The sequence below is a fragment of the Nicotiana tomentosiformis genome, chromosome 8, assembly GCF_000390325.3.
Source record: "Nicotiana tomentosiformis chromosome 8, ASM39032v3, whole genome shotgun sequence".
Taxonomy (NCBI): Eukaryota; Viridiplantae; Streptophyta; class Magnoliopsida; order Solanales; family Solanaceae; genus Nicotiana; species Nicotiana tomentosiformis.
The window spans coordinates 115,431,495-115,503,583 of NC_090819.1; the positions used below are offsets into that span (position 1 = coordinate 115,431,495).

Consider the following 72,089-nt stretch of genomic DNA (forward strand, 5'->3'; position numbering starts at 1 on the left):
CTTCTCCAAGTTACAACATTCACTATTTCTTTGAGATTTTTTTCTGTATCACCCGGAAGTGTTACTAGGACCCTCTCAGACATTAGAGTAGCTAGTTGCCCAACCTGTCTTTCTAGGTTTCTAAAAGATGTGCTCAGTTCTTTGATAGGTGCACTATGGGCGTCTAGACTCTTATCTGTCTTGATTATGAAGGCCTTGTCTCTGGGGTCTAGAGTTACTTTGCTTCCATGAGTTCTGGCTACCATTTGGTGAATTCCAAGAAAAGCTTGGGTGCCTCTGTCCCATAGGATTGAAATTATTACCACCCTGGTAGTTGCCCTTATCAAAACTCCCCACAATATTTACCACTTCATCTATAGCTACGGCCTAACACTCATGCGTTGGATGACCCATTCCACAAAAGTCACAAATCGATGATGGTTGGATCTAGACCATGGCTAAGGTCAACTTTCTTATCTCTTTGGCCATGTCATCTAGTTGGGCTTGCACCGCTATATTGGAATCTACTTGATGAACCCCAACAACTTTTCTTCTATCAGTACTCTCAGTCGGCCACTAGTTGGCATCTTCAAATAGCTCATCAAGAATTGCCACAATTTCCTCGGGAGTCTTTTTCATTAAGGGACCTCCAACTACAGTGTTCAGAGTTCGTTGTGAGGGGGGTGTCAATCCATCCCAAAAGTCCTACTGACACTTCCTCAGTATCTCCTTGAATCTTTCCCAAGCCTCAAAAACTGTTTCAGTATCCGTCTGGCAGAAGTTGTGAATTTCCCTTCTGAACTTCACTATTATTGTAGCTGAGAAGTATGTGTCAAGAAAGTTTTTAGTCATATCTTCTCATGTCCTGATCGACCCCGTTGGTAAGCTACGAAGCCAGTGCTTCGAGTCATCCTTCAATGAAAAGGAGAATTCCCTTAAGTAAATTGCATCCTTTCGATGTTGTTTGATGTAATTTGAAACCTCGACTAGGTCCGTATTATGTTACAGGACTTGTTGGTATATTCTGACGAGGTCACGAGTACCCCGAGTGTGATTCATATCGAAATTGGATCAATTTTTGGACTTAGGCAAATTCTAAAATTAGCAGCTTCTGGTGTCACCGCACCTGCGGATGGACTGACCGCATGTGCGGACTCGCACAAGCGAATTGTGGCTCACAGAAGCAGACAAGGGATGCCCAGTTGGAGTCACAGAAGCGAAACGAGCTCCGCAGAAGCGAAGGCACTTCTGCGATGGAATGAACCGCAGAAGCGAAGGCAACGCAGAAGCGGGAGATAGGGTCGCACCTGCGGTTGCGAAGAAGCGGACCATTGTCCGCAGGTGCAAAGGATGCTTTCCAGTGCTTCTTCACAGAAGCGGAAATGCGACTCCGCAGAAGAGATAAAGTAATCCGCAAATACGAAAATATCTGGACAAAACATATAATTCGAGGGTTGGCCATATTTACCCATTTTTGGATTTTAAGAGCTCAGGTGAGGCGATTTTCGGGTAAGAGTTCCTAACTCAATTTTGGTTAAAGTACTCAAATCTATGGTTGTTTTAACATTTAATTGGTGATTTAAGTTGGAAATTTTTGAAAACCCTCTTGGTTAAATTTGAAGATTTGAAGGCTGAATTGTTATCGGAATTTAGTAATTTTGGTAAGGTTGGACTCCTTGCTGAATGGGGGTTCGGATTTCGTAACTTTTGTAAATTTGTGTCATGGGACTCGCGTTGACGTTCCGAGTTGACTTTTTAATTTCTTTGTAAATATCATAAATTTTATCGTAATTACTTTCCTATAGTTATATTTATCGTATGAAATTGTTTTGGCTAGATTCAAGTCATTCAGAATTGGATAATCGAGGAAAAGGCCTACTAGTGGATTGCATTAACGCAAGTCATGGTAAATGACTTGTCTAACCTTATGTGGGGGAAATTTCCCTTGTGATTGGTATTATTATGATAATTATGATGTGTTGAAAGTCATGTACGCAAGGTGACGAGTGTGTACATGGGCTAAATGTGAAAACTTCGGGCTTTAAATTGTGTAGATATCTGTCACATATTAATTAAATTATTTTATCATGTTATATTCATCATCGTTGTTCTATTTTCACATGTCCTACTTGCCTTACCCTTTTCCTGCTAATTATTTTATATGTTTAGTTGAATTCCTTAATTGAGTTATTAAATTATGAAATATCGATTATTGAAATTGTATTAAAATATAAAGGCCGTAAATCTTATTGGAATAAAAGTGTTAAATTGTTAAATATTATTCTGTTGAGTTGTTCACTCCCGAATAGTTTTGGTTGAGAATTTTGTATCCTTGTGATTGAGCCATGAGCTCATTATTGTGAAAAATAATGTTATTGTTGAATTATTTGGCAAGTTAAAATATTTGGGTGGGCATTTGAGGTGTGAATTGTAATATACTATGATATTGATACGCATGCGGTGGCATAAGATCTGGGTATTGAATCGCATGTGGTGCTAATTATTTAATATGTTTAGTTGAATTCATTAATTGAGTTATTAAATTAAGAAATATCGATTATTGAAATTGTATTAAAATAAAAGGTCGTAATCTTATTGAAATAAAAGTGTTAAATTGTTAAATATTATTCTGTTGAGTTGTTCACTCCCAAATAGTTTTGGTTGAGAATTTTGTATCCTTGTGATTGAGCCATGAGCTTATTATTGTGAAAAATAATGTTATTGTTGATTTATTTGGCGAGTTAAAATATTTGGGTGGGTATTTGAGGTGCGAATTGTAATATACTGTGATATTGATACGCATGCGGTGGCATAAGGTCTGGGTGTTGAATCGCATGCGGTGAGATAAGGTAGACTTGATACGCGTGGCTAGTAGGGAAACTACTAGAAGCCATGCGGTGTGATAAGGTGGACTAAAACGCGGGATGCTATTTCGGAAAAAATTATTTCTTTTAAACTAAATGTGAAATCTCCCGCGGTGATATAAGGAAAGAAAGAAAACATTGTGAATTTATTTATGATTTGGGACTACGAGGCGGTACCTCGGGAGTGCCCTTGTTGATATTTATTTTATTGGTGTACTTGTCTTGATTGTTTTGTTTTTCCCTAAAATATGTAAATTCCTTTTTTTCTTCCGTGATGTATTATTTGTCCTTATTCTGTGTAGTTAAATTGTGACATACTCCTTACTTGATTCACTTCCATTGTCAGTATTATTATTATTATTATTATTATTATTATTATTATTATTATTATTATTATTATTATTATTATTATATTGTTAAACTTTTCGCCATGTCTCTTATTATTTCCAGTAAGGCCTTGGCCTGACCTCGCCACTACTCTGTCGAGGTTAGGCTTGGCACTTACTAGGCACCATTGTGGTGTACTCATACTACGCTTCTGCACATCGTTTTGTGCAGATCCAGGTACTTCCTACCAGACCAGGTATCAGTGAGCTAGCCTGAACACGGAGACTTCAAGGTACATCTGCCAGCATTTGTAGACCTCGGAGTCCCCCTCTATCCTTATTATGTTGTTTTTTCTTATTCTCTTTAGACTCTCATTTATAGAGACACTCAGAATTTCTCTTAGAAGCTTGTGACTTATTTCTACCGTATTTTGGGAGTTGTAACTAATTGAATCGCAATTTGATTTATTTTATATGTTGAGATTTGAGTTTGGACTTTGTATTCCACGTAATTGATAGTCTTACCTAGTCTTAAAGACTAGGTGCCATCACAACATCTTACGGAGGGTAATTTGGTGTCATGACAGATTGCTATACAGGAGGATTAACAATTGAGATTTATATGATTAAGAATTGAAATTAACTAAGAATCTAAAGTTATTGACTAGTGACGATCGAGACAAGGAATGAGCAAATAAGATTATCAGTGGAGAAGATAGGGTTTTGACAGGATAGGTGCAAGATAATTGTTCGGAATCTAAATCTAGATAATTCACTTCCAATATTCAAGTGAGTTCAGTAGAAACTCCTCTCTCGATTAAGTCTTAACATCACGAGATGAACCAACTTAAGCACTATGAAGATATGCAAGAATGCATAGTGGATTGGTCTTTAGGAAAACCTCTTTCGATTATTCTCCTAACTAGGTTTAATCAATGATTCAACTAGCCTCTTTCGATTACTTAGAAGAATATATGAACTCAACCAATAATATAATGCAAAGATATCACAAGTTATGCCTCTCTCGATTACATGAACTAGTGAATATAGACGCAACAATTAAATCTTCCAAAATGATTCAATACATAAAACTAGAGTTATAATCCCCAAACAATCATTAATACACCAAATCCGTCAAATCTTAAAGGGAACTACTCTATACACATGGAGAAATTCATCACAAATATAATTAAAGTATAGGAAAACATAGATTCGATACAAACTTGGTTCTTGAGTAAGGAATGAATGATGAAATCCTTGTGCTTGTGTTTTTCCAACTCCTCCTTAGCTTCCTTAGGTCGCCCCTCTACCCAACTCGTGTTTTCTGGTGTATTTAAGCCATCTCACAATAAACCCAGATGAAACTACCCTTTCCTAGCCGAAATAAGAAATTACTCTAACATTTTCATACCCATGCAGCGCGCTTGTGGGGAAATCCAAAGAACTTAGCAAAATCTTATCGGACCAACTTTTGCACTGCCGCACCGCGCCTCGTGGCGCCCCATGCGGCGCGGCTGTGCCATTTTCTCAAAGTAAATTCGTTTGTTCATTCTTTGACATCCGGACTTGATCCTCGACCCCCGAACGTGATCCTGGCTTAATTGCTCGGGCTTCTACTCACTCGGGCTTCTACTCATACTTCAAAGCTCCAACTTGTTCGATTTAGCTCCACATTACCTGTATAGCTCGGAATCATTTCCTATAAGGCCTAAAATGCACGATAAGTTCAATACACTAACATTGAAGCTCAAACACAAGTAAAATGCAGTAATTTGAGTGCAAACTATGACTAAAACACTTGATTCTAGCCTACCATCAACACCCCACACTTAAACCATTGCTCGTCCTCGAGAATCAAACTGCACTTCACAAAGACATGACCTTTTTACACAATTCCCCTAAATCATCATACCAAGAATATTCAGAACAGACTAAGCACTCTAACATAACATCTTTGCCTCAAGATTTGACTCAAAATCACCACGCATTTTTCACAACCTGCTCACTTACTCTAACATAGAAGTCAACGACATTACCTTTAATTCGTGAATCAAGTGCCCTCACACAACAATCGAGAGTAGTTCCACACACAATGAAATTTAAGAACAATTAGGAACTCAATATAGAAAGAATTCACTCACTCTCAGAAATAATATTCATATGCCACAAGAGACGTACCATAGGATTTCTCGTAGTGTAATACTCTACTAATTGAGCTCATTCAGTCAAGGATCATGTAGGACTTTAATTGATTGTAATGTAGGTTGCGAGATGGGTAGTGTGTGTGTATATATATATATATATATATATATATATATATATATATATATATATATATATATATATATATAGTGACTACACCTCCGTAAGCAATTTTAATGCATATACATTAGCAATTCAAACTCCACACTTACGTCAAGCATAACTCCACCTTCACGTCAAAATACGTCAACTCCCAACTTTGATAAGCACAAATACATCAAGAATTACCACTATCAAGGAATTTTTTTCACCACAATACAACAATAGTTTTCTTTTCTTTTTCCAGTCAAGCGGCTCTTACTTTTTCAAAACAATGCACCTTTCTGCTATTTTAATAGTTCCACTCAAAAGCCAAACCAACACTGCACACTTAACTTTTTACAAGGTTCATAACAAATTTAAGTGATCACGAGAGGTAAAAGGTTCAAATAGATGGTTAATCCAAATAAATGGGTAAGGATTTTAATATGGTTACCAAAGAAACAAGATTACAATCTCAAAGGGGTTAACTAAGACACATAACAATTAGGTGAGTAAAAGCATATAACTTCCTCAACAAAGAAATACCTATATCACTTCCAAGACTGAATAAAACTACTATTTCGCTTTGCAAACACATGGGGCAAGTTCTAAACATCAAATGCAATGCACAGAATAACACAAAACCTCACACACATATTAGCACATAACTCACTTAGGATCAGATCTATACGGACTCTCTAGTCAAATCAGTTAAGCAGAGTCAAGATCAAACATATTTAAGGTACTTATGCAAGAGTCAAGAACTGATCCTAGGCGTCACAACTAAGGCACTTACTACTCTCAATGCATAATAATGTCAAGAGATATTTCTTTCATTTCAAAGCATCGCACAAGGTTTCCTACTCTTAAAAAATAAAAACTAACTATACCCAGTCCAAACAAAACCTTTGGAAAAGAACCGCGGCACAAAGAAAAACCAAAGGGGGATTGCTACACAACCTAAGAAAAATAAAATATATTTTTTTCTATGACTTTAATCCCTCAAGAAGACAGCCGAGGAAATTTATCGTCGAGAAAAGTAAAATTTGTATTTTATTATATTTTTCAAAAATCAAAAGAAACGATTACAAACACACACACACACACACATACATATATACATTCCCCACCCCCACACTTTAGGTCGTGACATGTCCCCATGGCACACAATTAAAAAGCATAAGGTAAAGAAAACATCCCTGAACATCTACTCTAGGTATGAGTCAAAGTCGGGCTCCGTCTCTCGCGCCCGAATTAATGCACACATCCATGCGGACAACTTCTTCTCGGCCTTATTTGGATACACCCCACACTTATCTTTATTTCTCACTGCAGCCTTCTCTTTCGCGCCCTTTACTTTTTACTCAACACTCGCAGCTGGTTTGTCCTTTTGTGCCCCATTTGTTGCATCTATCTTAAAAGTCACAGTCTCCTCACCTACTCTAAGCATGAGTTTTCTCACTTGTATATCTAATATATCTCTACCTGTCGTTAAGAATGGTCTTCCTAATATGAGGGGGACTTCCTTATTTTCCTCCATATTTACCACTATAAAATCCATAGGAAATACAAACTTATCCACCCGAACTAACACATCTTCCATTATCCCATCAGGTATTATAGTCGTTTGGTCTGCCAACTGTAAAGATATGGGTGGAAACCTTATCTCTCCAATCTTCTTATCCAGTTTCCTATAGATAGATAGAGGTATTAAATTAATTGAAGCATCAGAATCACATAAGGATTTATCAAAATTAATAGTTCCTAAAGAGCACGGTACAGTAAAACTCCATGGATCTCCATACTTTAGTGGGAGTTTATTTTTACAATATCGCGCTGCAGTGCTCTGTGAGCTTGACCACCGAGGTCTCCTCTGTTTTTCTCTTCTTCATAAGGATCTCTTTCAAGAATTTTGCATAAGCAAGAATCTGTGAGAGAACTTCTGTGATTGGTAAGTTTACATGAACCTGTTTCAGCACATCCAGAAATCTCTCAAACTGCTTGTCCAGCTTTTCTCTACCTAGCTTTTAGGGGAAAGGAAGAGCAGACATATGCTTTCTCTCCTCAGGTTCTTCCCTTCTCAAGTTTTCTTCCTTATTCTTTCTCTCAGCTTTCATCTGGCCTTTCTTCTTCTTATCAACCTCACTTTTCAACTACTCCCCACTTTATTTTTCAAGTCTCATATCTTTTTGGATTGGGGTGACATCTTTCAACACTTGCCCACTTCTCAAAGTTACAACATTCACTGTTTCTTTGGAATTTTTTTCTGTATTAGTCGGGAGCGTTCCTAGGACCCTCTCAAACATTAAGTAGCTAGTTGCCCAACCTATCTTTCCAGGTTTCAAAAAGATGTGCTCAGTTATTTGATAGTTGCACTATGGGTGTCAAGCCTCTCATCTGTCTTGATTATCAAGACCTTGTCCCTAGGGTCTAGAGTTACTTTGCTGCCATGAGTTCAGACTACCATATGGTGAATTCCAAGAAGCGCTTGGGTGCCTATGTCCCATAGGATTGAAATTATTACCACCCTAGTAGTTTCCCCTATCAAAACTCCCACATTATTTACCGCTTTATCTGTAGCTACGACATGACACTCATGTGTTGGATGAACCATTCCACAGAAGTCACAAATCGGTGATGGTTGGACCTGGACCTTGGCTAAGGTCAACTTTCATATATCTTTGGTCATGGCATCTAGTTGGGCTTGCACCGCTGTATTAGAATCTACTTGATGAACCCCGACTACTTTTCTTCTATTATTACTCTTAGTCGGGCGGTGGTTGGCATCTTCAGATAACTTAACAAGAATTGCCACAATTTTCTCAGGAGTCTTTTTTATTAAAGGACCTCCAACTGCAGTTTTCAGATTTCGTCGTGAGGGGGGTGTCAGTACATCCCAAAAGTCCTACTAACACTTCCTCACTATCTCTTTGAATCTTTCCCAAGCCTCGAAATCTGTTTCAGTATCCTACTGGTAGAAGTTGTGAATTGCCCTTCTGAACTTCATTGTTTTTGCAGATGAGAAGTATTTTTTGTCATGAAACTTTTTAGTCATATCTTCCCATGTCATAATCGACCCTGTTGTAAGCTACGAAGCCAGTGTTTCGCGTCATCCTTCAGTGAAAAGGGGAATGCCCTTAAGTAGACTGCATCCTTTGATACTCCATTATATTGGAAGGTGTTTATGATTTCTTCAAAGTCCATCAAGTGAGTGTTAAGATCTTCGTTCTCCTTCCATATGAAAATTCAGTTGTTTTGGATAGTTTGAAGCAAGCCTTGCTTCAACTCGAAGTTATTCATTGCTACTAGTGGAGGATTGACACAGGACAAACCCTGATTGTATATTGGTCTGGCATAATCACCCAATGCTCTGCCAGGCCTGGGTACCGTATTCTCAAACTAGACTTCAATAAAGGATCGAATTAGATTGAATCTTCGACCTCCATCATTGTTGACGGTCTCCTCAACTACCTCAGCTGTTATTCGTGCATCTTCTTTTCTCTGTTGTGCTTCCTCTCTTGTAGCTAAATCTACTTCATCCCCATCGTCTTTAACTATCTGTTCTGGGGTTGAAGGTTACCCCCAAAAACTTTTCGGTGAATTCTTTCTCTTTCCTCAACTGTCGCAAAATTGTTTCTACCTCTGAATTGTATGGAATCAATTCCTTTGAAGACGATCGAGTCATACACCATAGAAGTCAATCTGTTTCCTGCACACGAAAGAGGAAACTCGTGAGAAATAAAATAAAATAAAATACTTCTATAGAATCTTATATTTCGTCAAGTTTTAAGTCATTTTTTTTTTGTTTTGAAATGGTTAAAGGACCTCCAACTGCAGTGTTCAGAGTTCGCTATGAGGGGGTGTCAGTCCATCCCAAAGGTCATGCTAACACTTCCCCGCTATCTTTTTGAACCTTTCCCAAGCCTCGAAAACTGTTTCACTATCCGTCTAGCAGAAGTTGTGAATTTCCCTTCTGAACTTCATTGTTTTTGCATATGATAAGTATTTGTCAAGAAAATTTCTAGTCATGTCTTCCCATATCCAGATCGATCTCGTTGGTAAGCTACAAAGCCAGTGCTTCACGTCATCCTTTAGTGGAAAGGGGAATGCCCTTAAGTAGACTACATCTTTTGGTACTCCATTGTATTGGAAGGTGTTTATGATTTCTTCAAAGTCCATCAAGTGAGTGTTAGGATCTGCGTTCACCTTCCCTCTGAAAATGCAGTTGTTTTGGATAGTTTGAAGCAAGCCTTGCTTCAACTCGAAGTTATTCGCTACTACTGGTGGAGGTCTGACACTGGAAAGACCCTGATTGTAGACTGGTCTGGCATAATTACCCAATGTTCTATCAGGCCTTGGTACCGCATTCTGTAACTTGTCTTCAATCAAGGGTCGATTTAGATTGAATCTTCGATCCTCATCATTGTTGACGGTCTCCTCAGCAGCTCTATGAGCTGCATCAGCTACTATCCGTGCATCTTTTTGTCTCTGTTTTGCTGCCTCTCTTGCAACTAAATCTACTTCGTCCTCACCATCTTTAACCATCTGTTCTGGGGTTAAAAGTTGCCCCAAAAATTTTTCGGTGAGTTCTTTCTCTTTCCTCAATTGTCGCAAACTCTTTTCTACCTCTTAATTGTATGGAATCAATTCATTTAAAGACGATAAAGTCCTACACCAGAGAAGTCAATGTGTTGCCTGCACACGAAAGAGGAAACCCGTGAAGAAACAAATTAAATTAAATTAAATTTTTAAAAAAAAAAAATTCTGAATTAGCACCAAAAACTATTTTGAACACTATTTATTGCCAATCCCCACCAAAATTTGATGAGCGTAAGACACACACTTAAATTGTGTTCGCTAATCAAAGATACAATAACAACAATAATAATAACCTAGTTTAATCCTACTAGTGGGGTCTGGGGAGGGTAATGTGTACGTAGACCTTACCCCTACCATGGTGTAAAGAGGTTGTTTCCGATAGACCCTCGGCATCCTTACCTCCAAGAACTCCCCATCTTGCTCTTGGGATGACTCTAACTCACAACCTCTTGGTTGGAAGTGGAGGTTGCTTACCACTAAAGCAACCTCTCTTGCTAATCAAAGATAGTATAGTATAATATTGTATCCACGGGGATTGGATTTAAACAGTATTTTCGTAGTTTCTAGCTTGATTGCTATCCAGGAGAATCAATAATTGAGTTTTATATGATTAAGAATTGAAATTAGCTAAGAATCTAAAGTTATTGACTAGTGACGATCGAGACAAGGAATGAGCAAATAAGGTTATCAGTAGGAGAAGATATGGTTTTGACAGGATAGGTGCAAGACAATTATTCGGGATCTAAATCTAGATAATTCACTTCCACTGTTCAAGCGAGTCTCTCAAATTCACTCTATTATTAGTTCAAGCGTTCAACAGAAACTCCTCTCTCGATTAAGTCTTCACCTCACGAGATGAACCAACTTAAGCACTATGAAGATATGCAAGAATGCGTAGTGGATTGGTCTTTAGGAAAACCTCTTTCGACTATTCTCCTAACTAGGTTTAATCAATGATTCAACTAGCCTCTTTCGATTATTTAGAAGAATCTATGAACTAAATCAATAATATAATGCAAAGATATCATAAGTTATGCCTCTATCGATTACATGAACTACTGAATATAGATGCAACAAAAAAATCTTTCAAAACGATTCAATACATAAAACAAGAGTTATATTCCACAAGCAATCATCAATACACCAAATCCGTAAAACCCTAAAGGGAACTACTCCATAGACATGGAGAAATTCCTCACAAATATAACTAAAGTATAGGAAAACATAGATTCGATACAAACTCGGTTCTTGAGTAAGGAATGAATGATGAAAGCTTTATGCTTGTGTTCTTCCAACTCCTCCTTAGCTTCCTTAGGTCACCCTCTCTACCCAAATCGTGTTTTCTGGTGTATTTAAGCCGTCTCACAATAAACCTGGATGAAACTACCCTTTCTTAGCCGAAATAAGAAATTACTCTAACATTTTCGTACTGCCGCGTCGTGCCCTGCGCCGCCCCATGCAACGCGCTTTTGGGGAAATATAGAGAACTTAGCAAAATCATATCTGACCAACTTTTACACTGCCACGCCACGCCTTGCGGCGCCCCATGTGGCGCGCCTGTGCCTTTTTCTCAGAGTAAATTCGTTTGTTCATTCTTTGACATCCAGACTTGGTCCTCGACCCCGAACGTGATCCCAGCTTAATTTCTTGAGCTTCTACTCAGACTTCAAAGCTCCAACTTGTTCAATTTAGCTCCAATTACCTTAATAGCTCGGAATTATTTCCTGCAAGGCCTAAAACACACAATAAGTGCAATACACTAACATTCAAGCTCAAACACAAGTAAATTACAGTAATTTGAGTGCAAAAACTGACTAAAACACGTGATTCTAACCTACCATCACCCTCAAAGTGTCCTTCAGAGTTAATTACTTTTTATAGATAGTGGACAAGGCTATTTTTCACTTCAAAATAGATTTGAACAATTCGAAGCATATGCATGTATTTTTGGTTTTCTATTTAGCGTTAAAGAATTGAGATCACTAGATGATGGAAATTTAGAAAATTATTGCCTCAGTCTTATATGTTCCTTAAAGCATAATAATCAATATGATATTTGTGGTTTAGATTTTTATTAAGAAAAATACTAAAATTAGAAAATAACAGTTTAATTAATATACTCAATTAAATAAAAAGATTTGATTCTTTTCGAAATGCTTATATTGCTTATAGAATAATGCTAATAACTCACGTTACCGTTACTTAAGCGGAAAGAAGTTTTTCAAAATTAAAATTGATAAAATCTTAACTAAGATCAACAATGTCTCAAGAGAGTTTAAATGGATTAGCTATATTGTCAATTGAGAAAGACTTATTGGAAGAAATTGATTTTAATTTTTTTTAATAACTTTGCATCTAAAACAAAAGTAAAAAAATAGATTTCAAATAAAAAATAATAATTTCTTTTTTAAAAAAAAGGTTAAGGCCCCTCATAAAGTTTGACTTTAGGTCACTTGGGTCGCCCCCGGGTGTTATTGTTGTTTATTTCACATTTAAATGAATTTCTATTTTTTTTTTCTTTTTTTCCATCGTTCCTCATTAACGCCGGCAATGGTATATGTTATATTATTGAGGCCATAAAGGTTTATAAAATGGATTTATATCATGTATGTGTCACCGCGTTAAGTAGAATACAGACCTTGAAAACGTTTGCCGACTCGTTTTAAACCTTCGCACCTTTTTTATGAATATCTAAATAGATCCCACAAAATTTGTCTCCTTGATTTACATGTGTTATGAGTTTCTACACATCTCTTTCGTCGTGGAAGTATTGCGAGAGTTGGAACAGGGCTTACATGTGTTATGAGGTGTATTGTAGGCATCTGATTCGTAGAATTGCAGCTATTGTTGTCAGAGGATGTTATTAAGGCCAAGCCACTTGTGTGGTGCATGGTGTGATTTCAGCGGAGGAGCATGGTCATGTTGGGTGCAGTGTGTAGGGATTTATACAGTGTTCGTATGTTAGAATCAGGCCTCGTAGAGAATTTCGGATGTTAAAATGCAGTTCCCGGGCTAGTGGACTAAGGTAGCAGGAAGGATTTTCAGTAACGCTCAATAAAGTGTGTTCATATGAGTTGTGGTGGCATGGATAGGTGCACGAAGTGTTGAACAGTGATTTTTGGACAACTCCGGAACAGTTCTTGGAACGTTCGAGGACGAACGTATGCTTAAGTGAGGGAGAATGTAACGACCCGACCGGTCGTTTTGAACTCTAGTGCGTCGTTAGGCAGTTTGAGGCCTCGAGTAGCTCCACTTCATGTATTATGACTTGTACGTGTAGTCGGATTTGGATTTTGGGAAGTTCGGAGTTGATTCGGAAGAAAATTTTAAATTTCGAAAGCTTTAAGTTGGAATAATTGACTAAGGTTTGACCTTTGAGTAAACGACCTCGGAATTGGGATTTGAAGGTTCTAATAGGTTCGTATGATGATTTCGGACTTGGGCGTATGTTCGGGTTGAGTATCGGGTGGTCCAGGAGCATTTCGGTGCCTATTATGGAAAGTTAGCATTTTGGAAGATTAAGAAACTCTTAAGTTTGATTTGAAATAAATTTTGGTGTTATCGATGTCCGTTCGAAGTTTCGAGCCTTGGAATAGGTTTGTATCAGGATTTGTGACTTGCATGCAAAATTTAGCGTCATTCCGGGATGTTTAAGCATAATTCGGACGTGTTCGGCGAAGTTTGAATGTTTGAAAGTTTGAAGAAAGGTTTCGATTGTCGATTCAAAATTTTGATGTTGTTTGACGTGATTTGAGGCTTCGACTAAGTTCAGATCATAAATGGCGACGCATTATTATATTTGGTTGAGGTCCCGAAGGGCCTAGGGTGGATTCCGAGTGATCAACGGATTGGATTTTGGACTTAAGGAAAAACTAAAAGTTTTGGATGCTGGTGTTTTCGCACCTGCGTAGGAAGGACTGTAGGAGTGAGGCAGTGGCTCACAGAAGTGACCTGGGTAGGGCTGGACTGAGGTCGCAGGTGTGATGATGTTTTCTGCACCTACGTGATCGCGAAAGCGGAAATGAAGCAGCGAAGTGGAAGCGGGCAGCTGGGACATTTTCGCAGAAGTGGAGGGGCGGGCGCAGGTGCGAATTCGTGTTCGCAGATGCAGATGTGGGAGGATTTAGGAAAACCGCAGAAGCTGATTGGTTGGCCGCACCTGCCGAACCACAGAAGCGGTCAAGTGGCCGCAGGTGCGATGATCGCTGGGTAGAGGGCTTGTTTAAGTTCATGGGTTTGGCTCATTTTTATTTCATTTCTTCCATGGGAGTCGTCCTTGGAGTGATTTGGAGCGTCATTTCATCGTCAAACATGAGGTAAGTAATTTCTACAAGTTGTGAGCTAAATATACAAATGTGGGCTTGCAATTACATGAAAAATTGTGAAAATTGTGCGATATTAAGAGAAAACCTAGAAATTGGTATTTTTAGATTTTTACCACAAAATTGGACATGGAATTAGGAATATATTATATATTTGAGTTCATGGTGGTTTGGTTTAAGTTAATCTTCAAATATTTTCGTAATCCGGGAATGTGGGCTTGAGAGTTGACTTTATTGACTTTTCGAGCAGAGTTGGGGATCATTATAAATTGTTAAATTATAGGCATTGGAGTATATTTTGATTGATTTACACGTTGTTTGACTAGTTTCGGGATGGTTGGCTTTGAGTTGAGGTGTTAGAGAGGTGTTGGGGCCGGTTATGAAACTTCGGAGCAAGGTAAGTCTCATGTCTAACCTTGTAAGGGGGAAACTATCCCTAGGTGATGTATTTGATATGTGCTACTTGTTGCGAGGGCTACGTACGCACGGGGTAACGAGATTTTGTACGTATCTAGAGTCATGTTATGTCCGGGTAGACTTAGGTTCCCTCCATGCTATAACTGTACTATTTAAGCTGGCACTTGTCTATTAAATTCCTTTATTTTATGTTACAACTTGAGACTAGACTTGCGTAGAGTGATAGACTTGCTATTGTAGAGATTTGATGAGCTTCATGATTAGCTGCGGAACAATTGTGCTCCCCATACGAATTTCTCCCGCGTTGTGCATTTTCATCCAAAAACTTCCTTGAAGTTCATAACTCGCACGTTTATTCATGAATGGGGTCAAGGACTCGTTAAAGCTTCTTATTCTAATGGGATCGGGTCGTTTGCCTCGGTAGTATAATAGATACATCGATGGTTCATGTCGTTCAACCCTCGGCATTGCGCACATTATGATGGGATCGGGTTGTTCGCCTCGGCATGATTATGTATCACACTCTCATGGGAGCGGGTTGTTCGCCTCGACAATATAATAGATGTATTTGTGGTTCGTGTCATTCGACCCTTGGAAGTGCACACATTATGATGGGATTGGGCCATACGCCTTAGCAATTCTATAAAATACTCTTATGGAATCGTGCGTAATATTTGACAAAAAGCTAGTGTATCTGTGAGTTTTTTCTGATTTGAACTGTGACGACCTATCTGGTAAGGTCCATTATATGCATATGCTCCAGTTGAGGAGGTAACTGCTAATTGAGAGCTTGAGTTTATTGTTGAGAGGAGGGTTGTACCACGTATTTATACTTGTTTATTTCGTTTATTTACTCTGACTCACATCTGTTTGCTTCTATTGTATCTGTCTTATTGGACCACTAGTAAGTATCGATGTCGACCCCTCGTCACTACTTCTCTGGGGTTAGGCTAGATACTTACTAGGTACGCGTTAAATTACGTACTCATGCTACACTCGCTGCACTTATTGTGCATGTATATATATGTTTTCGGTGGTCCTCTGGGTGCAGAGGCGCGACTTTTACGGGGACTTTACGGTGAACTGCATTTCCTTGTTACGATCCGCAGCATACAAAGTCTCATCATAGTTATTTATTTTCCCCGAATAACTTGTATTCCAGACGGTTGTTGTATTATTATTGTACTCCTTAGTAGATGCTCATACACTTGTGACACCAGATTTTAGGGGTTCCTACTGGTTGTTCCTTATTATAGTTCATGTAATTATTAACATTTCACCTTAAAAATTATATTTTTATACATGAATTGGAAAATAAAATCATGGGTTTTGCACGTGTACTAGCTTTTATACTATTTGATTAACAGGAATTATGATTTTAAAATAATCAAAATGAGTAATTAAGTTGATCGATCACCGTTGGCTTGCCTGACGGCGGTGTTAGGCGTCATCACGACCTATAATGGAATTTGGGTTGTGGCAAATTGCATACTAGTAATTACCTGAGGTCATTACAACTTCAACTCGTACATGAAGATTCAAAGTTATGACCTCTTAGTCGGTGTATGTACCTCATGAGGACTGGAAAGGAATTCATTATATATTATTTAATAGTTTAAACTAAGTAAGATTAATTTGGTATATAATTTGCTAAGGATATTTTTGGTAAGAAGAAAATTCAAAACTGCTTTTGCTTCTGGAGAGAAGCTACTTTTTTCTATTTCTCAAAAACTGCTTCTGCTTCTCCCCAAAAGTACTCCCTCTCCCCCATAAAAAATTCCTGGTCAAACCAACTGAAAGTTAAGAAAAAAATGCTTTCCCGAGGAAAAAACACTTCTGGCCTAAGCTTGGCCAAATAGGCTCTTTCAATATGAGAAGTGATCTTTTGTTACAGTGTATGAGAGTGTCTTATGCTTACAAGGATTCCCCCTCTTATAGTAGAGGGATCCTACTTTATTTATCAAAAAGAAAACATATAGTGGAGAACCCATGATAAATTGTCTCTTCCTTGATTCCCACCAAGATTCTCTCTCTTAGTGCGGTTGTAACGGCTCTTGTCCGCGAGCTCGATACTGGCTCGAACTTGTTATTGGGTCGAGCCCTCGGCTTTGGCTTGAGTTCGACCTTCGGGGTGGGTGTAGCGCATTTCCGACCACCCTCACATTGCCTTGCAGGTCGATTTGGTCATGGGCTCAATAATGGTATCGAGCTGACTCCTCGATCAGTCTTTGGAACTCGAGGCTCGTTTGTACTGTCTTCGGAACTCATCCCAAAATTCCACTCCAGTCTCTTACCATTCGAACTTGATCGACGTAGGAAGGACGAAATCTATTTCGACCGTATACAGATAGTCCCCTCATTTCTCAGGAAGGATGTGGTGAGAATCGATATGATTTTCGATGGTTCGATCGGGTTATAAGCTGACATTTTTGCAAGGCTCGATCATGTCGTACGCGATAGTTGTCCCATCGATCTAGTCTTTCAAGGTATTTAATGCATGTCAGATGGTGGTCGGCCACCACTGATACAGAATCGCCACGATGTAAGCCTATAAATAACCCCTCCATTCATCATTTACCACTTTTACATCTTCACTCTTCCAAATTTTCTTACTCTTTCTCTCCCTATTTCGCCGTTTGTAGAGCCATCTACACCAGTGTTTGCCATCATCAACCTTTCATCATCCTTTGACTTTCTTTCTCTTATATCAATGGCCAAAACTTCGAAAACTGTACCTCAAAAGGAGGAAGCTTCCTCATCACGGTCGTCTGGCAACAAGGCACCGGTGGAGCCGCCTCCCCAGGAGTATGTTCCTGGCACGTGTACCCTAAAGATGGACTTTAGGGTCGAAAATCCTTCGTCAGTGCCGGGTCGATGCGAGTATGTGTCGATGTACATGTGCTCGATATCAGAGGGCCATCTCGAGGCTATAAGGAGAGACTGCAACTGGGGTCCCGAGGTTGTGTTACAAATCCCCTCTTCCGAAGAGAGCATCACCATTCATGTGGATGGGTTTTTAAGTGTTTATACTAACCCTTTTACATTGGGTCCCGTCGACTCAGTGATCATCGATTTTTGTAAAAGATATCAGGTCACCATTGGTCAAATTCATCCTTCTCTATGGTGCATAGTAATATTACTCCACTTCTTCTCCAACAAGGCCGGGGGCTGGATATTTCCTTAAATCACCTTATACGATTGTATCGGCCTCTAATCTTTCGAGGTCTAATCAGGCTCCACCGTCGGGCATCGAAAGTTTTAATGACGAGCATTGACGAAGACAAGGATCGGGGTTGGATGGGCCATTATATTCGGTTGAGGACCCGCGACCTAATCCCGGAAGAGAAGCTGTCGTTCCCCGAGGAGTGGAATTTCAAACGTAAGTGATTTTCATAAGGCGTTCGCTTCTATATCTTTCTTTGATTTTACTTGATATCTTCCTTCGATATACAACCGCCCCTTGGATGCCACAAGCGGTCCCCGACCTCGAGGATTGGGTTCGGAAGTTAGCCTCGACTTCCTCTTATGCCGAACGCGCTTGGCATGATTTGGCAAAAGGCAGATGGGAGGCCAAGAATCACGGTAAGGGTCTCTTCTTATGTTTTTCAAAACGCTTTATATGCTTCATTCGTTACTGGCTTCCTTTTATGCAGGTGTAACCAAGGACGCCATTTTGAGGCCTCCGAGTGGTGAGGAAAGAACCAAGTCCCCGGTCTCGAAACCGGGGAAAAACAAAAAGTGAAAGGTTGTCTCTCGGTCTGAGGACCCCAAACCCAAAACTCGAAGAGTGAAGAGGAAAGCAATCGCTCTTTCGATGGAATCGGTCCAACGACTGAGAGAAGAAGAAGAAGATGTTTCGACTTTAGTGGTTTGATCTGCGAAAGCTATTGAGATCGCCAAACCTTCTGAGCTGATGATAGCCACACTGGTCGGGGCCGGTTCCAATACCCTGAGTCTCGATCAGAGTGCCCCGAGTGATTCTCTTGGTACCATGATAGTGGGTCGTTTGCCTTCTCTTCTGACCTACTCTGAGGAGGCGTTGAAAGAAGCTCGAGAATTGAAGACCCCCGATATGGGCGGAGGCTCTAGTGCAGGGGATCCTTTTCGGGATTGCTTTGCTGGAGTCGATGATGCCTCCGATATCGGTGACGTTTTTCGTTTCCTAGAAGAGGCCCAATGTTTCATTTCTCGGGTAATGACCTTACTGAGTTTGGTTTCTTCATTCTTTTCTAAACTTGGCTCGTGTTTTTTCCCTTATGTGTAGGCCATTAGAAAGTTTCGAGCTGACCTCGGTCTGTGTGAGGTCGAGCTTCAGAAAGTATCGGGGGAGAGAGATGCTCTGAGGCTCCTCTGCGGCCAAAAGGATGAGGTTATAAAAGACCTCCAAGCAGATTTGGCTAAGGCTCGAGAAGAAGAGGCCGAACTGGATAAGCAGGTGAGCCTTGTTCTGTTAGAGTATGGGTTTGACCCAAATATGGAAGCTAACCCTTTGTTATCTCAGCTGCAGCAAAAGGTCGAAAAGATCGGATTGCTTCGGGATGAAGTTGACCAAATCAAAGCCGAATGCGATCGGTGGAAGGAGACTATCGAACACCTGGCTGCAGAAAAGGAAACCATCTTGGCCAAATTATTATCGGCCGATGTTTAGCTTCGAAACGTTAAGCAAAAAGTCTCAGCTCAGGCTAAGAGGATCGGGGACCTTGAATCAAGGCTTGCTGAGGCCAAGGCGGAGGTCGAATCATCGAAAGTCATGGCGGATAAGTCTATTATTGTTTATCGGGCCGATGCCGAGGCTTCTCAAACGGAGGCAAGAGAGGCAACGGATGTTGCCGACACTCGAGCATATCGGGTTACCAAACTTGCTAAGTGTCGATATCGGAGGGATACCCTTGAGGAGAAACACGCTCGAGGTTTTGATCTTGCTGAAGAGATAAAAAAGGCCAAAGAGCTCGAAGTTGATGTTGAAGCCTTAGTTTCCAATGGCGATGATGATGGTGATGATGACGATGATAGCAAGGGCGGGTCCGATGACGAAGGGGAGCCCGGTGGAGAAGAGACCGCTCTTGATGATAACCCAGAAGCTTAGCCCTTGGCTTCTATGTCACTTTTATTCATGTAGATAATCTTTGTATATTTATACAAATATCTTTTTATTTTACTGACTTGTTTCGGCTTTCTTGCCTTGTGAAGCTTTTCGTTCATGCCTTGCGAATGTTTTTATAGGAGATTCCATCGAATTCGGTCTTCGTAGGTTTTATGGCCGAGTGAGTGATTGTTTAGAACTCGAAATCAAAATATCTTTGCCCGTAGGCCATTTATGATCGAGTGGGTGATTGCTCGAACTCGAAGTAAGATAGCCCTTAGGCTTTAATAATTGAGTGAGTGATTGTTTCAAACTCGAACTCAAAATATCTTAGCCCGTAGGCCATTTATGATCGAGTGAGTGATTGCTCGAACCCGAAATAAGATAGCCCTTTGGCTTTAATAATTGAGTGAGTGATTGTTTTGCACTCGAACTCAAAATATCTTAGCCCGTAGGCCATTTATGATCGAGTGAGTGAGTGAGTGATTGTTTTGAACTCGAACTCAAAAAAACCCATTTGGGATAAAAGCCGAACTAAGGGAAAAAGAGTACAACGCGTGCTTTGAAACCGGAGGTCTTGATATTTTTCGTCGAATTCCTACAATGAATTAGCGTCCAATGAACGTATATAGATGATAGAGGGGAGAAAAATCATACCTAACAGTAATATCGTTTGAGAACCGATATGTTCCAATTGTTTGGTAGTGGTTTTCCATCCATTGCCCCAAGTTTATAAGACTCTTTCCCGACTATATCGAGGACTCGATAGGGTCCTTCCCAATTCGGCCCGAGCTTACCTTCATTAGGATCTCGAGTTTTGATGGTGACCTTCCTTAGGACCAAGTCCCCGGTCTTGAAATGGCAGAGATTGGTTCTTCTGTTGTAGTACCTTTCGATTCATTATTTTTGTGCAGCCATTCAAACCAGTGCCGCTTCTCATTTTTCATCTAATAAATCGAGGCTAGTATTCATTGCCTCGTAGTTCGATTCTTCCGATGCATGTCAAAACCTTGCGCTTAGTTCCTCGACTTCGACCGGAATTAAAGCTTAGGAGCCATACACTAGGAAAAATGGAGTTGCTCTTGTACTGGATTTAGACGTCGTCTGATATGCCCAAAGGACTTCGGGAAAATTTTCTCTCCACTTTCCTTTAGCTTCGTTCAATCTTTTCTTCATGTTTTGGATGATAATCTTGTTCGTTGATTTGGCCTATCTATTCCCACAAGGATGATATGGTGTTGATAGTATCCTTTTTATTTTATGGTCTTCGAGAAATTTTGTTACTTTACCGCCGATAAATTACTTACCATTGTCACATGCTATTTATGTTGGTATACCAAATCTACACACGATGTGATCCCAGATGAAATCTATAACCTCTTTTTCTCTTACTTTTTCGAATGCTTGTGCTTCAACCCATTTAGAGAAATAGTCAGTCATAAACAAAATGAATTTAGCTTTACATGGGGCCGATGGTAGAGGGACGACGATATCCATTCCCCATTTCATAAATGCCATGGAGAGATGACGGAATGAAGCCTCTCTCCGGGTTGATGGATCATTTGTGCAAACCTTTGACATTTATCGTATTTTCGAACGAACTCCTTAGTCTCCTTTTCCTTGTTATCCCAGTAGTATCCTGCTCTGATGATTTTGCAAATTAGTGGTTCAGTGCCGGAGTGGTTTCCACAAATGCCTTCATGGACCTCCCGTAAAACATAATCGGTGTCCCCTGGCCCTAAGCACACTGCCAGCGGTCCATCGAACGTCCTTATGTATAATGTTCCATCTTCAACCAACGTGAATCGCGCAGCTTTGGTTCTTAGAACTCTAGATTCTTTAGAGTCCGATGGGAGTTTTCCGTTTTTTAAGTATTCAATGTACTTGTTCCTCCAATCCCAGGTTAAACTTGTGGAATTTATTTTGGCGTTCCTTCCCTCGATTATAGATCTTGAGAGTTGAACGACAGTCCCCGAGTCGATCTTATCCTCTTGGACCGATGACCCCAGATTTGTGAGTGCGTCGGCCTCATTGTTTTGTTCTCGAGGTACATGTTGTAGGGTCGATTCTTTGAAATGATGTAGAGTTATCTGTAGTTTGTCCAAACACCTTTGCATCCTATCTTCTCGAACCTCGAAAGTTTTGTTCACTTGGTTTACCACTAGCAAAGAGCCACATTTGGCTTTGATGACTTCTGCTCCCAAGCTTTTAGCTAGCTCGAGACCTGCAATCATGGCCTTGTACTCGGCCTCATTGTTAGTTAATCTAGTAGTTTTGATGGATTGCCTAATAATGCCACCTGTGGGAGGCTTTAGTACGATGCCAAGCCCGGAACCCTTCACATTTGAAGCACCATCTGTGTAGAGGGTCCAAACCCATGTCGATGTAACCGATTTTAATGAGTTCCTTTTCAACTTCGGGTACAAGGTTTGGTGTGAAGTCGGCCACGAAGTCGGCTAGAATTTGGGACTTGATGGCCGTCCGAGGCTGATATTCAATATCGTACCCACCGAGGTCGACGGCCCATTTGGGCAGTCGGCCCGATAGCTCGGGCTTGTGAAAAATGTTTCAAAGTGGGTAAGTGGTTAAAACGCATATGGGGTGACATTGAAAGTATGGTCTTAACTTTCTAGACGCACTTATCAATGCAAGCGCCAGTTTCTCTAAGTGTGGGTATCTAATCTCTGCCTCTCCTAAGGTCCGACTTACATAATAAACAGGAAACTGCGTACCTTGCTCTTCTCGAACTAGGACACCACTCACAGCGATTTCTGATACTGCCAAGTATAGGTAGAGCTTCTCATCTGCCTTCGGAGTGTGAAGTAATGGTGGGCTCGATAGGTACCGCTTCAGTTGTTCCAGTGCATGTTGGCATTCCGGGGTCCAGGCGAAATCGTTCTTCTTTCTGAGTAGAGAGAAGAATCTGTAGCTTCGATCTGACGACCTTGAAATGAATCGGCCTAAGGCAGCTATCCGTCCAGTTAGCCTTTGCACTGCTTTCACACTATCCATGATGGTGATGTCTTCGATAGCTTTGATTTTATCGGGGTTGATCTCGATCCCCCTATCCGACACCACGAAGTCGAGGAACTTGCCCGATCCGACCCCGAAAGCACATTTTTCGGGGTTGAACTTCATGTTGTATTTCCTTAGAATTTTGAACTTTTCCTGCAAATGAGCCAAATGGTCCTCTGCACGCAGGGACTTAACAAGAATGTCATCGATGTAAACTTCCATTGATTTACCTATTTGTTCTTCGAACATTTTATTCACTAGGCGTCGTTACGTAGCCCCTGCGTTCTTTAGACCGAAGGGCATCACATTATAACAATATGTTTCATATTTGGTGACAAATGAAGTCTTTTCCTGGTCCTTCGGGTTCATCTAGATTTGATTATACCCGGAATAGGCATCGAGAAAAATGAGGATCTCATGACCGGTCGTGGCATCAATCATGCGATCGATGTTAGGCAGTGGAAAAGAATCTTTAGGGCACGCTTTGTTCAAATCCTTATAGTCCACACACATTCTGAGTTTGTTCCCTTTTATAGGCACTACAACTATATTGGCTAACCATTCGGGATATTTTACCTCCCGAATGGACCCTATCTTGAGAAGTTTGGTTACCTCATCTTTTATGAATGCGTGTTTTACCTCGGACTGGGGTCTTCTTTTTTGTTTCACCAGTCTGAACTTAGGGTCCAAGCTTAGCCGATGCGTCGTTATGTCCGGTGGGATCCCTGTTATATCTAAATGGGACCAGGCAAAACAATCAATGTTATCGATAAGAAATTGGATGAGTTTCTTCCTGAGTTCGGGGCTAAACCCCGTTCCCAGGTATACCTTCCGTTCGGGCCAGTGCTCGATTAGTGTGACTTGTTCTAGTTCCTCAATTGTTGATTTGGTGGCGTCGGAGTCATCGGGAATCACGAAGGATTGAGGGATCCTATGATCATCATCTTTTTCGATATTCTGGTTATCTGGTTGGGTCGAAGCCGATGTCTGTGATTGCTATTTGGTACCCCGTTCTCCTTTAGAGCCCAATCCCTTTATTGGCAAAGGCGAGGATATTGGTTTCACTTCCTCGATGGTGAACATTTCTTTCGCGGCTAGTTGCTCTTCGTACACTGCTTTGACTCATCTTGATGTTGGGAATTTGAGGACCTGGTGCAGGATCGAAGGTACAACTCTTATGTTGTGGATCCATGACCTTCCGAAAAGGGTGTTGTATCTCATATCGCCTTCGATCACGTGAAACTTTGTTTCCTTAATGGTTCCTGCCACATTTATTGGTAGAATTATCTCGCCCTTGGTGTTTTCACTTGCCATATTGAATCCTTTTAGAACCAGGGTTGCGGGTACGATCTGGTCCTGCAGGCTGAGCTGTTCTACGACCTTTGATCTGATGATGTTGGCCGAGCTACCTGGATCAATTAACACACGCTTAACTTTAGTTTTATTCATGAGTACGGATATTACCAGTGCATCGTTATAAGGTTGTACGACCCCTTCTGCATCTTCATCATTGAAGGACAATGTTCCTATGGGTGTGTAATTTTGAGTTCGAGATCGCTTTTCTCTCACAATCGATATTTTAGTGCGTTTAAGCACTGGTCCCTGAGGGGTATCGGGGCCGCCGATGATCATGTGGATGACGTGCTGTAGTACTTCTTGCTCGTTTTGCTTGCCAAAATCCCTGTTTTTAAAATGGTTCCTCGCTCTATCGCTCAAAAATTCTTGAAGGTGGCCTTTGTTAAATAACCGGGCTACTTCCTCTCTTAGTTGCATGCAATCCTCCGTTCTGTGGCCATGGGTGCCATGATATTCACACATTTGATTGGGATTCCTTTGGGAAAGGATCGGTCTGCATGGGTCGAGGCCATTTAGTGTCTTTAATGCGTCTGATAGCCGATACAATGACGGATGCATCAATGCTGAAGTTATATTCCGATAACCGAGGTGCTTCTATAGGATCGGCATATTTATCAAAGCCCCTCTTTCTCATAAGTCCCCGAGAATTTTACCCTCGTTCACTCCTTCGATTGTTCCGAGCGGTATTGTGTGTTGAACCATTGTTCATCCGATCTGCGATGTACGGTTGATATCGGTCTCTATTCGACCTTTGTTCCCTGTCGATCTCCCTTTGGTTTTTAATAGATGTCCTGTTCTGATGCATGGATCCAGACGGAGCTCCCAACTAGTCATCTTCGACCCTAATTTTTGACTGATATCGGTTGTGTATATCCGCCCAAGTTATTGCTGGATACTCAATCAAATTTTGCTTCAGCCGACGTGCTATCGAACTTTTCTCATTCAACCCTTGGGTGAAAGCTTAGACGGCCCAATCGTCTGTGATCGGTGGCAATTCCATGCGTTCCATTTGAAATCGGGATACGAATTCCCTCAGCATTTCATTACCCCTTTGCTTTACTTTGAAGAGGTCTGATTTCCTTGTTGCAACCTTTATGGCACCAGCATGCGCCTTTATGAACGAATTTGCTAACATGGCAAAAGAATCGATGGAATTTGGCGGCAGATTGTGATACCAAATCATCGCTCCCTTCGAGAGGGTTTCCCCGAACTTTATCAACAACACGGATTCGATCTCATCATCCTCCAAATTGTTACCCTTGATGGCACATGTGTAAGAGGTGACGTGTTCGATGGGATCGATTGTACCGTTATATTTGGGAATTTCGAGCATACAGAATTGTTTGGGGATTGGTTTTGGAGCCGCACTCGAGGGAAAAGGCTTTTGTATGAATTTTTTCGAATCCAGCTCTTTTATCATTGGTGGAGCTCCAGGGATCTGATCGACCCTGGAATTATATGTTTCCACTCTCTTGTCGTTGGCTTCGACTCGTTTTGTGAGCTCCTCGATTAGTATAGTAATTTCGGGAGTGGTCCCCGATTCTTGCTCGTTTGACTTTACTATGGCGGGCTCCGTTCTAGGGGTGATTTCTCGAAGCGGATTGGGCTCTGGTCTGCTTTGTATCTGAGTTTGGCTCTGCAACTGAGCTATCGCTACTTGTTAGGCTTGTAATATCTCGAAGATCATACGTAAGCTGATTCCGACTTCCTCCACGTTATGGGCGTCTCGAGCTATGGATCGGGTACCGCCTTAAATGCTTTTTTCCGGTTCAGAACTTTAGTTCGCCTCAAGAGACACTTGCGAATTGACATCTATTCTAGGTACTTCGATTCGAGCTTCAGTGCTATTGTTAAATGGCCTTCCGGCCCCGGGTACCATGTTGTTGGTTTCATCTTGAAGGTCGGCTTCGTGGTCGATAGGTAAAGCCATTGTTGATTCGAAGTTGTAAATTGGTGTGTATTGCAGATTTATATCAAACAATCACTGTTATCCTTAGCCCTATGGTGGACGCCAAACTATTTACCCGAAAAATCGGATAAAGTTAAAATTGAGTATGGTTCTAAAGATATGTGATATAATTTGATTCAAAACCGTATAGAGATATAGTAATATCTATGTTCTTGACTATGAGAATGAGAATAGTGAGCAAGAAGAGCGAATAAGATAAAGTAAAACGAGCACAAGAGGATACCTTTCAATATGAGAAGTGATCTTTTGTTACAGTGTGTGAGAGTGTCTTATGCTTACAAGGATTCCCCCTCTTATTGTAGAGGGATCTTACTTTATTTATCAAAAGGAAAACATATAGTGGAGAACCCATGATAAATTGTCTCTTCCTTGATTCCCGCCAAGATTCTCTCTCTTTGCGATTGTAACGGCTCTTGTTTGCGAGCTCGATACTGGCTCGAACTCGTTATTGGGTCGAGCCCTCGGCTTTGGCTTGAGTTCGACCTTTGGGGTGGGTGTAGCGCGTTTCCGACCACCCTCACGTTGCCTTGCGGGTCGATTTGGTCATGGGCTCGATAATAGTATCGAGCCGACTCCTCGATCAGTCTTTGGAACTCGAGGCTCGTTTGTACTGTCTTCGGAACTCATCCCAAAATCCCACTCCGGTCGCTTACAATTCGAACTCGATCGACGTAGGAAGACCGAAATCTATTTCGACCGTATACAATTTATTTCACGTTTAAATGAATTTCGTTTTTTTCTTACTTTTTTGAATCATTCCTAATTGAGGTCGGCAACGTTATATGTTATATTACCGAGGACATAAAGGTTTATAAAATAGAGTTATATCATGTATGTGTCGCCACGTTATGTAGAATACAGACCTTGAAAAAGTTTGCCGACTCGTTTTAAACCTTTTGCACCTTTTTCTGAATATCTAAATAGAGCCCACCAAATTTGTCTCCTTCATGAATCATGCACCTGAAACCTCAGGATCTTGCTTTATAAATACACAACGACAACTTCATCAATTCCTACATCTTCTATTATCAAAAACAGCAATTCCAACATCTTCTATTGTAAAATAAAAAAAAAACACAATAAATGGCTTTAACACCTCATTCTTCAACTTCTTTTATCAATATAACAGAAACCAAAGGTATTAAAACACCTGATGATTTCTTAGGCATGGTTTCGTTTGCACTAACGAAGCCATCTTGTCGTCTCATGATAACAAAGAGTTCCATGCAAGAAGCTCACCTCTCTCATGAGAGAGTTATCGGTAATGAGGAAAGGGAAAAACTTCATGTCCTAACAACTACTCACAGTAATATTAATAGTAGTACAAAGGTACCTGTTTTTGTGATGTTGCCACTTGACACCATAACCATGGGAGGGAACTTGAACAAACCACGAGCGATGCACGTGAGTTTAATGGCGTTGAAAAGTGCTGGAGTTGAAGGAGTAATGGTAGATGCTTGGTGGGGTTTGGTTGAAAAAGATGGACCTTTGAAATATAACTGGGAAGGTTATGCTGAACTTGTTAAGATGTGCAAAGAACATGGCTTGAAACTTCAAGTTGTCATGTCTTTTCATCAGTGCGGTGGAAATGTTGGAGACTCTTGCAGGTACTGTTAAAATGCAGTTTATGTTTCCATTAGGCTTTATCACAATCTATATTCTGCTTTATTTCCATTAGGCTCTAGTATTATAGAGCCTCAATAATCTAGCAATCTGTACCAATACACCATTATTGCACAGATTCAGGAAACTTATAATTAGGTTCTGAATGAACTAGGAAGTTTACCTTTTCTGTTCTCATATTCACAAATCACAACACCAATAAGGCAATTCCTATCATCTTAATCAGTAATGTTTCCCAAAGCTTTTAAAGGAAAGAGACAATTATTATTTTTCTCAAAATATCCAATACTCCTATAGAATCTCAGCTTTCTTAAAGTTCTCAGTCCTTGCATGAAATGGTTAACAAAATTATAATCTTTGACAAAAGACATTCTACTGCATGCAATCCAAAGTAATACTTCATAGCTTACAAGGGAATATTTCAAGTGAAACTGGAATTATTCAGAATCGCAGTTCTGGAAGAAATCAAACTGTCACTAAAAATTGTAACGGATTTTGCAGTATTCCTCTACCTCCATGGGTACTTGAAGATATCGGGAAGAATCCAGATCTTGTCTACACAGATAGATCAGGAAGGAGAAATCCCGAGTATATTTCCTTAGGTTGTGATATGTTACCAGTACTCAAAGGAAGAACACCCATTCAGGTATACACTGACTATATGAGGAGCTTCAGAGAAAGATTCAGCCATTACTTGGGAGATGTCATAGTGGTAAGACTTCTGTTATACAATCACATAACCAATATTATCACTTCAATAACTTCCTATTAGTCTATTAAAACTCTAGGGCAACAGTAACTGAAAACAACAAGCACAAGCTTTAGCAAAATAAACACACACAGCATCCACAAAAAACTCTTTCGTTCTTTAAGGGAGGAATAGGAGCTAAGTTGAAAAGTGAAGCTGCTAATTGTTAAAAAAAATGTTTTAAACATTAAACCACTGCAGGTCTTCATTAGGATAGGATTAAATAATTTATCCTAATCCGGGAGAAATATACGTTGAAGGCTAATTTGAAGTAACCTAAGCAAAAACAAATCAGGCTATTTATCCAAAAGAGAGAACGGCGGCTAAGAAAATAAGTGAATAAGCAAAATCGAATAAGTTACTCTATGTAATCTCATGTGGTCGACTAATTTGTTGGTTAGCCATCTAAAAGGTGGACCAGTAAAGTATATAGAATCATCCAAATGATACAGAGTACCTCTTAATATACCATATTATATATATATATATGTTTTGATAACTGTGGTGTCGGGACCAGCTTACACGCACCTCAACTAATTCCACAAAATACCTACTACCTCCACCAGCAAGGCTTGGACAGATGGAAATAAATCACCTACTGTAGTATTTTTATCTCCGCTGGGATTTGAACTTGAGACTTCATGGTTCTCAACCGACTTCATTGACAACTAGGCCACACCCTTGGGTGCTATACTCCTATTGTATTTTCCAAGCTAAAATGGTAGGAAAATTTCAAATTGACATTCTATTTTCTTCTACAGGAGATTCAAGTGGGATTGGGTCCGTGTGGGGAGCTAAGATATCCATCCTACCCAGAAAGTAATGGTACTTGGAGATTTCCTGGAATTGGAGAATTCCAGAACTATGACAAGGTAATGTTTTGCATCTATTGTCAGAGATATTAATAAAATTGTTTTTCCTTACATAAGTAAATCTCAGAAAAAAATAGAAAGACCTTCAGAAGCTGGAAAAAATAAACTAACTTTTTTTTTGTAAACACGTACAGTACATGAGAGCTTCATTGGCAGCATCTGCCAATGCGGCGGGAAAGGATGACTGGGGCCAGGGAGGGCCTCATGACTCAGGACAGTACAACCAATTTCCTGAAGATACTGGATTTTTCCAAAGAGATGGAACATGGAATAGTGAATATGGAAAGTTCTTCCTAGAGTGGTATTCAGGAAAGCTACTGGAGCATGGCGACAGGATCCTAGGAGCAGCAGAAAGTATATACCAAGGAACTGGGGCTAAACTATCTGGAAAGGTAGCTGGAATTCATTGGCATTACAATACCAGATCACATGCTGCAGCAGAGTTAACAGCAGGATACTACAATACGAGAGACACAAATGGCTATCTACCTATATCACGTATGTTCGGGAAACATCGTGTTGTATTTAACTTTACATGTATGGAAATGAGGGATGGTGAACAGCCCCAGAGTGCAAATTGCTCACCAGAAGGCTTAGTTCGACAAGTAAAAAAAGCAACTAGAACTTCTGAAGTAGAACTTGCTGGAGAGAATGCTCTAGAGAGGTACGATGAAGGAGCATATTCTCAGGTTTTGGCAACAAGCAGGTCAGATTCTGGAAATGCATTGAGCGCATTTACATTCCTGAGAATGAACAAACGGTTGTTTGAGCCAGAAAATTGGCAGAATTTAGGGCAATTCGTGAAAAGCATGTCAGAAGGAGGCCGAAATGCTAGACGTCCAGAGTGTGACTCAAGCAGGACAGACCTCTATGTAGGATTTATCAAAAAGACTCATTCTATGAAAGTTAAAGAGATAGCACTAGTGTAAAGATATGCATATGTATAGAGGTAATATGGTCATCCCATTGTAGAATAGCAGAGAACAGTGGCAAAAAGTATTAAATTTCCATTACTCATAGCACCTAAAAGAGTCCACAAGAATTTGAGCCTGTGTCTGAAACTAAACTATAGACGACAAGAAAAAGAAGCTGTGTGTCAGTCTTTCCTATTTTGGTCCAGAGATTGCAAAGCTCCGGGTCATTGGGATGATGAGACAGTATCATACGAGGATTTGAATGAGCATGTTCTTTTCTTTGTACTAAAACAACTTCTTTTTTTCTGCCTTCCACGTTTATTATTATTGAAATAAAGCACCTCATACAATTGCTTCTTACAGACTTATATCCCGTTATTATTTCTGCTGTCTTCCTTCGAGGTATTAATTATCAATGAGCAACTTACTTGAGTGTCTGATAAACATATCGCTAGTCCAAAGAACATTTCAAGTAGAGAAGATCACCACTACCCCCAATCCTTTGTAGATAACCATTTAATGCAACATCCCATGCTGAAAGATTACAAGCATATCAGCAACATGGTGATAAGTCAGGCTTTAGAGCCTCCGCAGAATTACTTTTGACCTTTTAGCAATATCTGTTTAGCAATGTTTAAGAATATTTGACAAGATTAGTGAACAAAGTTCACCCATTAAAGATATTTGTCACACTCACACATATGTTATCTTCTCAGCTATAATAAAAATGTAAAGATCTTGAGTGTTTTTTTAACAAAGGAAAATGAAAAGAAACAGACAGGTACTGTGGGAAAAAAATCATAAGTGACAACAATATCAACTTGCTTTATACATGGTCTGCAGCCTATGTACTTCAAAGATATATTCCATGGTTTCTAAGGAAATTACCAAGAAATTAACTTAAAGTAGAATAATAATACAGCCTATCATGACTTTTCCTCCCACGGAGGAAATTTATGGACTGCGTACTTCCATTCGCCAAACTTCTTAACTGAAGCTAGATTTAAAAGCCCAGCCCCTAGCCCCCCTCAAACCCTCAGAACCATAAAAACACCATTACCTTCCCCAAAATTTACAGAACTAGAATGTGACTTAGTACTACTTTTAACATGGAACTTTCCAGATAAAGAGCTGCTAATGCAGAATTTTCCATAGTTGCATGGAGTGGGAAAAATAAACCAGTAGTCAACAATTGATATCTGATATCCAGCACAATTTCACTACTTCCTTCTCAATGAAGAACATCATTATACAGACTTCTATCTCGATAGTACAGGCAATTTAGTTATCATGAACAAGGAAGTAAATTTTCCAGCAGAAGAACGAGAAAAACATTTAAATCTAAGTTGTTGTCACGATCTCAAAGAGCTTTCTACCAAGGTCCAGGTACCTTCACTTGTCTCAGCTTCAAGAAGAGATGAGGCACTCATTTTCTTCCATCATCCAAACTTGTGTTATCTTACCTTTCTTTAGCACCTGCAAATTGAAGACTAAGATTAGAAAGGGATTGCTTTTATGAAGATAGCAAGATTAGTTCCGGTGATGAAATGTGAATTTTTTTAATCAGTTGAACCCTTCACAAAATGTGTGGCAATAGACAACCTGCATATCATTTTTCCTATTAAAATTTTTCATGTCTACAGGTGGTATTAAGCAACGTGATCTAAACAGAACTAAACTTTAAGCCTAGTTGAATGAGTATTACATGAAGGTCAATGACAACAGCTTCAGGCAAGAAAGCCTTGCTGTGAGACCTAAAATTTGCTAATTTACCTAATGTGAATATACAGAACTAACTTTCCAGCTCTATTTTAGCGTTTCCTCAGCCACTTCCACCAAAATTTCTAGAAAACAATACTTTTTCTAACTTGTCCGGGTGATAACTGATAACTAACAAGGAATTTTTTCACTTCAGAATCCAAAGATATCACAATCAATATCTTTCATTTTTCTTAAATGAATGTCTTAGCTATCCCATGCTAAAAATGAAAATAATACCTGTTAAGTAAACTTTTGTGGAAGTAAAACCATGACCTATGTCATAGACCTGCTCATAAATAGAGCTAATAAACCTAAGACAAGAAAATAGAAATAGCAAAAAGATTGGCCATCTCACAAATCCTTGAAGAATTTGTATAAACTAACTTTCTCTAAATTTTAATAAGAAAAAGAGTAATTTCACTAACTTTCACCAAAATCTTACTTGTAGCTGTTTCAAAATTTACCTACCTTCCTAAAGTTATAAAGTCTCTTGCTTAAACTGTAAAAGTTCAGAAGCTTAAACGACCAAAATGGGCAATGTAGCATTTCCATCATAAACAACATCCCTAAAGCAAAATGTCATCTTCAATTTAGCAAATTGTAATTACAGTTTTTCCGTAGCACATACAAGCATCGTAAACTAGTAGTGACCATGTTGTGAGTCCAGTGTTTTAAAAGGCGTGGACAAGAGGCGAGGTGTTTTATCTATCACGGGGCGAGGCGAAAGCCCTGAGGCACGGGATGTAAGCCCCATGAGTATTTAATTTTTAATATTTATAAATTAATAAAATAATTATACAAATAAAAAATATATTAAATTGTAAAAATATCAATAAGATTATAAAATTAATAGAAAAAAGGATATATCTCTAAACATGCTAACATGTGCATGAAACATACCAAAAAAAAATCAGAAAAAAGTGAAAGACGTAATGATGCATCATACCTATAAAATGACCATGATAGAATATACTTAGAGTTGTAAAATGATATTCTAGTTCCTAATTTTTCAAATAATAAAAATAATAATGATATAAAGTTACTATTATTGGGGAGCCTTGTCGTAACTGGTAAAGTTGATGCCATGTGACCTGGAGGTCACGGGTTCAAACCGTGGAAACAGCCTCTTGCAAAAATGCGGGGTAAGGTTGTGTACAATAGACCCTTGTGGTTCGGCCCTTCTCCGGACCCCGCGCATAGCGGGAACTTAAAGCACTGGGCTGCCCTTTATTATTTAAAAACCTAAAACTAGATAATAAATCACAAATACTCATTGTATAATACAAATAGCCAAAATAGAATCATCAAAATAATATCTAACGTAGAGCGATACCAAAAGAAATTTTGAAATCAAAAACTAACTTGAAAAGAATAAAAAAAGAATAAAAAAACTTGAAGAAAATGAAGCATAAAGAAGGAAAATGCAAGTGCAAAAGCAGAGTAAGAATTGGAGGACAAAACTCTTTTCTTTGTAGTTTGCACTTTTGCCAAAAAAATGTCCTAAGTGTATTTGTTACTTAGTACTAGTAAATTATGAAATTAGGATAAACAATTAGAAAAAACTTTTTTGACATTTTTAGTTTGAAAATTTACTAGAGTTAACTTTTGGATATTTAAGTTAAGAAAAAAAGATCTATTACGCAATTTTAGTTCAACTTTGGAAAAGTTTCCGAGGTTTACGCCCCAAATGAACGCTCAGAACATTGGGACTTACGCCTAGGCGAACGCTCGGAATGTTGGGGCTCACGCCTCATGGTACTTACGCCCCCGCCAGTACGCCTCAATGCGTTTTTTGGTACGCCTCGCCCAGAAAATGCCTTTTAAAACACTAGTTGTGACCAGAAGCACATCACATCACACATCAAAGTAGAATCATGTCTATTCATCGCAAGTCAACATACTACTACTGATGGTAAATGAAATGATAGCGTTCATATTGTAACCTTTTTCCAAGATTCATAATTGAGCACATTACAGTCAAATCCAATTAACTTAATACATCTAAGCTAGAGTGGAGAAGAGTAGAGGGGTGAGCCCATTCAGGGGCGGCCCAACATCATCCGAGGCCTAAATCAAAGCCTTAATAAGAGGTCTTAATATATATATATATATATATATATATATATATATATATATAATGAACATCGTTTTTAAAAAAATTAGGCAAGTGAGGATGTGTAATTAAAAAAAATGAGAACTTAGTTTTATAAAGTACAGAAAATTAAATAAATTTAACGTTGATTGCATCACAACTGAAATAGGAGAACCCAGAAAACATACTTCCTCCGTCCCAACTTAAGTGACTCCTTTTTTTTAGTAAGTCCCTTTCTATATTTGGTAACAATTCAACTTTAGATTTTTCTTTTTACCATTAATGATATGATTTCTAGCTCACAAATTGCTATGATTTATTTAAGATTACAAGTTTCAAAAACCTTCCTTTATTTCATAAACTCCATGTCCAGTCAAACACTTTCATTTAAATTGGGACGGAGAGAGTATAATTTATGTAAGGAAAATAAATAATAAGTTAGATTATTAGATACAGTTACGTGACCAACTAATTAATAGAGAAATATAATTAAGTAAAAAAGTAAAATAAGATTGACAGAAAACTATTTTAGTTATATTAATTAGAGGAAGAAAGCGAGTTATTAAAAATTAATATGACAATAAAGAAATAAATTTATCAATAATAAGAGATATTTATATAAATAATATACTACTATAGATAGAGAAATAGTAATTTTGGGGCCCTTAAATTTCTGGGACCTAAAGCAAGCACTTGCTTTAGGGTGAGGCCGCCCCTGAGCCCATTATACACCGAGTTTCGAACCGTGTGCCACCGGCCTTAGGGATTTCTCGGTTATTAAAAAAGAAAAAGATACATCTAAGTAGCCTAAAGTTATATTACATCCATACCAATCAGTTAGGCACTATTACTATTCCGGAGTAAACATTCTTTTCTTATAACAACTTATCCAAATACTTCTTAAATATTACTCCATCCGTCCCAATATTGTGGCACACTTGTTTTTACTCTATCACAAAAAGAGTGACATATTTCTATATTTAGAAACAATTTAACTTAAAAATTCTCATTTTACCCTTTAATAGGATGATTTATAGCTATACAAATGTTTATGGCTTGCATTAGGCCACAAGTTTCTAAAGTATTTTTTCTTAAACTCATTGTGCAGTCAAATAATACCACATATCAAGGGCTATAGAGAAGAAAAGTGTAGAATACCTGCTAGAATTAGGAGTGAGAGGAGGGAGGTGAGACGGAGTCAGAATTGGGATTGCGGAGACTTTCAATCAAACCTCCTAGCTCCTTCCGAGCTGACTCTCTCCCGAACATGAACCCATACCTAATTAATAACAATAATAATAAATTTATAAATTCAAACAAAATTCACTTATCAGATTTTCTATTAATGAAATTAAACCCCGTATCTAACTGAAAAAAAGAGCATAAAAGAGCCTTATTTTTGCATACATGTGTGTATGGGAGAAAGAGAGATACATAGAAAGGTAATTACCAGCCAGAAACGGCAGAGAATACACCTGAAATTGCAATTGTCTGTAGAAGAGTGAAGCTCTTCTTCTGCATATTTATCGAACAGTATCAGATCAAACTTGCTTTTCTCTGTACGAGAGGTTCTGGGGATTTAGGAACTGGGTTTAACGCAACTTTCGAGATTCGGAAAAGGTGTAAAACCGGAAGGCCAGAACTAAAATATTCTGTTTTATTTTGGTTAATATTCCTTTTTCTCTTTTTCTTTTTCTCTTTTTATACTTCTAATTGAAAATGTAGAAATACTTACTATTCATAATCTTTGACGATAATATCCTTTGTTTTTCTTTTGGGAATAATTGACGAGATTTTTGTTAGTCACGGAAGATTTTTAACGATTTATTTGTTCTAATTTAAGGAATTATAATGATTAGACAATTAGAGCAAATTTAAAATTATTGTCAGTAATTAAGTATGCTTTAATTGCTGTTTTTCATTTTATTCATCTCTATCATTGAAAATTTATGCAGCTACAAATGGAGTATAATAAGCAATACTAATAACAAGGAAGCAGGCAACATCTTTGGGAGGGAATCGGCACAAAAGGAAATGTAGCTTTAAAATTTATGGGTTTTTATATCGATATTAAGTTAATATACAATAAGTTTACTTTCAAATATTTATAGACAATGAAGCAATCGAAGGAAGGCGTAGAGCGTGTTCTATTCCCTGTGGATCATGGCCTTACCATGCGGTCCCTGATGGCCAGCGAGGGATACGATATAGCAGCTCAGGTTCATTTGTGTTGCGCGTTCTCACTGGACTAGACACATGTTAATTGTAGGAAGTATGGTTCCGAAAGTGACTTTGGTTCGCCAGTTCAGGCTCAACTCCTCGCTTTATATTAGCGAACCTATAGCTCCGGACATGTTTAGATCACTTACAATACACGGGCTCAAGAAAGAAAGGGGTTGAGTTAAAAGTGTTTCCAATATGATTTTTTTCCTGTATTTGTTTGATGAGAAATGCGAGTATATATTGACGAGGCCAATATGCATCGAAATTTCTGCTCGTGCATTGCCAAATTATAGTATAGTTTGTTCCCACAAAAATTAAAACCATCTATGCCACATATTTGTATAGTCTTAGTTACTATTCAAGAGAACCAAATTGATGAAAATGAGAGTACTATCATAAATTTGTAAAATACTTAAATAAACCAAAAGGAAGGTTAAAAAAATTGGGAATCATTAAATTCACTTAATAATATTATTATATTATAATCTAACTTAACATATTTCGCGAAAGGACAATTGCTTATTGCTAATATAATTATATTTCTTTACTTGAAAGTAAGGGATTAATAACACTCCTTGAGGTTATATAGATTAATTAAATTATAATTAGTGGCGATTAAAACGAAAATATTGTTTTCCTGAATTATGTCACGAGGGTAAGGATCTCTTATGATTAGCTTTTAAATCAATGAACTTATTTGAGTCAATCCCTCTGTAAGGGTTAGAACTGATAGAGATAAGATAAAGATCATACAGATTAATAAACTTATTCAGTCAATCCTTCTGTGATGACTAGGACTAACAGAAATAAGATAGCTATCTTTAAAATAAGAAAAATTAAATTAAAGATAAATATCTTAATAACATACCAAATTTAGCAACTATTCCAACAAAAGAAATCAGTCTATTAAGAAGTAAAGATAAAAAAAAATATAAAGAACCTAAAAAGAAAAATAGTATCCTATAAAGACAAAAGGGAAAAGGAAGAGAAAAGAACCAAGACTAATTCTCGTGTCTTGCTAATGGTTATATCCTTTGTCTACAAATTAGTTGCTATTTATTATAAGAAGAGAGAGGCATGATTTCTTCCTATCGATGCATCTGTGGATGTCATAGATGCATATGTAGATTGGGGATGCATCTATTGACTGTCATAGTTTGCATCTATAGAATATTGAGGATGCGTCTATGAATGTCATAAATGTACCTATAGATTATGGACGCATCTATGACATAGATACATTTGTGAATTTGGTAACTCACTTCTAACTCATGTATTCTTCAATCTTCATATGTATATTTCTACGGATATCTATGGATATTTTACATGCATATGTGTTTTTTTTTTTTTTTGATAATTTATTTATGCTCTTCTGTAACTATCTTCTTGGAAGATTTGTTAGAAAATATGCTAGAATAATATATAGTTATTCATGTTTCATGTAAAAATTTATTTTTATGTATTGAAATTAGATGAATAACTTATACCCATCGGATATTTACTAATTTTTTGATACGGTATATAAGACTAAATCTTTCACTTAGAATCCACTATTGCGTTGGGATTGTAACGACCCGACTAGTCGTTTTGAGTATTACAACTCTGTTTCCTCATTTACTGCTCAAATTGGGCTTTACAGTTATTGTGTAACTTGTCGGGGCAATTGGTTTGGGTCCGGTGAGGTTTTGGAATGAATTGGAATACTTAGTTTCAAGATTTAAAGTCTAAGTTAAAATAGTGACCGGATGTCGACTTATATGTAAACGCCCTCGGAATTTAATTCTGATGATTCCAATAGCTCCGTATGGTAATTTTGGACTTAGAAGCGTGTCCGGAAAATTATTTGGAGGTCCGTAGTGGAATTAGGCTTAAAATGCCGAAAGTTGAACTTTTGGGAAGTTTGACCCGGGGGTTGACTTTTTGATATCGGGGTTGGAATCCGATTCTAAAAATTTGAATACCTCCGTTATGTCATTTATGACTTGTGTGCAAAATTTGAGATCAATCGGACGTGAATTGTTAGGTTCCGGAGTCGTTTGTAGAAACTAGAAATTTCAAAGTTCATTAGGCTTGAATTGGGGTGTAATTCATGGTTTTAGCATTGTTTGAGATGATTTGAGGGTTCGACTAAGTCCGTATGATGGTTTAGGACTTGTTGGTATATTTGATTGAGGTCCCGAGGGGCTCGGGTGAGTTTTGGATGGTTAACGGATCATTTTTTGCCTTGGTGAGATTGCTGATATCTGCTGCATCATTTTTTTGATTTTCTCTTTCGCGTTCGCGAGTGGGCCCTCGTGTTCGCGAAGAGTATTTTCTGAGTGTGAGGTTTTGTTCTTAGCGTCCGTGAAGGGGAGGACGCGAACGCAAAGGTATGGTCTGTGTGTGCATTGCGAACACGTGAGAGGTGTCGCGTTCGCGAAGAGGAGTGAGGCTATTGGGGACCCCCGGGTCCTTGTTCTACGCGTTCGCGAAGGTCTGAGCTGGTAAAGCTTCGCGTTCGCGAAGGGTAAGGTTTGCAAAGCTTCGCGTTCGCGAAGCCACGGTCGCGTTCGCGAAGGGTTAAATTTGTGGGCAGTCGAGTTGTGCTTCACGAACGCGAGGAACCTGTCGCGTTCGTGAAGAAGATAGGTCTGGACAGAGAGTTTAAGTTCTGAATTTTTGACGGAGTTGAGCTCGGGAAGAGGCAATTTTCGGGAGTTTTTCAAGGGAAACAACATGGAAAGTGTTCTTAACTCAATATTGGTTAAATTACCCGAATCTATGGGTGATCCGAACATGATCCACCTTCACAAAGAGCTGCATGACCATGGGCAAGCCATTGCCAAATTGACTACCACCATGAATCAATTAGCAAAGGCTCAACTATAACAAGTGCAAAAATCCTAAGCAAGTCAATGCCATGGAGGGAGTTAACATGATGGTGAACAAAAGACGGACCAAGGGTCCGCAAGTGCAACATCGAGTGTAGAATTATGTGCAAGAAGATAGTGGTTTTGATCAAGATGATTCTTACAATGAACAAAAAGAGGAGGTGCAATATATGAACAACTTTCAAAGGCAGCGAAACAACTTCCAAGGCCCAAACCAACAACAATGATGACCTCAAAATAATCAAGGCAATTGAAATTCTAACAACCAAGGAAATTGGAGTGGCAACAATCGGAAAATTGGGGGGAGGGGTAACAATCAAGACAGATGGAATAATAATCAAGAAAATTGGGGGTCGGGTTTTCAATGGCCCCCGATGTATCAACAACTGAGTAACCCGCTTCCTTATCCTTCCTATGGTCTAAGTTTTTCAAACAATGAGATGGGGCGTATTGAGAAGATGTTCAAACAAATGATGAAAAAGAATGCCGATTCGGATGCCCAACTTGCCTCACACAACACATTGATCCGCAACTTAGAAGTTCAAATGGGGAAAATCTCTCAAGCTCTAAATTCTCATCCTAAGGGGGCACTACCAAGTGACACGGTAGTAAACCCAAAGGGTGGAAATAATACGGGACATGCCATTACCATTACTACAAGAAGTGGAAGAGGTGGGAATGCACCCACCTCAAGTCAAAAGCAACTTGTGGATGATAAGCAAGTGGTACAAGAAGAAGATGTCCCAAACAATGTGGTGTAATCAATTAATGAAGTTCGTATTAATATTGATGATAGTGTGGAAGAGACTCAAGAGGAGGTGAACTAGTCTAGGGATCACATTATTGACATACCGGAGCCGGTAGTGCAAAAGGCTAAGGCACCATTGCCTAAACTTCCACCTCCATACCCTCAAAGACTTGCCAAGAAAAATGGTGAGAATCAATTCAAGAAGTTCATTCAAATGATGAAGAGCCTCTCAATCAATGTTCCATTAGTTGAATCTCTTGAGCAAATGCCCGGTTATGCAAAGTTTATGAAGGACCTCATGACAAAGAAGCGGTCAGTGAATTTTGAAACTATTAAAGTCACTCATCAAGTGAGTGCAATTGTGCATTCAATAGCTCCTAAGTTAGAGGATCCCGGTACTTTCACGATTCCTTGTACAATTGAAAGTGCTGAGTTTGCTAAAGCTCTTTATGATCTTGGGGCAAATATCAATTTGATGCCCTATTCGGTTTTCAAGACCTTAGGAATTTGGCAACTAAGACACATCTCTATGAGATTGCAAATGGCTGATCGTACTATGAAGAGACCTTTAGGAGTGATTGAATATGTCTTGGTTCGTATTGATAAATTCATTCTTCCGGTGGATTTTGTCATTCTAGATTGTGAAGTTGATTATGAGGTGCCGATTATTTTTGCAAGATGTTTCCTTGCTACGAGGAAGGCTCTTTGTGATGTTGAAGACGGAGAACTCACTTTCCGGGTTGGTGATGAAAAAGTGGTGTTCCATGTGTGTAAGTCCATGTGGAAACCAAATAGCAATGAGGTGTGCTCTTTTGTGGACTTGGTGAACGATGTTATTATTGATGACACAAGTACTATGATCAATATTGGTGATATGTTGGAGGCTGTTTTGCTCAACTTTGATGATGACGAGATGGATGGCTTCATGGAATGTGTGAACTCTTTGCAAGGAATAGGGTCGTACAATTATGCACCCCAAAAATTATCTTTGGATCTTGAAAATAGGACAACTCCTCCTACAAAGCCTTCCATTGAAGAGCCTCCTACCTTGGAGTTGAGCCATAGCCTCCGCATCTTCGGTATGAATTTCTTGGCCCTTGTTCTACTCTACCGATTATTCTTTTCTCTTGTTTGACTAACGTACAGGTAGATTTTACATTGGCGGTGCTACAAAAGAGGAATAAGGCTATTGGGTGAATATTGGCCGATATTCGGGGAATAAGCCCTGCATTTTGCATGCATAAGATCAACTTGGAGGAAGGCGCCAAACCATCTATTGAACATCAAAGGAAACTCAATGAGGCTATGCAAGAAGTTGTCAAAAAGGAGATTATCAATTGATTGGATGTTGGGGTTATCTACCCCATCTCTGATAGTTCGTGGACTTCTCCAGTTCAATGTGTCCCGAAGAAGGGGGCATGACAGTGGTCACTAATGACAAGAATGAGTTGATTCCTAAAAGAACGGTGACCGGATGGATGGTGTGTATGGACTATCACAAGCTCAACAAAGTCACAAGGAAGGATCATTTTCCACTTTCTTTCTTAGATCAAATGCTTGATAGATTGGCGGGCCGTGCTTTCTATTGCTTTCTTGATGGGTATTCGGGCTACAACCAAATTCTTATTGCTCTGGAGGATCAAGAGAAAACAACCTTTACATGTCCCTATGGTACTTTCACCTTCAAGCGGATGCCATTTGGTTTGTGCAATGCACTGGCTACTTTTCAAAGATGTATGATGGCTATCTTCATGGACATGGTGGAGGACTACCTCGAAGTTTTCATGGATGACTTCTCAGTGGTTAGAGATTCTTTTGATGATTATCTTGCAAACTTGGATAAAGTGTTAGCAAGATGTGAAAAAACAAATTTGGTGCTCAATTGGGAGAAGTGACATTTCATGGTCGAGGAAGGCATTGTCCTTGGCCAAAAATTCTCAAAGAATGGAATTGAAGTTGATAAGGCAAAGATTTAGGTGATTTCTAAACTTTCACCTCCAACTTCGGTGAAGGGTGTGCGGAGTTTCTTAGGCCACGCGGGGTTTTACCGACGTTTCATCAAAGATTTCTCTAAGGTGGTAAACCCGTTATGCAAGCTCCTTGAGAAGGATGATCAGTTCAACTTCGATGATGATTGCATGAGAGCTTTTGAATTTTTAAAGTTCAAGTTGACAACTACTCCCATCATCACCGCTCCAAATTGGAGTGTTCCTTTTGAACTCATATGTGATGCAAGTGACGTAGCGGTTGGGGCTTTTTTGGGGCAACGCATCAAAAAGATTTTTCACCCAGTCTACTATGCTAGTAACACTATGAATAGTGCCTAAGTCAACTACACTGTTACGGAGAAAGAGCTCCTTGCCATTGTGTTTGCAATTGAGAAGTTCCGCCCGTACTTGATGGGTGCAAATGTCATTGTCCACACGGATCATGCAACACTTCATTATCTTATGAGCAAGAAAGATTCCAAAGCTCGGTTGATGAGATAGATGCTTTTATTGCAAGAGTTTGATATTGACATCCAAGATAGAAAAGGGAGTGAAAACCAAGTGGCGGACCACTTGTCTCATTTGGAGGAGGAGGGGAGGCTGCATGATGGCCTTGAAATTAATGACTCCTTCCCCGATGAGAAACTCTTGGCTATTTCAATAAAAGAGGTGCCATGGTTCGCGGATCTAGCAAATTTTCTTGTGTGTGAAATCATCCCGGATGATTTCTCTTCAAACCAAAGAAAGAAGCTCAAACGGGATTATCAAGAATATTATTGGGATGAACCATACCTTTTCTGGATTTGTACGGATGGGGTGATTAGAAAATGTGTACGGGAAGAAGAGCAAGGTGAAATTCTTGAGACTTGTCATTCTTCGCCATATGGCGGTCATCATGATGGAGTAAGAACATCGGCCAAAGTGCTAAGTTGCGGTTTCTATTGGCCCACTCTTTATAAGGATGCTAGCGAGCTAGTGAAAAGATGTGATGAATGTCAACGAGCTAGTGAAATCTCAAAGAAAAATGAAATGCCTATCACTACCATTCTGAAGTTTGATATTTTTTATGTATGGGGTATTGACTTCATGGGTCATTTTGTGAGTTCTTGTGGAAACACCTACATCTTGGTCGCGGTTGATTACGTTTCGAAATGGGTTGAGGTCGTCGCTCTACCCAACAATGAGGCAAGAAGTATGGTGACGTTCTTGAAGAAGAATATTTTCACAAGGTTTGGTACTTCGCGGGCTATTAGAAGCGACGTGGGTCATATTTTTGCAACAAGGCTTTCGACACTTTACTTGGCAAGTATGGTGTTACTCATAAGGTCACAACTCCCTATCATCCACAAACTAGAGGTCAAGTGGAAGTCTCCAACCGGGAGATAAAGAATATTTTGTCCAAAACGGTGAATGCTAACCATACGGATTGGTCCAAGAAGCTTGATGATGCACTATGGGCTTATCGGACGGCTTACAAAACACCTATCGACATGTCGCCATACCGGTTGGTGTTCAGAAAAGCTTGTCATCTTCCTGTGGAACTAGAGCACAAGGTCATGTGGCCTCTAAAGAAGTTGAATCTTGATTGGGATGTAGCCGCTAACTTGAGGGTTACACATTTAAATGAAGTGAATGAGTTTCGGTACTATGCTTATGCAAGTTCGTCCCTGTACAAAGAAAAAATGAAATATCTTCATGACAAATACATTTAGAACAAAGAGTTCAAGGTGGGCGATCTTGTATTGTTGTTCAACTCAAGGTTGAGGATGTTTCCCGGAAACCTAAAGTCTAAATAGAGCGGTCCTTTTGAAACTGTGGGTGTAACACCTTTTGGTGCATTGGACTTGAAGAACAAAAACAATGAAGTATTCTGAGTCAATGGTCACCAAGTGAAACACTATTTGGGAAAAGTTGGAGATAGCCACGTCGTGGCGGTCATTTATTTCAATTGATGGTATTCTGTGTCGTGCCGCGACGTTAAATCAGGCGCTTCTTGGGAAGCAACCCATGTTTCCTTTCTTTTTTTTGTAGTTAGGTGTTATTTTTGTGCTAACTTAATTTAAAGTGTGTCAAGGGCTGAGTGTGATTTACAGGAACTGTGGACAAAAATGTGGCTAAGTGTTGAAAGAATTACGGCCCGCAGTTGATTTGTGCAGAGCGCACATTTATGATTGCTGCAGCAAAAGTGTACTGTAGCCGCCCAATTAGCTTGCGGACCACACAAATGAAAGGTGGAAAATATCAACTCTGTGAAGTTTGGTATATCAGAGAAAAGGTCGATGTGCGACTGCAAATGGAATTATATGGCCGCAACATGAAATTTGCAGCCACACACAAAATTGTGCGGACCGCAGACAAGGTGCCGAGTTAAGGTCACCAGGTAACGGAGTGCGGACCGCATATGAGTTGTGCGGCCGCACTCGACCCTCATTACCTTAGCAAAACCAGTACATTTTTTTCCACTGTACATTTTTTTCTTTCCCTCTCTGAGCACAAAAATAGTACTCTCGTGCAAGTTCTCGGTGAATTTATCTGTCCACACACAACAACATCTTTGATCAGTTACTCATCAAACTCATTCATCTGGTATGCTTCGATTTCTTGTTAATCTTTTCCTTTTAATTTGTAAACTTTTAGTCACTTTTTAGGCCATTTGTCAATAGAATTCAATTGTGCATTCATGTGGGGGTAAATCTGTATGGGGTTAACTAATACATGCTCTCTGGGGATTAGGTCAACTTATTTTTATGCCTCTATGTTGTTGCCATGTCAAAATTTGCACAAACTTGCAAAACCTAGATAGAAAAACTGACTTTTCGTAGTTTTTGCCTTCTGCGGCCGCACCTGAAATTGTGCGGTCCGCAGATAGTATTTTTAGAGCAACATAGTGAAAGAAGGGATCCGCGGACGCAATATAAAATGTGTGGACCGTAGATTTTCCATCGCGGCCATAAGACAGCCCTTTTACTATCATCAGAGAGTCTACATTTCTTGATTCAATTGCGCGGCCACAGGTTAAATTGTGCGGACCATAGAAAATAGGTTGCGGCCGCACATCAGCCAATTCTCTGTCATCAGAGAGTTGACACTTTTTGGGATTCGGAACTGCGACCGCAAGTGAAATTGTACGGACCGCACTTTACTTTTGCGACCGCAAAATAAATTTGTGCGGTCCGCAAGGCCTCATCTGCGGCCGTAAGAAAATTATGCGGACCGCAGATCCTTCTGCTTCAAGCATGCTTTAACTATGAACCTCACTGTATTTCTTGATGTATGCTTGCATATCTCCTTGTACGTTTAAATAATGAATTGCAACTAACAATTGCCTTTGCTTGATATAGATAATGGTTCGATCTAGAGGCAGAGGTGACACTTCTAATGGGAGGGGTGAACCTCTTAGGGGTCGAGCCAAGAGTGCCTTACCCCTCGGACAACAAATAATAATAACAAAGAAAGCGATAACCGGTAGAGGGAAAGGTGTAGATCTCTCCGAGGCGAGCTCTTATGTCCCATCTAGGGAAGCAACATAGGGTAACTCAGCCTCTGTTCAAGAGCAGCCTGCCGTACAGTCAAGGCCGCAAGGGAGATACTAGCTCAAGGACGAGTCGTCCTCATCTCATAACACTTCCGAGGGATCGCAAAGTGCTAGTCAGGTTTCTGAGCCATCGGCTACACCTGTTCCTGAGGCACAAGATACACCAGTTCAAGATATCCCCGATGATGGCAGAGGAGGTGACACAACAGCTGTCGTCCTTGAAAGGTCGAAGAAGAAACAAGTCTAGGAGGACCGTTTTGTCAGCTTAGACGCCTTCACCAGCTTTTGTACATGGTGGCTAGTAAGGTCGCTTACTCTTGAGCAACAGTTTTACTTGAAAGATTTGGAGAGGAACAACCCAGGAGTGTTGAGATAGTTCAAGGAACGCAAGGGGTGGATGTGGTTCACCAGAGTGTCATGGATGCCAAAGAGTACCTTGTCCATGAATTCTATGCCAATGTGGCGCATATCAAAAAGGGGACAAAGGTCACCAAAGTGCGTAACCTCAAAGTGAGATTTGATCGGCATACACTCAACACATACTTGGGTTTTGAAGATGTTGAGCCAAAGGAATATTTGGAGAAGCTTGAGATGGGAGTTGCAGCCCAGCCTTGGTTAGTAGAGATTCTAGTAGCACTAGGGCCACCACCACCATGGATTACCGCTGGGGTTCCTATCCACAGGAGCACGCTGAGTTTTGAGGCGAAGGGGTGGCAAACCTTTGTCTGCAGCAGACTGGACCCGTACCAGAATGAGACTTACCTTCCGATTCCTCGGGCAGTCTTGGTTGCTTCTATTATGGCCGGGTACCCTATTAATGCGGGGGTCGTGATGTCGGCCAACATCTTAGTGATTGCTCGGCAAGATGACTCATGCTATCCGTATCCAAACACTATCACAGAAACCTCACAGATGCAAGAGTAGAGCCGAGGGATTATGACACAAATGTGAGGATGAAGAAGCCTTTTACTTGATATTCACTGATGGATGCGAACAACCCGAAGAAGAAAGTTCAGCCTCCTACCACTACAGGCCAGTCTGATGAGCCAGCTATGGTAGTTGTTGATGTAGTTGTTGTTCCATCTACTTCGGCCGGGCCTTCCTCCAGTGTCGCAGCTATGCCTCCGCCATCATCCACAGCTCCTTCTGCAGCTCCTGCTACAGCTTCCACTTCAGCTTTGAAGCCGGTGCCCATGCCTACTGACCTACTTTCTGCGATGTGAGTCTCCCAGATATTGGCGAGCCTCAACAACTAGATGCAGACAACAACTACAAAGATGTCTAACTTATCCAGCACTGTTGCAGCACAGTCTACTGCTCAGGCACCTCAGCTTCCCCCGACAGTTGAAAAGACATTGAATAACATCCTAGAGAACTAGAATACAATTATAGCGACCTTGGTGCAGCACAGGTCAATGATTGAAGAGTTGTGAAAAAAGGTAAAGAAGATGAGAAAGTCTCAGGCCAGCAAGAAGTCAGTGGACAAGCTCCGGAGACAGGTGACCAAGTTTTCTACAGCCGGAGATCTTCCATTTGACATGCTGATTGAACCACACCATTCAGGCTCAGATCCTACAGCACCAACAACACCGATGGCACCAGCTGGCCAGTCTAAGGAGCCAAACCTTGCTACCGACACTGCCGAGGCAGTGCGTCAGGTGTTCACCAACCCAGCCATACCCAGAGTTGAGGATGATGAGATTCAGTTGGATGAGACTGAGGGCAGTGACATTGTCGGGGACACAAAGATGTCCAAGGAGCCATAGGGAGTTTTCTTCACTCTTTTCCCTCTTTTAATCTTATTTTGTTAAGCATTGGGGACAATGCTTATCTTTATTCGGAGGGGGGGGAGGGAGGGGGGATCATTTGTTACATTATGAAACATTTGGTCTGTAATAACTTGATATTATTCTCTCTCTTTTTATTATGTATATATTCTCTCTCTTTCTCTCATTATGTACATTCATTCTATCTTTAGTAGTTTTTGCTTAGTATCTTCTTTATTTTTGTTTCTTTATTAGTTCTTTGTTTGATTTAGTAGATTCTTTTTATATTTTAGTAGATAATAAGCCTTTGGTTTTCTTAATGCCACGGTTCTTTCTAAAGGTAGTTATTATGTGAACCGGGTTACTCGTCCCAACGATGGATGGTGTGACAACCTTCTTAAGGGAATGAGTTCGTTTTTGGTGTTTAGGTAATAATAATAGTAGTAATAAATAAATAAATAAAAACCTAATTAAGTCATTCTCGAAGAGTCAAACATTCTTCAATTGGTACCAATACACTTAACTACGTGCTTGTGGTTAGAAATAAGGTTTCTAAAAGAAATAGCTATAGTTAGTGACTTTGTGACTCTTGTGTTGACTTTGGCAATCATCGAGTGGTTTAATTGGACCATAGTGGTTTTTAAACTTGAATGTGGTCGTTGTGGGCCCTCGACTCAGTCTTCTTTAATATTCTGGTTGCGTGAGGGGTGGATTAATTGTTGCTAGTCCAAGTATCCATGCGAAGGGTCTAGAACTTGCCCCAAATGTGTTTCAAGGCGAAATCCTAAGTTTACTTGGTTTGAAAAGTGGTCGTAGGCCCTCTTTGGCCCGTTTGAGTTTTCTATTGCTAACCAATGCCATTATCCCTAGTCAACCTCTTTGAGCCTCTAGCCTTTCTCACTTGATAACCATGTTACAAGCCTTTACCCGTTTTGTCGTGACCCTCTATTGGCACCCGAAATTTTCTTAACACTCTTTTGTAACAAATGGCTAAAAACGTAAGTTTGGGAGAGAGACGAGGAACTTGAAAAGGTATCAAGGCACAAAAAGAGAAGAAATGATGAGAAGGAAAGGCAAGAAAAGAAAAGAACAAAAAAGAAAAATGCAAAAAAGTGAATAAGTGGAAGAGTTGAAGGGATTCAAAGAGAGGTAATGATCCCAAACATGAAAAAAATCAAAAGGGAGAAAGAAATGTAAGGATCAAGAAAGAGTGATGTTAAGTCTCTCTAGTCTCCCAAGGAAAAGAAAGTGCCTCAAAATATTAGCAAAGTGTGAGCCGAGAAGTGAAAAATGGAGTGCTTAAGGAAAGGTATAACCACTCACCCATACTGTATCCAACCCTAATCCAAAAACCTTCATTACATCTCGAAAGAAATCCTACTTGATTTCACGCCGAGTGAGCTTGCATTAGTGGCGATCTACATGAGGGGCAAGCCTATGGTACTTGAAGCCGTACTTGTGACATTCTTTTGAGAGAGATGAGTGAACATTTCATAAATCTTCAGATTTAGTGCTAAATTTCTTAAGTGAGCTAGGCAACTGGAAAGTAGATGAGGAAGAGTTTGGAGTTCACCATGACCTACATGATAGAGCAAGAGTCCTTGATGAGTAAAGTCAATTCTTGTAGCTCAAATATTACATTAGAACTATATGTGCATGAATGTTTAACTTGTCGCCTTGTTGATAATACATGAGTAGAGTGAGTAATTGTTTGTCCCAATCGATGTGTGGATGGCTCACCTTTGACTCGCTGAAATGACCTTAACTTTTGGAGGTGAAAACTAATTTATTTGCTTGAGGACAAGCAAAGACTTAAGTTTGGGGTAGTTGATAAGTGGGGATTTTGACTGCCTATTAGCGTCTTTTAGCTTCTGTTTTAGTCCAAAAGCATTGAAATGTGCTCCCGAAACTAATGAAATTGTACAAAATTGCAAGAATGCTAGAAGTTTGGTCTCCCGAGATGAAATCCGACTAAAAAAGGAGTATTCTAAAGAACAAGACAATAAAGGGCGTAGAAGCACAAATGTGCAATCCGCAAAAGGAATTCTGCGGCCGCAGAAGAAATTGTGGACCACAGAATTCCATCTGCGGTCGCAAACCAAGGAGAGAAGTTTAGAAGAACTTTGCGCAAAGTGCGGACCATACATGAATTGTGCGGCCGCAAAACTGGGCTAAGAGTCGAAGATCAGAGAGTATACAAAAAGACCAAGTCTAGAAGCCTCTGTGAATTGCGGACCGCAACCGCAGAAGAGTTGCCTTGCGACCGCAACCCAGAAATGTGCGACCGCAGAAGATTGCTTCGCGACAGCAGAAATCCACTTCCTGCCAGATGAAGAAATCTGCGGACCTCACATGGAATTGTGCGGCCGCAGAACCTCCCGAGGGGTATTTTTGTTCGAGATTTTCAGCCTTGTATAAATAGACGAGTTTCACAAAATTAGGTCAAGTTTGAACATCAAAGTTACTGTAGCCGTTTTTCTTTACTACTTTAGGAAGTTTTACATTGCTTTGGTGTATTTACATTAGATTTAATTATTTTAAGCTTCCATTATGAGTTTAATTAGTTTTTCTTCCTTATTTTCTTCAAATCCTATGATGAGTAGCTAGACTTTTACTAGGGTTGTGACCCAACCCTAGTGTGTAAACCTTATGTGTATCTAATTTAGTGCTTGTTTATGATTGGGTGTTGATTATTTAGCTTAGTTCATACTTTAATTGTAGAATTAATGGTTGCAAATATTAGTTCATGCACATTTGACTTAGTCTCTACTTGAGAAAGAGGGACTTAGTCTAAGATAATTTAGCTAACAAGGAATTGGGTCAATTGAGAGATTGATTAACCCAATTAAATGATTCAACCTAGAGATAGTAATAACCTGACTTGAGCTCTTATCAATTATTTTGGGTGATACCCATTTGGTCTTGAGAAAGCCAAATTGGGCAAAACCACTATCTGACCGAGAGGTATTGAGTGGGCAATGCAGAGTTGAGAGCTATTATACACCTTAATCAACAAAACAAGCATTAACTTTTTTATCCCATTAGGCAAACACCTAGGTTATGGTCACAACCTCAGGCCTTTTACCAATTTGGAAAAACCTTAAAAATAATTATCTTTAGTTTACTTTCTTTATTTTGCTATTATTAGATTAACCGTAAAAATAGAAAATAAATCCTTATTGTGAAAGTGCAATCTAGATAATCCAATTGCTCATTTGAAATATATACCCCTAACTCTCATATTAGCTCCCAGTGGATTTAACCCCCACTCCTAGTTGAGTATTTATTATTGTATACGACCGCTTTATATCTCTATTGAGGTGTGATTTGGACGTGATAAAATATACTAAAGTACCATGAAGGATACTAACATGCAATAATCATAGCCCACCTAAAGGGCCCTTCATTCTTAATTTGGCAATTCAGGAAAGGCTGAGTACTTTAGACAGGTTGGCCCAATGGGGCATAGTAGTTTGTCAGGTATGCTATTTGTGCAAATAGCAACTGAAACTCATGCACATCTATTCTATGGTTGCAAATTTTCTACAGATGTTTGGAGAAGACTGTTGCAATGGCTGAAGATTAGCAGGCCACTACTGACATAGCAGGAAAAAATCCAGTGGGCAAGCACAAACACAAGAGGCAAATCAAGTGGAGTAGAGGTATATAAAATGACCCTAGCTGGGAGTATCTATCTGATATGGCAAGAGATAAACCTAAGACACTTTCAAGGCAAGCACATATCAGTTGAGACTATAACTAGAATGCTGATACAAGAGATATTTTGTAGAATCTACGGGGTTGAGAAGCTAAATAGAAGCGTAGAAGCTTTAAACTGTTATCCATAGATTTATTATACGGAAAGGGTGAGATACTTGTATATCGAGGGAGGTAGGAGTTGTTAACTGACAGTTTGGAACGAATAGTTCAAATTGTTGGAGTTTCTTATTTTGTAGCTTATGTACATAACTTCACAGGTAATGCAAACATTAGTTACTAAAAAAAAAAATATTTATTTGTATTGCTGATGGTTATTGTAAGTTAATGAGATATTAGTCATGTTAGTACAATACAGTACATTGGATACTTATATAAAAAACTTCATTTACTAATATAAATATTTGAATAATTTAATTTAAAATCTCAAAATACTAGACAAAGTTCTACTAAAAATATAAAAAATTGAAACAGAAATTAGAAACTCGGAGAGGATATTTGCATTTTTGATGGAACCATATGAGGAATAATAAAGTCTTTTTTTGTTTAATTAGATCAATACAACGGGAAAAAGAAGTTGAAAATATTATTTATAATCTTTTGATATCGATGATAATTTTTCTGCGATTAAAAATATATTTAGATAAAAATTAAAATTTAGTGTAATTGTGAAAATAAAAATAAAAATTAAAACATGGAAACTCTGTAAGAAGATTTAATGCATTCATATTTCACTATACACTAAGATAATGAAATTTTTTATTCATTAAAAAAAATTGAAATAATATTTCTAGCCTTTTTACATGACTATACATAAAATGATATATGCATTTATTATTATTCAATAAGATATTGCTTTTCCTAAAGTGTTAAAACTTGCAGACTTGGAAAGAAGACTCGTCTTAGTGTCACCATACAAGAAAATAATAAAACTCTTATTTATTAGAAAGATCAAATAATAATTATAGAAAATAACAAAAATTTTGAAAAGAAAATTTATAAATTTTTAATAAAGATGACATTCCAACTTTCTTATAATAAATAAAAGCCCTCTGCCGGGGAAACTAAAAATTGAAGTAAAAATTTGAAAGAATATTTATTTCATGCTTAATGTCATCGTATAAGAAACTAATTATATACTGTATTAAATACAAAGGTCAAATAATAAATACATATAATGATATTTTAAATAATTAATTATAATTATAATCTTATCCAGCACGTAATGCATATAGACTAATGATAAATAAAAAAAAGTTAACCATTATTTTCTCAAATTTCACGTCTATATAATTACTAGTATAATTATGATTCCTTAGAAATAATGTTTTTTCAACATTACTACAAGGGACTTTGACTGGAGGTCTTTATGTTTTACGAAGAACACAACATATGATCTAATTCTAAGAGGGGGTCATTTAAAAATTCAATGATAAGTTATATATAAATTAATTATACAAAAACTAGTAATACACGAATAAATTACTTTAAAAAAAGGAGTTATCTTTTTTTATGAGTGTTAGTTTTATCAATTTTATCATTTCTAATGCATATATTATTAATATTTATATTTGTATTCCATATTATATCTCACAAAAAATAATATATAAATTCACGCCTAACTTATTGAGATATTATTATTTTAATGAAACATAAATGAGCAAACGAATGTTGTTAATAGTGATATTTGTTTGGAGATTAAAATATTTTATAAACTATGATATTTATGGAAAGATTATACTCCTCTAAACCATGATTGAACCAAAGAAATGGAAATATGTTGAGATCTTCTTTGGGCTGCCCAGTCGTGATCGGTTCGGCCCCATACTTGGCAAGCCCAAACAACCCCGAGACGTCGACAAAACCTATCATCATAGGATGAATATTTTATTTTATTTTTTGTTTGGTGCATTAAATAAGATAAATAAACATAGAGACAATCTAATTAACACGGGAAATTAATTTTCTATTGACTTTTATATGGAACTAAATGATGAAATAATCAGCGGAAGAGCCAAATTTTGAAATTTTTTTATTCAGAATTTCGTTCTGTTAACTGTTTAACCTAAAAATTGATTATCATGTTAATCAATTAAATTTTTAAAAATAATAAAAAATTACATGACGTGTCCCACAACAACACCGATCTTGGCAGAGTGTCCCCGTTTTTTACGGTCTATTCCTTTTTGACTTGAGCAATATGGTTCGTTAATACTTAAAGCTTGAAATTGTTATTTGATAGTGAAAAATATAAGTTAATAATCCACCATTGTTAAAATCGTTAGAGTGTTGATAATTTATGCTTAAATTTTAGTTCAAACATAAATTTAATAATTTACTGTAAAAAGCTCAAAATTTTATTGTGGACCTTAGAAAGTGCGGAAGAAGACAAAATGAATTTTTTTAAATCTTGTACTATTTGATCAAATTAATGATTAGGGATTGTTTGTATTGTAATTGGAAGCTTTATATCAAAGTTGAGACCATTTGGGGTAGTTTGATTGAGATTGAGTTGGAAATTGAAGAACACTTTTTTTAAAAAAATATGGTAAAATTATGTCAATCGGGTAGTTTCGAGATATATCATAAAATATATTAATCCGGTAGAAAAATTCATGAAGAGCAAAATTTTGCCAACAATGTAGACTTTAATGAATAATTTAACATATATGTAGAGTAAATATAGCATAAACTCTACAAATCGGGTAGAGAAACCCGAAAGAGCAATAACTGTGTGCGAGTCCGGGAGCTATTTTTTAAATACTGATAATTTTATATTCGGCTAAGATGCCATTCATGTAAATCTCCCTAAAAATAATGTCACAAGCAACCGTTTCATTTCGTCGGAACTAATCTTCATGAGTAGGAAAACTTAATCGGATAATTGTAAATAAGAATAGTATGAAAACAATAAAAAAGAAAGAGCTTTTTATTTATATCCTTCATAGGCCGAGAGCGATTGAATGCATAGCTTGATACATAATTTGTTGTTAAATTGATAAAACAATGTGAGTATGAAGAATTTAATGGCTTACAAATGTTGAGGAGATGAAGTATTTATAGTGCAAAATAGTGTAACTGTTTCCTAAGATCATGCCTGCCCTTTACGAGCATTATCTGCTCGTTCTATACGTTAGACCTAGTTGATTTGTAGATGCTCAGCAATTCCACGTAGAATCACGAATATTTCAGAACCTGTTCGTTTGATTATCATCTTATCCGGATACTGGAGACTTTCCGAATGATCATTTCCGGGATGACATTGTAGTCCCGATGTAGACATTCCCGGACACAATACTTTTACTCATCTTCTGGCTTGACGTACTGAGGTGGACCTATCTGACTTGGAGCTAATTAAGTACCGTTTGCCATGTGTTATCTATTACGTTGTCCCCGTGGTAGGATCATAAATTTTTTATTAATACATTACTGAATTCTAAATTAATATTTTGTACATACAGTCATACCTCTCTATAACAACATCCATAAATAATAACACTTCATTATTGTAACGACTCGACCTGTCGTTTTGAGCTCTAGCGCGTCGTTCAGCGGTTTGAGGCCTTGAGTAGCTTCACTTCAGGTATTATGACTTATACGTGTGGTCGGAATTGAATTTCGGGAAGTTCGGAGTTAATCTGGGAAGAAAATTCTAATTTCGGAAGCTTTAAGTTGGAAGAATTGATTAAGGTTTGACTTTTGAGTAAACGACATCAGAATCGGGATTTGAATGTTCCAACAGGTTCGTATGATGATTTTGGTCTTAGGAGCGTGTTCGGATGTTGATTTGGAGGTCCGTAGGTCATTTCGGCGTCAATTGGTGAAAGTTAAAAATTAGATGATTTTTTGGGAAGTTTGACCGGGAGTAGACTTTTTGATATCGGGGTCGGATTCCGATTCCAAAAGTAGGAGTAGGTCAGTAATGTTAATTATGACTTGTGTGCAAAATTCGAGGTCAATCGGACTTGATTTGGTAGGTTTAGAGGTCGAATATAGAAGTTTGAAGTTCTAAAGTTCATTAAGCTTGAATTGGGGTGCGATTCGTGGTTTTAGCTTTGTTTGATGTGATTTGAAGGCTCAACTAAGTTCGTATTGTGTTTTAAGACTTGTTGGTAGGTTTGGTTGAGGTCTCGAAGGCCACGGGGCGGTTTCGGATGGTCAACGGATCATTTTGGAGCTTTGTTGTATTGATGAAGGGCCTGAGTTCTGATGCAATCGGACACTGGCTGGGCAGTGTTGGGACCGCAGATGCGGTCGTTTCGCCACAGAAGTGGGACCGCACCGGCGGAATGGGACAACGTAGAAGCGGAGGTTGGTCAAAAGGCCTAGGCCGCAGAAGCGGGCATAAACGCGCAGGTGCGCAAGCGCAGAAGCGCTTGAGGACCGCAGAAGCAGAAGCGCAAATGCGCTACATGGGGCGCAGATGCGGGGACTGTTGGGCCAAGCTGGAGCAGCACCTGCGATGGAATTTCCGTAGGTGCGAGGCAGCGCTGGGCAGACTTGATTTTTATACGGGATTTGATCCATTTTCTTTCATTCTCTCTTGGCTTGGGCGATTTTTGAAGAGTTTCAAGGGGATATTTTCATCAACCATTACAAGGTAAGTAATTCCCATCTAATGCTAGTGAAATACATGGATAATATGTGAATTTAAACATGGAAAAATGTGGGATTTTTAGAGAAAATCTAAAAATTTGATATTTTTGGATTTTACCACGAAATTAGACATGGAATTGGGAATAAATCATATATTTGGGTTCGTATTATTATGGGTAAAGTTTGTCTTCGAATATTTTTGATATCCGGGCACGTGGGCCGGAGGGTTGACTTTATCGACTTTTCGAGTGGAGTTGGGAATTGTTTAAATTGATTAATTATGGATATTAGAATATATTTTGATTGGTTTACACATTGTTTGACTAGTTTTGGATCGACGAGCATTGGTTTGAGGTGTTAGAGAGGCTTTTGAGCCGGTTATGGAACTTCAAAGCCAGGTAAGTCTCATGTCTAACTCTATGATGAGGAAACTACCCCTAGGTGATGTATTTGTTATGTGCTACTTATTGCGGGAGCTACATACGCACGAGGTGACGAGCGTCCGTATGTAGCTAAATTCATGTTATTGTCCGGGTAGACTTAGGTTCATACTATGTTATAATTGTACTATAGGGGTTATCTTTGCTCATTTAATTCCTTTATTTCGCATTACGACTGGAGACTAGATGTAACGACCTAGCCAGTCGTTTTGAGAGTTATAGCCCCGATCCCCTGTTTACTGTTTCCCCATATCTCTTTCTGCTTATGTGTCTTGCCGGGAGGTGTTGGTTGTGATTTTGGAGTGTTTTGGGACACTTAGTCCATAAACGGAAGCTTAAGTCTTAGGATTTTGACCATAGTCGGAACTGTGTGAAGACGACTCCAGAATGGAGCTTCGTCGATTCTGTTAGCTTCGTTGAGTGATTTTGGACTTAGGGGTGTGTCCGGATTGTGTTTTGGAGGTCTGTAGCTCATTTAGGCTTGAAATGGCGAAAGTCAAATTTTTGGAGATTTTGACCGGTGGTGGACTTCTTGATATCGGGGTCGGATTCTGATTCCAGAAGTTGGAGTAGATCTGTAATATTGAATATGACTTGTATGCAAAATTTGAGGTCAATCGGACGTGGTTTGATAGGTTTCGGTATCGGTTGTAGGAGTTTGAAGTTTCAAAGTTTATTAAGTTTGAATTGGAGGATGATTCGTGTTTTTAGCGTTGTTTGATGTGATTTGAGGGCTCGACTAAGTTCGTATAATGTTTTAGCACTTGTTGGTATGTTTGGTCGAGGTTCTAGGGGCCTCAGGTGTGTTTTGGATGCTTAACGAACTGAATTTGGACTTAGGCTAGTTGCTGAAGATTTTCTGGTTTCTGGTGTTTCGTACCTGCATAGGGGAGACCGCAGGTGTAGATTCGCACGTGCGTAGAGGCAAGTGCAGAAGCGGATTGGGATGTTTGGTCAGGGGTCGTAGGTGCGAGAAAGATTCTGCATCTGCGATGCCCGCAAATGCGCTTAGGAACAACAGGTGCGGAAGTGAGGAGGATCAGCAGAGTCCACAGGTGCGATGTTTTTCCCGCACCTGCGATATCGCAGATGCGGATCATAGGTCGTATATGCGGAAGCAGATCGGAGTAAAAGGTTTGCACAAAAACGCTCATTTTTCTGCACAAGCGGGCGCGCAGGTGTGAGTCCAGGCTCCGCAGGTGCGGAAATGCCGGGCAGAACCTATTTACGCGAGACTTCGAGATTTTTGGTCATTTTTATCATTTTGAGCTCGGGTTTGGAGATTTCTTGAAAAAAATTTCGAGGGATTTCTTGAGGTAAGCCCCTTGTACTTATTTTTGATCAATAATCTTGCTTCCCCATTTATGTTTTTTACCTAGTTAGTGTGTATTCAAGGTGGAATTTGGGAGTTTGATGCTAAGGATTTGGAGAGTTAATTTGAGGATTTGAAGGACCATTTGGTGTTAGATTTTAGTAAATTTGATATGGTTAGAATCATGAGTGAATGAGTGTTCATATTTTATGACTTTTACCCGATTCTGAGACATGGGCTTGGGTCAACTTTTTAGGGTGAATTTCGAAATTTTTGTTAAAGTATTGATTTCATTAATTAGATGAGTCTATTTTAGTTGTATTTATGATATGCAATTGTGTTTGGCTAAATTTGGGCCATTCGGAGTCGGATAATCGAGGAAAAGGCATTCTTACTGATTGACTGAGCTTGGTTCGAGGTAAGTGGCTTGCCTAACCTTGTGTGGGGAAAATTTTCTTAGGATTTGGAACTATTGTTGTATGTGAGCGCCGTGTATGTGAGGTGACGAGTACGTACACGAGCTATTTGTTGTAAAACCCGATTTTACTGAACGATAACCTGTTTTTCTTTTAATTTGAGTTATACCATTTTAATGAGTATTAATCTGTTTTTCATTCTTAATTGAGCTATTCCAATAGGTATAGTTATCCTGTTTAGTCTAATATCGTAGGTCCACGTGCTTTAACTGCTTATTTGAACTATGTGCAGCATGCCAAGTTGTTTTCCTATTTTTCCTTATTCTTTATCAGTCTTTATTGTAGAAATTCTTGTTGTTAAATGTTGTATTTATCGATTTGAGCTGTGTGTTTACTGTTAAGACTACGAAGCGGTTCCTCGGGAGTTCTCCATGCACATTTACTTTTGAGACTACGAGGCGGTACCTCGGGAGTTCTCCCTGCACATTTACTTTTGAGACTACGAGACGGTACCTCGGGAGTTCTCCCTGCACATTTACTTTTAAGACTACGTGGCGCTACCTCGGGAGTTCTCCCTATATATTTACTTTTGAGACTACGAGGCGGTACCTCGGGAGTTCTCCCTTCATATTTATTTTGGGACTACGAGACGGTATCTCGGGAGATCCCCCGTTGTTTACCCCTGTGTGTTGTACTGTTATTTTGCTGTGTTTCCTTTTGTTAAATTCTAGTCTCTTATTATACTGTATATTTTCCTGCCTTATTTATTAATTACGAGTGGTCCTGACCTAACCTCATCACTACTCGACCGAGGTTAGGCTTGGCACTTACTGGGTACCATTGTGGTGTACTCATGCTACTCTTCTGCACATATTTTGTGTGCATATCCAGGTACTTCTTATCAGCCCCGCTATTAGCTGAGAGTTCTTGCTACTGTACGGAGACTTCAAGGTACATTTGCCGTGTCCGTAGACCTCGAAGTCCCCCCTCTATTCTCTCATATGTCATTTACTTTCCGTACTTCTTTTATTAGACTCTGGTGTATAGATATACTAGTTTCCTTCTGTAGCTTGTGACTCATGATGTTCCGGATTTTGGGAAGACTGTATACTTATAGGGTATCGGTTGTTGTACATGCCGAGCGGCACTGTTACTAGTTATTCAGTTATCCATTGTTGCTAGTTGCCAAGTTTTACTTTCGTTTTGTTATTTTCTGAAATTTGTTTGGCTTACCTAGTCATAAAGACTAGGTGCCGTCATGACGTTATACGGAGGGAGTTTGGGTCGTGACACTAGACTTGCATAGAGTGATAGACTTGCTTTTGTAGAGATTTGACGGGCTTCATGATTAGCCGTGGAATAATTGTGTTCCTCTTACGGATTTCTCCCGCTCTATGTGTTTTATCGAAAGGTTCTCATTAAAAATTTATAACTCACACGTTTATTTTTGAGTGGGGTCAAGGACCCGTTAAAGCTTCCTATTCTAATGGGATCGGGTTGTTCGCCTCGGCAGGATTATGTATCACTCTCATGGGAGTGGGTCGTTTGACTCGGCAGTATAATAGATGCATCTATGGTTAGTGTCGTTTGACCCTCGGCAGTGCACACAGATTATTATGGGATCGGGTCGTACACCTCGGGATTTCTATAAAGTACTCCTCTGGGATCGTGCGTAAAATTTGTCTAGAAGCCAGTGTATCTAGGAATTTTCTGATTTGAATCATGACAATCTATCTGGTGAGGTCCATATATATATATATATATATATATATATATATATATATACACACCGGTTGAGGAGGTAACTGCTAATCGCGAGTTGAGTTTATTGTTGAGAGGAGGATTGTACCACGTATTTATACTTGTTTATTTTGTTTATTTACTGTGCCCTATATATGTTTACGTCTTACTGTATATGTCTTATTGGACCACTAGCAAGTGTCGATGTCGGCCCCTCGTCACTACTTCTCTGAGGTTAGGCTAGATACTTACTGGGTACGAGTTGATTTACGTACTCATGCTGCACTTATTGTGCAGGTATGCATATATGTTTCCGGTGGTCCTCTGGGTGCAGAGGTGCGACTATTTCGAGGACTTTACGATGAGCTGCATTTCCTTGTTACGTTCCGCAGCATGCAGAGTCTCCATCAGAGTTATTTAAAATTTTTGTCTAGCTTGTATTTCAGACGGATGTCGTGTTATTATTGTACTCTTTAATAGATGCTCATGCACTTGCGACACCGGGTTTTGGGGGTTCTTACTGGATGTTTAGTGTGGTAGTTCACAAAAATATTATTTTCACCCTGTAAATTGTATTTCATACTATTTAATTAATGGAAATTATGATCTCAAAAGTAATAAAATGAGTAACTGATTTGATTAATCATCGTTGGCTTGTCTGACGGCGACGTTAGGCGCCATCACGACCTATAATGGATTTTGGGTCGTGAAAACTATTGTATAGGGAAAAATACGACATGGCATGTGGCTGCTTAAAGGAAGGACACGTGGAATACAAGATTGGGATGGCTACCGAACAAAGTTATTCCGTTTATCACCGGAAGGAATAACGATCATGAAAAGAGTATTAAATACTTTGCGCCCGGAAACATTTAATACAGAATATTTTGCAGCATTAAGGAACAAGGAATTTGGCATTTATGTCTAACATTACATCTTCATCAATGACCCTCATAATTGACATTAAAGAAGGGCATGATCCTAGGACCTCATTTCCTAGGCGTAGCTATAAATAGTGAGCTCTGTTATCATTGTAAGGACACGAATTTTCTGGCTAACTTACACTACATTCTATACATTATTTTAATATATTTTTATTTTTTCGCTTTTGATCTTATCATTGTTGTGCCCGGAAACCCAATTCCCGGACTCATCAGCTTTGCCGTTCCATCTACATTCTAAGGCTAAGTATTTTATATTTCATCAGTTATTTCATTATTTTTTGGAATAAATTAATTCACTTGTCTAGAATCACGAACAAATTCAACTGTATTATTTTACGGGTAAACAATGTTTGGCGCCCACCGTGGGGCCTAGACAGCCGTGCAATTAAATTGATTCTTGCCTTTTTTACTAACGTGTTTTAATTATTTTGTCTTAACAAAAATCACAAAAGAAATGGTAGACAATACTGTTAATGACACACGCAACCCAGAAATTCAAGGGGAACAACCTCATTTTGAGGATTCAATCAGTGACACTCGCAATGAGGAGAACGACGCCACACCGGCGCATGACAGGCGGTACCCTCGACAGGTTTGGGAGAATACTCTTGATGATGCTGATGAGGAGCATATAGCAGATACAGTGAGGGTCCTGCAAGAGTAACAGAAAATCATTCTAGGTCATCTCATGCCCCAGGATCAGGTTATAATAAGGCCAATACACTATGCAATAAAATTTCCATTTACGATCAAGTAATCCGCTCAAAGCTTAAGCTAGTGAAATCCGATCTTTTACAGTTCTTCCAACAAGTTTTAATATAATTTAGGCATTTAAATTAACAAGCAGGTGCAAATATTATAAGTAATTCATGATTTGGGTCCTAAACTACATGGACATAAGCATAAATAGTAGCTACACACGAACTCTCGTCACCTCGTGCATACGTAGCCCCCACAATTAGACACAAATATTAATTTGAATCACCTATGGGGTAAATTTCCTCTTACAAGGTTAGGCAAGAGACTTACCTCATCTCAAAGACTACTTTCCGGTCTAATATTATGCTTAAACCCTCAATTCGATGTCAAACAACTTAAAACTAGTCAAATGTTATATAAAATAGTCAATACATGTTCAAAAGTTCATATCCTAACTATTCAAGTGATTTCCCAACCCAAATTAAAGAATTCCTAAAATTCACCCCGGGCCCACGTGCCCGAATTCCGAAAATATTTGAAGAAAGTTGTTACTCATAACCCCATGAATTCAAATATATGATTTTTACCCCATTCCATAATCATTTTCGTGGTTAAATCCCATTTTTATCAAAACCCTAGGTTTTTCATTTAAACCCATGATTTCACAAATTTTTACATGTTAATCTACCTATAATCTTTATATTTAACTCACATTGTGTAGAAATTACTTACCTCAAAGTGCTAGGTGAAAACCCCCTTCCAAGAGCTCCAAAAATCGCCCAAGAGATGAATGAAAATGAGCCAAATGGCCTAAGTCCCGCATTTAATATAGTTATTGCACAGGTCGCAGATGTCGCATTTGCGACACCTGGTTCACAAATGCGAAAAAATTATCGCAAATGCGAAACTAGGCTCCCCTTTATCAAGGTCGCAAATGCGACCAAAAACTCACAAATGCGAAGGTCGCAAATGCGACCAAAAACTCGCAAATTCGAAAGCAGGCTAGTCGCAAATGCGAAAGCAGGCTGGTCGCAAATGCGACTGGAAATCTCACAAATGTGAGTCTTGCCCAGATCAGGCTTCTTCGCAATTGCAAAACCTTTCTTGCAAATGCGAGGTTCACAAATGTGAACCAATTCTCCCATTTGCGACACCTGAGACACCAACAAGGGAAAAATCAGAAAATTGAAGCCTTCTCATCCATCTGAACACGTCTGAAACTCACCCGAGCCCTCGGGGCTCCACACCAAACGTCCACACTAGTCTAAAAATATCATACGAACTCGCTTGCATGATCAAAACATAGTAATAACATATAAAATCAAGAATCGAATGCCAAAATGCATGGATTAACTCATGAACTCAAAAACTTCTAAAAATACTTCAGCGTGTCCGATTCCTATCAAATCAACTCAGAAAGACGCCAAATTTTGCGTGCAAGTCATAAACAATATTATGGAACTATTACCAATCTCGAAATTCCAATTGGACTTCGATAACACCAAAATCTACTCCAAACCAAATTTAAAGAACTTTAAAACCTTCAGAAAGCCAACTTTCACTACTAGGCGTTGAAACTCTCCCGGGTCATCCAAAACCCGATCCGAACATATGCCCAAATCCAAAATCATCATATGAACCTATTGGAACCGTCAAATCCCGATTCCTAGGTTGTTTACTTCAAATATTGACCGAAGTCAAACTTAGTCTTTTAAGGCCAACTTAAGAAACCAAGTGTTCCGATATCAACCTTAACCCTTCCAATCCTAAACTAACCATCCCCGCAAGTCATAAAATAGTAAAAGCACATACTGGAAGCCTTATTTAGGGGAACGAGGTTCTAAAAAGCAAAACAACCGGTCGGGTCGTTACAAGTTGTTTTTATGTCTAATGTAAAACTAAGATTGCAAGTTGAGAAATAAAACTAAGAAATTGTTTTTTGTTGTTTTTCAAGTTTTGTAAAAAGCCTAGGGTTGTGACCATCACCTAGGTATTTGCCTAATGGGATATAAACCTTAATGCTTGTTTTATTGATCGGGGTGTATTATAGCTATCAACACTCAACTACCCACTAAATACCTCTCGGTCAAAGAGTGATTTTGCCCAATTTGGCTTTCTCAAGTCCAAGGTATTGCACAAAACGGTTGATAAAAGATCAAGTCTGGTTATTACTATCTCTAGGTTGAACCCTTTAGTTGGGATTATCAATCTTTCGATTGACCCAATTTCTTGTTAGCAAAGTTTTTCTAGACTAAGTCTTTCTTTCTCAAGTAGAGACCAAGTCAAATAGGCATAAACTAATATTTGCAACTATTAATTTCACAAAATAAACCATGAACAGGTCTAAATAATAAAAACCCAACCATAAACAAGAATTAAATTAAACACCCATAAGGTTTACATACTAGGTTTGGGTCACAACCCTAGTAAAAATATAGCTACTCATGCTTGAAATTGAAGAAAAAGAAGAAGAAATGATAGATAAACTCATAGTCCAAGATTAAAATGATAAAATCTATATTAAAATATCCCAAAACATGAAAAAATACTAAAAGAAGTAGAGAGAAACGGCTACTGTAGCAGCTGATGTCAAAAGTTGACCTAAAATTGTGAAACTCGTCTATTTATACAGGGCTAGAAATTTCGGACAAAAATACCCTTTAGGAGGTTCTACGGCCGCATAATTCCATGTGCGGTCCGTAGATTTCTTCAACTTGTCAGGAACTCGATGTCTGTGGCCTCATAATTCTGATCTGCGGCCGCATGACATTCTTTCTGCGGTCTGCACTTTTACATCTGTGGCCGCACTTGATCTTCTGCAATCCGCGCTTTTACACCTGCGGCCGCAAGGCACTTCTTCTGCGGCCGCACAATTGATGTGCGGTCCGCACTTTTGAGGGAGTTGGAATGCACATTCTCCGAACTTTGTATCAAGCCCAGCTTTTGCGGCCGCACAATTCATGTGCGGTCCGCATTTTGTACCAAAGTCTGATGGCCTTTCCTTCATCATCTGCGGTCGCAGATGAAATTCTGCGGTCCGTGCTTTATGAGCTTTTGTCCCTTCATGGCCTTGAGTTTAGATTACTCCTTTTTGAGTTGGATTTCATCTCGGGAGTCCATCTTCTAATATTCCTGCAATTTAGCACATTTCATTAGTTTTTGGGAACACATCTAAACACCTTTGAACTAAAATAAAAGCTAAAAGGCGCTAATAAGTAGTCAAAATTCCCACTTATCAACTCCCCCAAACTTAAGTTTTTGCTTGTCCTCAAGAAAATAAATTAGTTCCCACCTCCACAAGTTAAGATCTATTCCAGCTAATCAAAAGCGAGTCATTCGCACATCAATTGGGACCAACAATTACCCACACCACTTATGAATTACCAACAAGGCAACAAGTTAAACTCTTATGCACATATAGTTCTAATTCGACGCTTGAGCACCAAGAGTTGACTTTAATCATCAAGGAAGCTCGCTCTTTCATGTAGGTCATTATGGATCCTAAACTCCTCCTCATCTACTCCCTGTTTGACTATCTCGCTTAAGAATTTTAGCACTCAATCCAAAGATTTGCGAAAGGTTCACTCATCTCTCTCAAAAGAATGTCGCAAGTATGACTTTAAGTATCATAGGCTTGCCCTTCATGTAGATCGCCAATAATGTAAGCTCACTCATCTTGAAATCACATATGGCTTTTTCGGAATGTAATGAAGGCTTTTGGACTAAGGTTGGATATGCTATGATAGAGTGGGTTCATCTTTCCTTAAGCACTCCGTTTTCTGTTCTAGGCTCATGCTTTGCCAATTCTTTGAGGGTTTTTCTTTTCCTTAGGGGAACTAGAGAGACTTAACATCACTCTTTCTTGATCATGACATTCATTTTCTCCCTTCCACTTATTCACTTTCTTTTTGCATTTTTCTTTTTGTTCTTTCCTTTTCTTGCCTTTCCTTCTCTTCATTTATTTTCTCCTTTTGTGCCTTGATACCTCTTTCAAGTTCCTCGTATCTCCCCCAAACTTATGTTTTTAGCCAATTGTTTCACAAGAGTATTAAGGAAAGCTCGGGTGCCAAGAGAGGGTCACGACAAAATGGGTAAAGGCTTGTAACATGGTTATCAAATGAGAAAGGTTTGAGGCTCAAATGGGTTGACTAGGGATAACAACATTGGTGGGCAATGGAAAACTTTAAGTGGGTCAACGAGAGCCTATATTCACTTCTCAAGCCAAGCAAAACTTAAGATTTCTCCTTGAAACACATTCGGGGTAAGTTCTAGACCATTCGCACGGGTACTTGGACTTGCAACAAAAGCATCTCACCTCTCATGCAGCTGGATTGTTAAAGAGGATAGAGTTGAGGGCCCACAACAACCATATTCAAGATTTAAAATTACAATGGTTCGATTAAAACCACTTGATGATTGCCTAAGTCAATACAAGAGTCACAAGGTCACTAACTAGAGCTATTTCTTTCCAAAAAACTTGTTTTTAATCATAAGCACGAAGTTAAGTGTGCTGGTACCAAGTGAAGCATGTTTGACTCTTCGAGCATGACTCAATTAGATCTTTTTATTCATTACTACTACTATTATTACCTAAACTCCAAAAATGGACTCAATCCCTTAAGAAGGTTGTCACGCCATATATCGTTGGGAAGAGTCACCCGGTTCAAACAAAAACTACCTTTGGAAAGAACCGTGACATTAAGAAAACCAAAGGCTTATTATCTACTAAAACATGAAAAGAAGCTATTAAATCAAAAAAAAGCTACTAATTTAAAAAGGAGCTACTTAGTTAAACACTAAATAATAAGAAAAACAAACATAAAAGAAGCTATAAAACAAAAACTATTGAAAGCGTAACGAATATACATAATGAGAGAGTAGAGATAATATATACATAATGAGAAAGAAGAAGAAAATAGTATTAAGTTAATTACAAGCCAAATGTATCAGAATTATCAAAATACAGAGTCATCAAAATATATAAAATAAACTCCACCCCCCCTCCCCACCTGAATAAACATAAGCATTGTCCCCAATACTTAACAAAATAAGAGTAAAAGAAGGGTAAGAGTGAAGAAAACTCCATATGGATCTGTGGCCGTCTCTGTGTACCCGGCAGTGGAACCGACCTCAGCCTCATCCTATTGGATCTCATCATCCACAACTCCGGGAATGGCTGGGTTGGTGAACATCTGACGTACTGCCTCGGCAGTGTCAGCAGCAATGTCTGGCTCTTCAGACTGGCCAACTGGTGTTATAGGTGTTGTAGGATCTGGGCATGGGTGGTGCGGGTCAATCAACATTTCAAATGAAATGTCTTCGGCTGCTGCAAGCTTGGTGACCTATTTTCGGAGCTTGTCCACTGACTTCTTTGGAGGCCCGGGACTTCTGCATCTTCTTCACTTACTTTTCAAGCTCTTCTATTACTGACCCATGCTGCACCAGAGTGGCCATAATTGTGTTCTGATTCTCCAAGATCTTCTTCAAGGTTTCTTCAACTGTGGGGGGAATTTGGGGTGCCGGAAAGGATAATTGTGTTGCAACATGACTAGATATGTCAGAGAGCTTTGCAGTAGTTGTCTGCATCCAGTTGTTGAGACTCGCCAGTGTCTGAGAGGCTTGCAGCGCAGAAAGTGGAGCATTGGGCATAGGCACCGGCTTCAAAGTCGAGATGGAAGGCACCGAGGCTGAAGGTGGGGGCATGGTTGTTGCACTGGTTGAAGGCTCTACTGAAGTGGAGGGCATGTCAGCTATCTCTACAGCTACCACTGATGTCTCATCAGACTGCTTATGGTAGTAATCGGCTGACCCTTTCTCTTAGGGTTGTGTGTGCATCTATCAGAGAATACCATGAGAAAGGTTTCTTAGCCTGAACCTTCGTATCAAAATCTCTCGGATCCACCCGTGCATCCGTAAAGTACTCAGTAATGGTGTTGGGATACGGGTAGGAGGTATCATCCTGTCTGGCAACCACAGACATGTTAGCCGACATCACGACACCCATATTGATCGGGTACCCAGCCATGATGGAGGCGACCCGAACTTCCCATGGGATAGGAAGGTTTATTTCATTCTGGCACGGGTCTAGTTTGCTACAGACAAAGGTCTGACATCCCTTCAGCTCAAAGTTCAGGTTGTTCCTCTGAATAGGAACCCCTGCTGTGATCTATTGTGGTGGTGACCCCAGTGCTTTAAGAATCTCAGCTAGCCATGGGCAAGCTGCATCTCCCATCGCCAGCTTCTCCAAGTACTGTGCAGGCTCAATATCCTCAAACCCCAAGTAGGAGTTTAGTGTGTGCTGGTCAAACCGCACCTTCAGATTCCTTTCTTTGGTCACTTTTGTCCCCTTTTTATGTGCGCCACATTGGCGTAGAACTCCCGGACAAGATAATCCTTTGCATCCACTATGCTCTGGGTGAACCAACTCCACCCCTTACGCTTTCGAAATTGCCTCAAGATTGCCGGATTGTACTTTTCAAGATCTTTCAACTGGAATTGTCGCTCAAGAGTGAGTGATCTCATTGGCCACCACCCACAGAAACTTGTGAAGGCAGTCAGACTGACGAACCGGTCCTCCCAGACCTCTTTCTTCTTTGATCGCTCAAGGCCGGCAACTGTAGTATCTCCCCCTCGGCCATCATTTGGAACATCATCAACTGTAGTCGTTAGTGCCTCAGGGACACATGTAGAGGAGGGCTCAGAAGCCTGACTGGCACTCTCCTAACCCTCGGAGGTGCTATGTGATGTGGAGGGCTCGTCCCGGAGTTGATACCTTCCCGGTGGCTTTGATTGGACAGCCGGCTCCTCTTGAACTGCGTTGCCCTCCGATGTTTCCCTAGATGGGGCATAAGAACTGGATTCGGATGGCTCTGTATTTCTTCCTCGGCCGGTTGTAGCCTTCTTTGTAATTATCTTTTGGAGGGAAAGGGGTAGAGTACTTTTACCTCGGCCCCTGAAAGGTTCACCCCTCCCCTTTGAAGTATCTCCTCAGCCTCGAGATCTAACCATTTTTTGTGACAAGCAACAAAGGATGTCAGTTATAGATCAAGTGTAAACATACAAGAACACGCCAGAGAGACAGTGAATACACGATGTAAAACATGCTTGCAGGGTAAGAGAATGTGGTCTGCAGAATTATAAGTGCGCCCGCAGAAAGGGCATTGCGGACCGCACAATTTAATCTTACGGCCGCAGAACTAGATCTGCGGTCCGCACAATTATTAGTGCGACCGTAGAAGTGGAGTGTGGTCTGCACATTTTATATTGTAGCTGCACATCAGATTCACCAAAATGACAACTCTCTGATGACAGAGAGTGGGTTATTTTGCGGCCGCAATTACTTTGCTGCGGGTCGCGATGGATTTATGCGGTCCGCATAATTTTTCGTACGATCGTAAAATCATGCTTGACCCAAGACCCTAATCTCAACTTCTGCGGACCGCACAATTTCTTGTGCGGACACAGATTTCAAAACAAAATTGATTAAAGATTTTAGGGTTTGCAATTTTTTCACAAATTTGACATGGTTTTAACATTTAAGCATGATAATCAAGTTACCCATTCCCCACAGAGCAATTACCAGTTGACCCACTATAGTTTAAACCCCACATGGTTGTAAAATTGAATTCTACTGACAAATGGACTAAAACTAACTAACAAATTATAAATTAAACAAAAAATTAAAAAATTCTACAAGTAATTGAGGCATACCAGATGTGAAGTTGTGCAAATAAGTGATTACAGATGTTCATTGGGTGTGGCTGATGATTTACTAGACGATTTCAATATTTTAGATTTTTGAGTGCTCAAAGAGGGGAAAAAAATGAAATGTAGCCCTAGGTAGTGGATGGGTCTGGCTAAGGGACAAAGGTTTAGTGCGGCTGCAGAATTCCTACTACGGTCTGCACTCTGTTACATGGGGCTCAGAAGCCCTTGCTGATCTGCGGTCCACATAATTTGCAACGCGGCCGCAGATTTTTGTTGCAGATTGTTGGTTTTGATGTGCGGTCGCACTTTGGCCATTTCTCTGACAAACCAACTTCAGAGAGTTTGTATTTTTCCCTTTCAAATTGTGCGGTCCGCACCACAATTGTGCGACCGCAGTTTGCCTTTTGTTGTAGTAACCAAAATTATGCAGTCCGCACAATGCACATGCGGTCCGCACTTTTTCCACACAACCAATTTTCTGGGCACAGTTCCTGTAAAGTACACTCATCCCTGCTACATTCTTCAAATCCAGTTAGCACAAAAATAACACCTATCTACAAAAGAAGAAAAGAAAAGAAAAAGAAACATGGGTTGCCTCCCAAGAAGCGCCCGATTTAACGTCGCGGCACGACGCACATTACCATCATTTGAAATGAATTCCTGCCACCACGTGGCCATCATCAACCTTTCCCATATAATGCTTCACCCGGTGACTATTGACTCGGAATATCTCATCATTTTTGTTCTTCAAGTCTAATGCACCAAAAGGTGTCACACCCACAATTTCAAAGGGACCACTCCATTTAGATTTAAGCTTTGCGGGAAACATCTTCAGCCGTGAGTTGAACAACAAAACAAGATCGCTCATCTTGAACTCTTTGTTCCGAATGTATTTGTCATGAAGGTACTTCATCTTCTCTTTATATAAGGATGAACTTGCATAGGCATGGTACAGGAACTCATCCAATTCATTCAAATGTGCAACCCACAAGTTAGCGGTTGCATCCCAATCAAGGTTCAATTTCTTTAAAGCCCACATGGCTTTGTGCTCAAGTTCCATCGGAAGATAAAAAGATTTGCCAAATACCAACCGGTATGGAGACATCCCGAGGAGTTTTGAAAGAAGTTTGATAAGCCCATAGTGCATCATCAAGCTTCTTTGACCAATCTGTGCGGTTAGCATTCACTGTTTTGGACAAGATACTCTTTATTTCCCGGTTGGAGACTTCCACTTGACCACTAGCTTGTGGATGATAGGGAGTCGTAACTTTATGAGTAACACAGTACTTGCTAAGAAAAGTGTCAAAAGCCTTATTGCAAAAATGCAACCCCCCATCGCTTATGATAGCCTGCGGAGTACCAAATCTTGTGAAAATATTCTTGTTTAAGAACTACACCACACTCCTCGCTTTATTGTTGGGTAGAGCAATAGCCTCAACTCATTTTAGACACATAATCAACTGCGACCAAGATGTAGGTGTTTTCACAAGAACTCACAAAAGGACCCATCACATCTTTTCACCATATCACTTGCATCTTTGTAAAGTGTGGACCAATAGAAACCGCAACTTAGCACTTTGGTTTCCGTTCTTGCTCCGCTATGGTGACCACCATAAGGCGAAGAATGGCACGCCTCAAGAATAATATTTTGCTCTTCATCCGGTACACATCTTCTAATTACCCCATCCGTACAAATCCTGAAAAGTTATGTCTCATCCCAATAATAATCTTGACAATCTCGTTTGAGCTTCCTCCTTTGATTTGAAGAGAACTTATCCGGGATGATTCCACACACAAGAAAGTTTGCTAGATCCGTGAACCATGGCACCTCTTTCATTGAAATAGCCAAGAGTTGCTTGTCGGACAAGGAGTCATTGATTTCAAGGCCATCATGCGGCCTCCCCTCCTCCTCCAAACAAGACAAATGGTTCGCCACTTGATTTTCACTCCCTTTTCGATCTTGGATGTCAATATCAAACTCTTTCAATAATAGAAACCATCTCATTAATTGAGCTTTTGAATCTTTCTTACTCATAAGATAGCGAAGTGCTGCATGATTCATATGAACAATAACCTTTGCACCCATCAAGTATAGGCGGAACTTCTCAATTTCAAACACAATGGCAAGGAGCTATTTCTTTGTAAAAGTGTAATTGAATTGGGAATCATTCATGGTCTTACTAGCATAGTAGAACGGATGAAAAACCTTGTTGATGCGTTGCCCCAAAACTGCTCCAACTACTACATCACTAGCATCGCACATGAGCTCAAAAGGAATACTCCAATTAGGAGCTGTGATAATGGGAGTGGTTATCAACTTGAACTTTAGCAATTCAAAGGCTCTCATGCAATCATCATTGAAGTGAAACTTAGCATCTTTCTCTAAGAGCTTGCACAATGGGTTCACCACTTTAGAAAAAACCTTTATGAAGCGCCGATAGAACCCCGCGTGACCCAAGAAACTTCGCACGCCTTTCACTGAGGTTGGAGGTGGAAGTTAAGAAATCACCTCTATCTTTGCCTTGTCGATCTCTATGCCATTCTTTGAAATTCTTTGGCCAAGGACAATGCCTTCCTCGACCATGAAATGACATTTCTCCCAATTTAACACCAAGTTTGTTTCTTCACACCTTGCCAATACTCTATCCAAATTTTCCAAGCAATCATCAAATGAATCCCCAACTACCGAGAAGTCATACATGAAGACTTCAAGGTATTCCTCTACCATATCCGTAAAGATCGCCATCATACACCTTTGAAAAGTTATTGGTGCATTGCATAAGCCAAATGGCATCCTCTTGAAAGCGAAAGTGCCATAGGGACATGTGAAAGTTATTTTCTCTTGATCTTCCAGGGCAATAAGTATTTGGTTGTAGCCCGAATATCCATCTATAAACAAATAGAAAGCACGACCGGCCAACCTATCAAGCATTTGATCAAGGAAGGGAAGTGGAAAATGGTCTTTCCTCGTGACTTTGTTTAGCTTGTGATAGTCCATACACACTCTCCACCCGGTCAGCGTTCTTGTGGGAATCAACTCGTTCTTGTCATTGGTGACCACTGTCATGCCCCCTTCTTCGGGACACATTGCACCGGAGAAGTCCACGAACTATCGGAAATAGGGTAGACAACCCCGACATCTAACCACTTGATGATCTGCTTTTT

At 39.4% G+C, this 72,089-nt stretch overlaps 3 protein-coding genes across 3 annotated transcripts; 2 read left to right on the plus strand and 1 right to left on the minus strand.

The window, feature by feature from the left end:
- Positions 1 to 27,296: 27,296 nt before the first annotated feature.
- Positions 27,297 to 30,391, plus strand: LOC104106123 (beta-amylase 3, chloroplastic). The gene is made up of 4 exons (XM_009614600.4): positions 27,297 to 27,820; positions 28,338 to 28,548; positions 29,346 to 29,456; positions 29,591 to 30,391. Exons 1-4 carry the CDS (start codon positions 27,297 to 27,299, stop codon positions 30,383 to 30,385), a joined length of 1,641 nt encoding a protein of 546 aa, XP_009612895.1. The 3' UTR covers positions 30,386 to 30,391.
- Positions 30,392 to 31,486: 1,095 nt separating this feature from the next.
- Positions 31,487 to 35,881, minus strand: LOC104106122 (uncharacterized). Its single transcript, XM_009614599.4, has 3 exons — positions 35,674 to 35,881; positions 35,382 to 35,502; positions 31,487 to 31,846 (listed from the first exon to the last, which is right to left on the minus strand). The coding sequence occupies exons 1-2, from the start codon at positions 35,742 to 35,744 to the stop codon at positions 35,391 to 35,393; spliced, it is 183 nt and encodes a 60-aa protein (XP_009612894.1). The 5' UTR covers positions 35,745 to 35,881; the 3' UTR covers positions 31,487 to 31,846; positions 35,382 to 35,390.
- A 4,400-nt stretch (positions 35,882 to 40,281) lies between these two features.
- Positions 40,282 to 41,959, plus strand: LOC138898026 (uncharacterized). The gene is made up of 2 exons (XM_070184056.1): positions 40,282 to 40,830; positions 41,753 to 41,959. The coding sequence occupies exons 1-2, from the start codon at positions 40,282 to 40,284 to the stop codon at positions 41,957 to 41,959; spliced, it is 756 nt and encodes a 251-aa protein (XP_070040157.1).
- Positions 41,960 to 72,089: the final 30,130 nt, after the last annotated feature.

Coding starts and splice junctions, on each gene's coding strand:
- LOC138898026 (XM_070184056.1), top strand. CDS start 40,282: ATGAAGAGCCTCTCAATCAATGTTCCATTAGTTGAATCTCTTGAGCAA. Junction 40,831..41,752: donor ATGAAAAAGTGGTGTTCCAT/GTGTGTAAGTCC, acceptor TTCACCTTCAAG/CGGATGCCATTTGGTTTGTG.
- LOC104106123 (XM_009614600.4), top strand. CDS start 27,297: ATGGCTTTAACACCTCATTCTTCAACTTCTTTTATCAATATAACAGAA. Junction 27,821..28,337: donor AATGTTGGAGACTCTTGCAG/GTACTGTTAAAA, acceptor CGGATTTTGCAG/TATTCCTCTACCTCCATGGG. Junction 29,457..29,590: donor AATTCCAGAACTATGACAAG/GTAATGTTTTGC, acceptor AAACACGTACAG/TACATGAGAGCTTCATTGGC.
- LOC104106122 (XM_009614599.4), bottom strand. CDS start 35,744: ATGCAGAAGAAGAGCTTCACTCTTCTACAGACAATTGCAATTTCAGGT. Junction 35,503..35,673: donor TTCTCTGCCGTTTCTGGCTG/GTAATTACCTTT, acceptor GTTATTAATTAG/GTATGGGTTCATGTTCGGGA.